The 72,089-nt window shown below is 37.7% G+C and overlaps 1 protein-coding gene across 2 annotated transcripts; it reads right to left on the reverse strand.

Annotated features, from left to right (window-relative positions):
• Positions 1-4,907: 4,907 nt before the first annotated feature.
• Positions 4,908-58,219, reverse strand: LOC108997478. Of its 2 annotated transcripts, XM_018973797.2 has the most exons (20): positions 57,859-58,219; positions 57,643-57,712; positions 53,940-53,982; positions 53,391-53,468; positions 53,182-53,266; positions 52,980-53,062; positions 52,500-52,557; positions 40,362-40,472; positions 39,873-39,930; positions 39,651-39,747; positions 29,805-29,840; positions 28,503-28,639; positions 28,121-28,191; positions 27,976-28,029; positions 21,417-21,559; positions 7,780-7,920; positions 6,398-6,649; positions 6,097-6,156; positions 5,505-5,759; positions 4,908-5,255 (listed from the first exon to the last, which is right to left on the reverse strand). In XM_018973797.2, the coding sequence occupies exons 1-20, from the start codon at positions 58,004-58,006 to the stop codon at positions 5,127-5,129; spliced, it is 2,109 nt and encodes a 702-aa protein (XP_018829342.2). In that variant the 5' UTR covers positions 58,007-58,219; the 3' UTR covers positions 4,908-5,126. The 2 variants fall into 2 exon arrangements, with proteins under 2 accessions (XP_018829342.2, XP_018829351.2); XM_018973806.2 differs by lacking the exon at positions 4,908-5,255 and having other exon boundaries at positions 5,555-5,773; positions 57,859-58,142.
• Positions 58,220-72,089: the final 13,870 nt, after the last annotated feature.

The following is a 72,089-nucleotide window of genomic DNA, read 5'->3' on the forward strand; positions in this document are numbered from 1 at the left end:
TAGTATAGAATAATTGGGTTTGAGGATGCTTGGCCCACGTCTTATTTCTTATGAACTATGGTTTTTGGGAAGACCATGTATTTTGGACAACGGCTTATTTGGAAAGTTACTTTTTAGGAACTAGGGTTTAAAGAAGTACTGTAGTAGCGGTACTGTGCTGCGGCATTATTAATCCAGAGGTATTTTTGGAAGAAAGGGCTTTATTTTGGCTAGAGTTTTAATTAAGTTTTAGTTTAAATACTTTTTGTAGCCTCATTCTAATCAGTTTATGAAATTTGATCAATTTATTCATTGTGAATTGAGTTTACTCCTCTTGTTCTTGATTGAACTTTTGAACTTATCAAAGGTAAATCACAACCTTTGTGGCATTCCTCCTTGTGATTTGGGTTCTTGAGATAGGTTTTTCAACAGGTCTAGATTTTAATATAATCTAGGTTCTTGAAACGAGTTCTCAATGGGTCTAGGTTCTCCATCCATTGACTTGATTTTGGCTTTCTTGGATGAGTTTTCAAATTGATTGTGGGTTTAAGGAATTTTATTCCTATGGGTTCATATTAATCTCTAGATAAATTTTATATTTAAAAATTTTAAATAGCACAAATTTAGTCTAAAACTTGAGTAAAATTTGTAAATCAACATTGTCCCTCCAAGGCTTCAAGGTGTCATAACCATAAAGAAAAAAAAAAACTTTGAAAAAGAACACATGGATGAAAATGATTATATGATTTCTCATAATAAAAGAACTTCAATTAGAAAAATAAGAAGAGAATACAATGATTAAATTAACAAAGCATATGGATATCAATGTGTGCTGCTGCCCGAAGTAGTTTGAGATTGAGTCTCTTTTCGTCCTTGTATCAAATGAAATGAAAAACAACTTTTTTGATAAGAAATATAAAACAATATAGAAATCGTTAATTAAGACTAATTACTGCTTCATCTTGATCCTCCTCTTCCTCATATCTCTCCACAAAGTCCACCATCTTCAGAATCTGAATTGACTTCCCTTTAATCCAATTATGAGTGCAAATCAAAGCCTTCACAATGCTACGACCAATTAATAAGTTATACCCTACATGATAGAAGTCCAAATCGACTAACTACTTGATACAACGAGGCCTAACCCCTTTACAATCAAGAAACTAATAATAACTTCATCTACACTAACCAAAATTTCACCGTAGTACTCAATGTTCTCCTTCTCTTCTTTTTAGAAAGCTTTCTTTTAGTGTAAGTTTTATCATAGTGACAGTTAATTCTTTCTTGTGCAATAGTGGGATTATACTTAAGAATGGAGATAATATGCTCACTTGCGTGTAAACATTTATCTTCTTCTTCAATATATGTTGTCGTCGGAATATATGAGTGTAGCTTATGAGAAGGTACACCATAGACAACTTCATAAGCCATAATCATAATGGAAGAAAGACAAATAGTGTTATACCACCACTTTATGTCTAGTGTTATACCAGCACTTTGCTAAAGGAGGTCAATTGACCCACTACTATAGGCTTTTCACTTTAGTAAAATCTCATATGATGCTCTTAATCTTGTTAATAGCTTCATTTTGGATTTCATGTAGTACCTTGCTAGGCCTAAAAATCCTCTCAAGGATTTAACATTCTTTGGATAAAGCCAACTAAGCATAGCATTGATCTTACAAGGATCTTTTTACTCTTTCAAAAGAAATAACATGGTCAAGGTACACAACCTCAAAACATTTAAACTTGCATTTGGATTTCTTTGTATGCAATTGATGTTGCGCCAATGTCTCTAAAATAGTTTGCAAAGACTACAAATGTTATTGTAAAATCTTACCCTAGATGACAATATTGTAAAAAATACAAAAACAAATCATCATAATTTGGGCCTAAAAGCATTCACCAGCCCTTGAAGACTTGATGAAAAATAGGTTAAGCCAAAAGGCTACCAGAAACTCCTAATAATCTTCCTAATTATGAAAGGTTGTTATATGACTATCTTCTTCTCATAGTTGAACTTGATCATACCCTGATCTAAGATTCCTTTTTGAAAAAATTGTTGAGTCTTGCAACTCATCCAAAAGTTCATCTACAGCTGTTATGGGATTTTTATCTTCTATATTGGGCTAGTTTAACACTATAATTAATGCACATCCTCCAAGCACCATTTGTGTCCCTCACCAAGAATGCAATAGAAGAAAATGGAGATCAACTTGGTCAAATCACCCAATCTCCAATAATTCATGAACAATCTTCCCAGTAAGGTTTCTGATATTATGGGTAGCAGTGGTTCTGACACTAACAAGTTGAGATTCCTCCTCTAGAGCAATAAGTCATTTTGGGCCATCTTCTAGAGTGCTAGTATTAATAGTTAGTCCTTTTAAACATTGTTTAATATTCTTTTAAACAATAAGTCATTTAATATCCTTAACAAGGAGTGCTAGTATACGACATTTTTCTCCAATATATTAATCTTGTGTAACCCCCTCTCATCTACTAAGGCATACCAAAGGAATTCACGTCCTTCAAAATAATTATCTTGCTCTAATACACAAATTACATAGTCAACTTTACATAATCAACTTGATAAAGTCCCATACAATATGACTAATGGATGTCAACCGTTGTATCCTTAGGACTATATCACAACCTCCTAAGGATAAAATGAAGAAATTTTAGTATTAAAGACAATACCTTGCACTTTAAATCTTGTATCTACAGTCTTCCTTTCACATTATAAGTCCTCCACATTTGTAACTTTAACCTTGACCATCTACATCTTTTGTGCTTATAAGCCACACTTAGTGTTTCTTAAATTAGCCGATCAAACTCCTGGTTTTAGGGTTTGGAGAGCCAACTATTGCATGCAAAGATATCAAGGAAAACTTAGAAAGTTCTTCATATGGCATAGCCAATCAATCATCTCCTTTAATCAATTCCAAGGCCTATTCTTCTTTCTTTGTATCAACAAACTCCATTCCCTCCGTTAAATATAACTTAGGCTTGATACATTTATGACCTTTGTGCCATTTTTCTTCGCAAAAATAAGAAAGTCCATTCTTTCCTCTTTAATCATTTTTAATAAGGGGAGTCTAGCCACTAGTGAAGTCTTAGGGTTGCCAAGAATGGAAGGTGAAACTATATTAGTAGGTTCCCCAAAGCTTAATGTTGTCCCTTGTCTTGTAAACTCTCATCCATAATTCCTTCATTCCTCCATACTACTATAGTTATGAATTCCGTTCCATTCCAGTTGGAACAACCAAAATTTTCCATCTAGTGCAGTACATATTACATTATACATCCTCATTTCGTTTCATTCCAGATTCTGGCCTGTTCCGACCCATTTTGGCCAATTCCAGCCCGTTTCAGACTATATTTGGTTCTGGACTGTTTCAATGGCAATTTGTAATTTTTTTGAGTTTGGATGACATTTTTGTAAATTTTCAAATCAAGATAGCATTCATGTAATTTTAAAATTTAAAAAGGATTTATATAATTTAATTGTTTTTGTATCTTTAAATATGTCTCCTCATTCTCTCCTGTTTTTTTAAACCTCATTATTTTTAATAATTTCTCAACACTTTATTTTTTCTTTATTTCTTATATCTCAACTCAAGTTTATGATTTTTTTTAATATTGTATTCTTTATTTCTTATATCTCAACTCAAGTTTATGATTTTTTTTAATATTGTATTTTGACATCAATATCTCTACCTTTTGTTTTTAATGTTTTCAACGTATATTCATTTTAAAATGTTTAAAAGAATTAACTATTAGTGAAATTGTGTATTTTTTTTTCTTAATTGTTAAGGATATTAAAAAAGTGTTTAAAAGAAAAAAAAAATCAAATGCACTAGGGGGCACGCCCAACAATACATGTTGAGCGGCCCCCTAGCATTGTCCATATATATATATATATGTATGTATGTATAGTGAGAGCCGAAATGTTACACTGAAATGCATTGATCCCGAAATATTTGTTTTGGTTTAAGTACCAAAAGCATCTATGAGATTACTGGGATTAAGCATTTGGACCAGTAACCTGATTTCATATTTCAATCCACCTTAGGAACAACACAATTTTTTTCTTTTAGAAATTTCCTTGCAGGCAAAAATGTATTACTTGTTTTTGTCTTCATTGGATCATCAAAAGGAGGATATCTAAACCTTACTTGTCCTGCCCTAACGAACTCCTGAAAACCCCTACTTCATTAGCATCTTGAAACTAAACTGGAGCCTTATCATCTACATGAAATGAAGCAATGAAAACATTTTAGAGCTGTCGGTGTGTGGTGAAAAGAAAAATATTGACTCATTCTCTAAATCCAAGCAAAGGAATAGAAATGATATACTTCTTACAGAGAAGATGTGAAGATTGTACAGAAAAAACATGAACGATGAACTTTGTACAGAAAAGCCACGAAAAAACCTCTCAGTTTGATTCCCTTCTCTTGTCTCTTATTCTTGGAGGGACGATCTCGAATTACCTTAGTTCTTTGTTACATTTCAACCTCTCTTACAATCTTTCATCAACAATTTTCTTAACATATTAATCAATATATATATATATATATATGGGTCACTACGCTGTCCATAATTTCAAGGCAATTTGTAGGTATCACTGCTTGAAATAGAATCTCAGGGGATGGTAAAAAGTTATGATCAAGAGGAAAAAGCGTGCCGCAAAAACCAACCCAAATCTCTCTATAGTATCATCTAATACAAGCATCCACTTTTGTTAAACGAATGACTTGAGGTTGATAAGGGGACCCATCATGAACGACAAAGGACGAGATCAGGATTCAGACCAGCATAAGAGCAGATAAGTCGTTTCGAAGATTCATGACTAAAACTCTTGTTGAAAAGAAAAAAAAGACTTATGAATAAACACTAAGCTTGTTGTCAGACTGAAAACGAGAGGGCATTGCTCGGGGGATGCCTATTTAATATTGCCTTGTGGAATCCAATACAGAGTGCATATGGAGTCGGATAAGGTAAAAAAAATTTAAAACTGGTGAGGTTTTAGTGTTTCTCATAAGGTTATAAACTCGTGATTTTGATGTAGTCACTAATGGTTACAAACTAAAGCTCAACAAGTGCCTTTTCCCCCTGACTTGGAAAGCTCCATTTGTTGCGCAGCATCTACTAGTCAGAGTCGGAGTTGGATAGTGGTGCCTGGTATGCATCTTTTGGTTCGACATCGGTCACGGAAGAGCATTGATCTTTTCTTGATGCAACTCTAGCCCTGTCTCTCCTTCGCGGTCTACTTTCATCCTGCAAACGTGCATGTCACAGCTTTTTACGTGAGTGGTCAACACATCTAAATTGCAGAGTACACAAACTGCATATAAATGGCACTGACTAGGATGGTTATACCCAACCAAAAAGAAAAAAAAGATTAAGAATGGTTTGGATTCAATGAAGAAGTATATTCTCTTTTTACAATAAACATATATAGAAGTTGCAAATACAACTGTAAAGCTTCAATACAATTAAAGCAAGATATCCAAAGCCATCACTTACTTCTCTAGGTGGACTTGGCTGATTTGACAGACTTGAATGAGTTTGTTGACTCCTCCTCAGCCAGATGGCACCAAAAGACATCAATGCTCCTAGAAGCAAGTATGGACCATTCCTTGGATCTCCTAGGCGATCATTTATTCCCCTTACGATGCCGCGAATCCTTAGCTTCATCGAGTCTCGTGAAAGAACCTGTTGCGCACCTTTAAACCATATAGGTTCAGAATCCTCGGGAACAAGCTCAGGACTTTTTGTTCTCTGCATTCGACAGACTGAAGAGCATGAAAAACGGGTAGATGACTCAGAACTGCACTTCTTGAAATCCAGGTTTTTGACATTTTAATATTAAGCACAATGCAATAGTATCGATGGTCACAATGCAAGCAGTCACCACCTCCAATTCCTAAGGGATTAAAGCAGAAAGCCATCCAGGCAAAGTGGTACCATCATCATACCATGATAGTTCCCCATAGGCCCATATGAATATCAAAATTAACTTTAAAAATATTTTTTGTACACCCAAAATGCAAAAGGCTATTCCTCAACCTTAGGATTGGTTCAAGAATCTGCTAATAGGACCAAGCAAGTGGCTTACGAAGGAGGGCAGATCCCTGGAGTCACCATCTCTGATTATTCCTGAAATCCACTCGATAATCTGTTGTAAAAGGAAACATTAAGTAGGCATCAAGAAAGTGCACCTTGTCATAAAAATGGTTTTACATGCAATAAATCTTCAGGCTGAGCTATGTTTAAAATGATAAAATGACCACCAGAAAATATTTATGTACAACATGTGTAAGTGAACATGGATCAAGGATTTGAAACTAAATCAGCCAGGTTTATATAAGTCACTATTCTACCTGCAGTACAAAATTTACCAAGAAGGCATTTTATACCTGTAAAATTTCACTGGAACCATTGTACCTTGCCACTAGCTGTGATGCAGGATCCAATTCCTTCCCTTGAAATGTATCCCATATACTTTGTGGCCTTTTCTCAACTTCAACTGTCATATCATCCTCGGTAGAATTCCTTTTGTAACGAACAATAAATAACCTAGGTACATCAGTCAGATCTCTCCTTGGTCCACAAGTTTCATACACACTCTCTGCGTTAACATCAGAATGGAGACAGAAAAAGCACAATCCCTGGATAAAAAATCAATTATTAGAGTAGTCAGGGTTCTAGACAGTTGCAATGGGAAGGATTGCGTAAATAAAGTAGTCATTTTCAGATATAAAAAAATGCACAAGTCCACAACCTAACAATGTGTCTGGGAAATATGGCAAGGAAAGGCAAGCACTCCTAGGGTTGTTCCCTTAAAGGAGAAAAAAATTAGTAAAGCACGAATATGTACATGAAGCAAATTTCAATCATATGACAGATTGTATCTTGTCCACAAAAAACAAAAAATTATATCTTGGAATGTGATTCTCTTCGAGGGGAACCCAAAATGTTCTGTTTCAATAATAATAACAGTGATAATGGCAATTACCATAAAAATAATAAAAATACCAATAAACTTGATATATCTACATTTTCTTGTTTCATACACAAGAAGAAATTGCATTCAAATACTCTATAGGGTGCAGCCAAAAAAGCACCCTATTTATGATAAACCAGACCATTTTAGAAATTAATCTAGACCTTTGTACACACAACCAACTAAAACTAGCAAAAACACTTGACATGCGATACTTTATTTTTTTATTTTATTTTTATGTCAGGGAACCTCTCCAAGGCAGGGCCCTTCGGACCCACCCCTGCAGAGTAAACCCCGGTCCCATGCACCGCACCCTCGGAAGTTTTCCTACACGGAACTGGTTAAATCGATGGTTTTTTACCTGGGGGTGTGGCCCCTAGAGATTGTTTGCACCTAAGGGGATTTGAACCTTGGACCTGGGGAGAGCATACCCCCAAGCCCAAGGCCTTTACCACTTGAGCCAACCCCTAGGGGTTTGCGATACTTTATAAGGGCTGTAAATTCAGTCCAAGCCCATTTGTTGCAGCCAAATATAACATGTAGCTAATATTATTGCAATAAAAATTATATTAATTAAAGCCTTAAAAATTCAATTCACCAATTAGGCAAACGCTTTGTCATCTGTCTATCTTCTGGATAGAACTGGACAAACCCTTTTAACCAAGTGCTATCAAGACACATCATCACATGCAAAACACTCGTATTATTCATTGACAATCCGTTCAAGTGCATTCAACAAAACTTAACTTCAAATCAACAGCGTGAGTGATGCTATAATTGAAACCAGAAACTCACCTTTTGAGCTTCGCCATCAAGCCAAGCAAAAGTCAACCGCTTGGTAGTTAGAGCTACAGCTGCAGGTGAGACAGATTCTTCTTTATCAGCTGCCTTTGATTCACTGTCATTTGACAATAATTTTTGAACCCTGCGCATGGTCTATGAACCAATGAATTTAAGCCACTTCCTAAACTAGAACATATGGCTCGTAAACAGCAAGCATAAGTACATTCCATTGATTTCAGACAATTTGGATAAGTACACTTATAACAGGTTTACACTGGCCATATTTACTTATTCCCCTTCCCACTCTTTTCTTCTCACTTTCCATTCTTTAAGCTTTTTTTGGGGGCAATGTATCTATTACGTATACTCTGATACGTTCAAGGTAATAAAAAATGGAAAGGAATTTAAGTGCTTAAATTAGGTGCATATATAACAAAGCTCTATGAAACTCTCTGTATCGCCTATTAAAAAATTCAAAATAGTCTTTCCAATCTGATATTCTTGTGCAGTAAATAGCCACCAAAGTGGTAATTATCAACTTAACCAATGCAAACAAAAAGAAAAAAGGGGTAATGCTTTTCTTACAAATAATTTTTACAAAATGATTTGGAGCCCTTCAATAAATTTTACATGATTAACACAACCACAACCCCATGAATTTTGTGTGCAGAACATGCCACCCTCTCATCCATTATGCATACCAAATTCGAAGCATTGTCTTTGCATAAGAATGAGCCACATCACCACCGCAACACTTTCTTCTAATAAGTTTTATAATTTAAAAAGTATTGTAACTTTCATTTATCTTATTACCCCATCTTCAACCTCCATCACTTTCAAATCTCCAACTGATTCAACATCCAGCCTCTTCAATATCCAGCCCCTTCAGTTTCCACTTAATTGTATCATTCCTTTCCTTCAAAGCCATTGCTCTCTCAACTTTACAATTCATCAAACCTGCAAATAGTCACGCAGGCAATTTGTGGCAGAGAACTCCGGTTTTGATTCTGATGAGTAATCAAGCTTCAGGTTGGTAAAGCCCGAATCATCCATATAATTGAAATCACTCTCTTTAAGTGAGAAAACACGTCAATTTGCTCCATTAAAACCAACATCAGGCTCAAGAAGGCCACTGCTCTTCAACCAATTCAATACTCTCCGAGCCCAACGCTGAATAGCTCTGGCTCAGCTTTATGAACACCGCTAGGCTTCCAAGAATCAATCTCTCTCTGTGGCACAGAGAGAGCAAGAGAGATGAAGGAGAAGCTGATACCTCAGCTGGAGTCGGCGATGGCTAGACTAGAGGCGCTGTCAACTGGGTTCGGTTCAGGAGGTGTACATGGGATAGGTGGAGAAACGGCATCAGATCCATCGATTATGGCATTTGACAATCTGATTGGAAAGTATTTGGGTAAGGTTTCAAGCGCAGAAGATTGGGGAATACATTATTGGAGACCACAAAGATACAGCAAAATGCCTTTCATGTTCAGAAGGAACTTCTCATCAAGGCCAAACAAATTCAGCTCCGTTGCTTTGTTAATATAAGATATTAGATAGGTATTTCTCATGAATACTTCCTGTGTACTTGGGCTTTGCCTATTATTATGAATAAAACTTCTTGATTACTTCTAAAAAAAAAGATATTACTTGATGCATTTTAACCTTATATGATATATAAAATTAGCAAAATATCAATCTGTATCATTTGCATTTGGTGGTTAAAACAATTTGGGTTTGTGCAAATTGTATTAATTTTAGCTTATGGCATTAATAGTATCACCGGCTGAATCACTATGCTTTGTACTGAAATTGGTCAAGTTGAGTGAACTTGATTCTGCTATTTTTGCTCTGATAGCATAAGTTCTATAAGTGTTATATTCTTCTAACAAAATTGGAAAGAATAGAACGAAAAAATTGTATGGATCATTCTTACTTGGATCTGATCTGGTGAGTGTTCATTATTTCTCTTGTGCAAACTGTTGATAAGTAAAGTTGATCGGCTCTACTGTGAAACCATGGTTGGTTTTTGAATGCCAGTAAATTGGCCAGAAATTTCAGTGAGAGTCATAAAAAAGGTGTAAGCTAAGTTACATGTGTTTTTTGTTTATCCTAATTAATTTCTCGAGGTTAATGGTTCTAAAAATTGTAGTGGTGGAAAATTACCACTTTGTTTGGTAACTTGATTTCTATTCAATCATTTTCTTCTTGGAGTTCAAATAGCTGGAAATCTCTGTTTTCTTTAATGCATCTAAGTTACTGGAAATTTCATGGTAATGTGATTGCTTGAATACCATATTGATTTCTGACTAATAGCTAGCTCCATCCAATCTTGTAAAAAAATGATTTCTTGTTTTGGTTTTATATAGTTTATATTATCTTTAGCAGTAGTGCTGCTTGTGAGCTAATAAGGGCCATGATTTTCTCGTTTTCTTCTTATTTTTCATAAACCTGATCTTATGGGGGGTTAGCTGAATTTCTCAAGCCATAGAATGAAGTGATCATGAAAGCAAATAATGCATTGACAGAAGGAAGGTGATCTGATTTCTTCAACCATTTGAAGTCTGCTGCAGAAGTCTACCAAATGGACATCTGTGGTTGTTTGAGAATGCTGGATTACCAAGCCTGAAGTTCTTGCAAATGCACATCTAGTTAGTTGTTTTATTTCAGTGAAGTGTGGTGTAGGGAGTGCCAATGGACAGCAAAGCTTTCCATAATTAATCTTCTTTCCTTCTATTCTTCTTTCCTTATTTCACCTTTACTTAATTTACGTAGGCTTGTACAGTTAGCATATTGACAGAATATATAGTTTCCATATAAGGCTAGACTGCTAGAATCACTCTGCAATTAGTTTCTTTCCATGTATAGCTCTCTTGTAAAGTTCATATATAATATACAGATCACTCAAAGGCCATTTTGATTCGGCCATTCAAACAGATTCTAACTTATTTTGACATGGTATCAAGAGCCGCTTGAACTTTTTTTCTCTCAATTTGGTTGCCGCCCGCGTGATTTTTTTTTTCTCCTCTCAGTCTCGTGTGTTGGCGTCTTCTGGATTATTCTCCGTGACCCAATGTGATCTCATTGCTATTTCGTGTGAAAGCTCTCGTGTTTTCAGTCTAATTTTTCTGGGTTGGAGTTATCGGTGCCGTTTGTTCCAGGTTTGAATTTTTCGGCAGCCTCTGTTCAAGTCTCGGCAGGAGTTCTCCTCTAGTGAGGCTCTCGACGTGTTTGTTCCTGGTTTACATAGTTTCTCGGCAGCTTCTGTTTTCATCCCGGCAGCTTCTGTTTTCTTGTGGGCATCTCGGCACTTTGTGCCTTCATTTTATCGAGCTGGTCATTTTTTTCTCTCTTGGTCATTTTGGCATTTTTTGGCCATTTTATTTGTGGTACTTTCAGCACTTCTCTGTGGGTATCTCTCGGTTTATCTTTGATTTTCCTTGTCTCGGAATTTATTTCTTTGTGATGGAATTTGGCACCTGTGTGTGTCAAGTTTACAGGCACAAACTACTCTACTTGGGCTTTTCAGTTTGAACTTTTCCTCAAGGGAAAAGATCTTTGGGGTCATATTGATGGCACGGATGTCACTCAAAAATCCGCTACTGACAAATCCAAAGATCTTGAGGCTTTTCCTTCATGGGTTGTACTTGATGCTCAGATTATGTCTTGGCTTCTTGGTTCGGTGGAGCCACATATTGTTACCAACTTGCGGGCTCATCGCTCCGCTCAATCCATGTAGAATTACTTGAAGAAGGTTTGTCATCAAGCTAATGATGCTCGTCGCTTTCAGTTAGAACATGCGATTGCCATGTTTCAACATGGTAGTCTTTCTATCCAAGACTACTACTCGGCCTTTCTGACTCTTTGGCATGAATATACGGATTTGGTTATAGAGAATCTTCCTGTTGCCGCTCTTTCGACTATTCAAACTCTTCACGAGACTAGCCAGCGTGATCAATTTCTTATGAAATTACACCTGGAATATGAATATGTTCACTCCTCTCTACTGAATAGATCTCTTGTTCTTTCTCTTGATATTTGTTTTGGTGAGTTACTTCGGGAAGAACGTCTTAGTACTTAAGCTATATTTTGGAGCAATCTCATGGCAGTTCCGGGACAACAATTGTGACTTATGTTGCCCAAGGACGAGGATCACCTATGACTTCTAAAAATTTGCAGTGTTTCTGCTGCAAGGAATATGGGCATATTGCTGCTAATTGTCCGAAGAAATATTGTTCTTATTGCAAGAAGGGTCACATTATCAAAGAATGTCGTATCCGTCCCCAGAATCGTCAGGTCCAAGCATTTCAGACTTCTGTTATTGTTCATTCCGCAACGATTTCTGTAGCACATGGCTCTTCCTCAGGTGCTTCCTCTAATCTTGCACCTCCTGCAGCAACTTACTGCACACCAGAAATGGTGCAACAGATAGTAATCGTGGCATTATCTGCAATGGGGTTTCAAGGTAAAAATTCTACTAAACTCTGGTATGTAGACTCGAAGGCTTTCAATCACATGATGAATACTCCCACCACTCTATGTCATGTTCGGCCCTATGCTGGTCAATCTGCCATTCATTCTGCCAATGGTAGTTTTTTGCCCATAGCTGCTGTCAGAGATGCCTCTTCTAAATTTACTGATGTGGTGTTTCTTGCTCCTCAGCTTTCCACAATCTTTATTTTGTTGGTCAATTAGTTGATAACAATTGTGTTGTTAATTTTTTTGGTGATGGTTGTGTTGTGCAGGACCAAGTAACGAGGGAGCCAATCGCGAAGGGACCTAAAGTGGGGTGCTCGTTTCCACTATTTTTACCTGTTCTAGTACTTTCTCCAGTTTCTTCTATTAAGTCTTTTGCTTGTAATAATGTTCCTGATTTGAGTATGGTGTGGCATCGTCGTTTAGGCCATCTCAATACTCAGATCTTATCTCATGTATTGCACTTTGGTTTTCTTGGTAATAAAGAATGTTCATCTTTATCTCTCGAGTGTGATTCTTGTAAACTCGATAAAAGCAAAACTCTTCCCTTTCCTTTACATGCTAGTAGAGCTTCTCACTGCTTTGATCTTATTCATAGTAATGTTTGGGGATCTTCCATGTTTAGTTCACATGAAAAATTTAAATACTATTTGACTTTCATTGATGATCATAGCAGATTCACTTGGGCTTATTTTCTTTGCTCTAAATCTGAGGCTTTTCGTACTTTCATTGAGTTTTTAGTGTATGTTGACAATCAATTTTCTGTGACTATTTAGACATTACGCACAGATTCTGGTGGTGAATATTTTTCTACTGAGTTTCAGGCATCCTTAGCTTCTAAAGGTATTATTCATCAACGTTCATGTCCCGCTACTCCCCAACAGAATGGAGTAGCCGAACGCAAAAATTGTCATGTTCATGATGTGGTACGTACTCTCTTGTTAGAATCCGTTGTTTCATCCATGTTCTGGGTCCAGGCTTTGAAAACTGCTACTCACTTGATCAATCGTTTACCTTCCCAAGTCTTACACATGGAGTCTCCTTATTTCCCCCTGTTTGCTAAACAACCTAGTTATGATAATCTCCATATCTTTGGTTGTGTATGTTTTGTCCATTTACCTTCTCATGAGTGACATAAATTATCTGCTCAATCTATTAGATGTGCATTCTTGGGATATAATGTGTGTCAAAAGGGATTTGTTTGCTATGATTCTACTTTACATCGTACATGCATTTTTAGGAATGTTATTTTCTTTGAAAATTAACATTTCTTTATTGTAGTACTCCCCTCCTTTGAGCAACAGTTCTCAAATCTTCATCAAGTCAGCTCTCGCTTTAAACCAGGTATTGTGTATACGAGACACTCCCGCCCACAGTCTCTTCCGGTGGCTCAACCGATATCTGATCCTACCATGCTCCAGAACCAATCAGTTGCAACACCTCCAGAGTCCTTGGTACGTCGCTCTCCTCGAGTGTCTGTACCTCCGGATAGGTATGGGTTTTCTTCTGGCCACTCTATTTCAGCTCTTATTGCTGCATTGTCCAATTTTGATATTCCCACATGCTACTCACATGCTATCAAGCATGATTGTTGGCGACAAGCTATGCAGGAAGAAATTACTGCTATAGAGGCCAATCACACCTGGGACATTGCACTTGTCCTTCCACCATAGTTCCCCTAGGTTGCAAATGGGTTTACTCCGTTAAGGTTCGATCTAATGGGAGTTTGGATCGTTATAAAGCTCGGCTTGTTGTACTTGGAAATAATCAGGAATATGGTGTCAATTACGAAGAGACCTTTGCTCCTGTAACTAAGTGATAGGCCACGTCAATCAATGAGGTCCTGTAAACCAAATCCCAAATATTTGGGATAAACTGGGACGTGAAGAACATGAAGGACCGTTGCATGCGGCATGCATGCAACGAGGAAGGCAGGCGAGACTGGGTCAAAGCCATTGGGAGTTTACGTACGAATGGGTCTTCGGTAGTTATGCAATTGGTGTCAATTTCTTTCCGTTAGTTTTATTCCGTTTTTATGTATTTGCATGCTCTGTTTTATACTCTGTTTTACGTGCGTTGTAGTTCAGTTAGTAGTCCGCAAGTTTCTCTTTTATTTCGATTTGAAGTGTAAGTGGTTCTGCTATTTAAGCAGCCAAGAATTATTAATGATTATTATATAAGTTTATTCAAATCTGTGGTACATTCTCACCCGAAGAGAAACAATTCGTTTTAACAATTAAACTCTCTTAATTTGGGACCTATCATTGGACTCAGAGCCAGGTTATTTATGAGAACCTACAAAGAGCGTATTGAGCAGTTGGAGGCTGGGCTCGGTGGAGTGCAGGATGGGTTACACAGGATGGAGCTAGGCATGGCCGATAGGCTTCGTCATTTGGAAGAAACTCTCAACCGCCTCTCTGATGTTTTGCTTGCAAACCAAGAGAACCCCAACCATGTAAACCATCACCGAGAAGGCAACGATGGAGGACAGATGGTTGTATCATCTAAAATAGCAAAGCTTGAACTTCCTAGATTTTCAGGAGATGTTCAATTGTGTGAACCAATTGTTTGAGTTCCAGAATACACCCGAAGCCCAGAAAGTTTCTTTGGCCTCCTACCATTTGGAAGGAGAGGCCAACCAGTGGTGGCAGTGGATTTGTAGGACATTTCAGGAAGATGGACGCGTGCTGTCGTGGAAAAATTTTGAAGATGAACTATGGGCTCGCTTCGGGCCTTCGGAATGCGAAAATTTTGATGAAGCCCTTTCAAGGATCAGACAGACTGGGTCCTTACGTGAATACCAGAGGGAATTTGAATACTTGAGCAATCGAGTTAGAGGCTGGACACCAAAGGCTCTTGTGGGAACATTCATGGGTGGTTTACGAACGGAGATTTCGGACGGGATTCGAAATTTTAAACCGCAAACATTGAAAGATGCCATAAGCCTTGCAGGCATGAAAGATGACCAACTAGCGAGACAACGAAGGTTCATAAGACCTCCACCTCCAGTGCGAGCTCCCCTAGCTCTTCCTCCAGTAAAATGAACAATACCAGAAGAACCTATCGCCCCTGTTCGACGTCTAAGTTGGGAATAAATATAGCGTAAGCAACTCCAGGGCCTATGTTTTAACTGTAACGAACGTTTTACCGCAGGGCATAGATGTCAAGGGCCCCGAATTCTCATGTTGGAGGGACACGATGGAGGTGAAAACGTCATCTGTGATGATGTAACTGAAGAACAACCAGTGGAGGAGAACCATGAGGGGCCTATCGAACCAGCGATTACTTTGCATGCATTAATAGGTTGGACAGTGCCCAAGACCATGCGAGTAGCTGCCACGATCGGTGCCCACGACGTCATTACAATAATCGACAGTGGGTCAACTCACAATTTATTGGTGAGCGTATGGCCAACCTACTACGATTACCAGTAATGCTGACTGAAGCCTTCATAGTACTGGTGGCTAACGGAGAAAATCTTCGATGCCACAGGAGGTTCAATAAGGTACCAATAAACTTGCAAGGCATAAATTTTTCATTAACTCTGTACTCTTTACCACTCATAGGGTTGGATTTAGTTTTGGGAATTCAATAGCTTGAGTTACTCGGGTCCGTGGTTTGCAACTGGAAACGGTTAACCATGGAATTTTCATGGGAAAACCAAACCAGACGTTTGGTAGGGATCGATGGCCAAGATATTCAAGCGGCATCACTCCAAGAAATATCCAAGGAAGTTCGCCCAGGCCATACAATCCTTGCTTTCTGCCTACAGATCGCCAAGAAAGACCCATAGGACCACATACACCCGAGCATGCAAGCAGTGCTACGAGAATTCTCTGATGTATTTACATAGCCTTCAAGCTTACCACCTGTCCGAGAGGTTGATCACAACATTCCCCTGAAAGAAGGAACCGAGCCACTTAATGTGCGACCATACCGATGCACGCATTATCAAAAAGAGGAGATTACAAAACAAGTCCAAGAAATGCTAAACTCAGGATTTGTTCAACCTAGCACTATCCCTTTTTTGTCACCGGTTCTGTTGGAGAAGAAAAAAGATGGTAATTGGCATTTTTGCACGGATTATCGCGCACTCAACACAACAACCATTAAGGGTCGGCTTCCGATCCCCACCGTTGAGGACATGTTGGATGAACTCTATGGTGCCTCGTATTTTACCAAGCTAGATTTAAGGGCTGGGTACCATCAGGTACGAGTAAATCCTCTTGATATCCCTAAAACTGCTTTCTGAACGCATAATGGACATTATGAGCACTGGGTTATGCCATTTGGCTTATGTAATGCACCATCTACATTTCAAGCCATTATGAATTCTATTTTCCATCCTCATCTTAGAAAATTCATATTAGTTTTCTTTGATGACATATTGGTTTATAGTCCTACTTGGGACACACATTACTAGCAAGTAAAGCAGACCTTGGAAATATTGAGGCAGCACCAATTCTTTGTCAAGGCTAGTAAATGTGCCTTTGGGCAACAAGAATTGGAGTATTTGGGACACATTGTTACTAACCAAGGAGTAGAAGTTGACGGAAGTAAAATAGCAGCAATGGTGGCATGGCCACGACCTACTAATATTTCAGCACTACGTGGTTTTTTAGGCTTGACAGGTTATTACCAGAAGTTCGTCCAAAATTATGGCATTATAGCGCGGCCTCTTACCAACCTCCTCAAGAAGGGCCAATTCGGTTGGAATGATGAAGCCGAGTCTGCTTTCCTTGCACTCAAACATGCCATGACAACCACCCCTACATTAGCAATGCCAAATTTCAAAGACTTTCACCATTGAGACGGATGCATCCGGTGAAGGAATTGGAGTTGTACTGTCACAACAAGGCAAACCGGTGGCATTCATGAGTCGAGCCCTCGGAGTGACTAAGAAATCCAGTCGAGCCCTCGGAGTGACTAAGAAATCCTGGTCCACTTACGCCAAAGAAATGTTGGCCATCATAGAAGCTATACGTTTATGGCGCCCATACCTACTATGTAAGAAATTCTACATTCAAACTGATCAGCTAAGTCTCAAGTTCTTTTTGGAACAACGGATGGCCACACCGGAGCAGCAGAAATGGGTAGCTAAGCTTCTGGGATACGACTACGAGATAGTCTACCGACCAGGACGTGAAAACTCTGCTGCCGATGCACTATCGCACAAACAAGGTAGCCCTATTCTCCATAGCATTTTTTTTTCCACAAGTAAGCATATGGGAAGACATCAAACAAGCGGCAACGAAGGACCAGCATATCCAATCAATGGGTCGTATGGCAACTGACCAACCCGAGGCACCATATGCGTGGCGGCAAGGGTTACTCTTCTTCAAAGGCAAGGTTGTCATCACAGACATCAGAGACCTACGCAGCAAATTACTACATGAAATGCATGACACCAAGGTGGGCGTACACTCAGGCGTTTTACGCACATACAAGAAATTGGGACAGCAGTTATATTGGCCTGGCATGCATAGATCAGTCCAAGAATACGTCAAAGGGTGTGAGGTATGTCAAAAAGTCAAGGCTGAAACACTAGCTCCGGCAGGGCTCCTTCAACCGCTGCCAATTCTATGCCGGGTGTGGGACGACATCACCTTAGATTTTATTGAAGGCCTTCCGACCTCACAAGGCAGAGACACAATTATGGTGGTTGTCGACAGTCTGAGTAAGTCAACTCATTTCCTTTCTTTAACCCATCCATTTACTACTAAAACGGTGACAGAAAAATTTGTAGAGGGAATTATCAAGCTCCACGGGATGCCCTAGTCCGTTATTAGTGACCGAGATCCAGTTTTCATTAGCAAGTTCTGGCAAGAATTCTTCAAGATGTCGAGCACCAAGTTGTAGTTCAGTTCCGTGTACCACCCACAGACCGATGGACAAACGGAAGTCGTCAATCACTGCCTCAAGCAATACCTTCATTGTTTCGTGCACCAGTGGCCACGCAAATGGAGTTCTTATTTACCTTGGGCAGAATATTGGTATAATACCACATACCATATTTCTACGGGGATGATCCCATTCCAGGCACTATATGGAAGGCTTCCTCCCGCCATCTCATCGTACACAGAAGGACTCTCCCCAGTACACGAAGTGGATCAGCAACTAATGACTCGCGATGAACTACTCCAGCAATTGAAGATTAACTTAGCAAGCTTAGTTAATCGAATGAAACAAATGGCAGACCACAAGCGGAGGGATCTTTCGTACGACATTGGCGAACGGATGTTGTTGAAGCTACACCCATAACGCCAACAAACGGCCTTCAAACGGGTCCATCAGAAATTGGCTAGTCGATTTTACGGACCCTATGTAATCTTGCAGAAATGTAGACCGGTCGCGTACAAATTAGAGTTACCAGAAGGCACACGCATCTACCTGGTGTTTCATGTATCACTACTTAAACGATACCAGGAGAATGAAGGACTTGCAGAGCCACAGCAAACAACGTTGCCTACCGTCTCCGATGAAGGAGTTGTCGAGCTCAAACCACAAAAGATTCTGGACACTCGCTGGATTAAACAAGGAGGCCAGTTTGTCGAAGAAAGCTTAGTGCAGTGGAAGCACCTTCCGACGGAGGACGCCACCTGGGAACCAATGCAAAAATTACTGGATGAATTCTCGCCTATGATCCTTGAGGACAAGGATCCGCTGAATGGGGGGAGTATTGATAGGCCACGTCAATCAATGAGGTCCCGTAAACCAAATCCCAAATATTTGGGATAAACTGGGACGTAAAGAACGTGAAGGACCGTTGCATGCGGCATGCATGCAATGAGGAAGGCAGACGAGACCGGGTCAAAGCCATTGGGAGTTTACGTACGAATGGGTCTTCAATAGTTATGCAATTGGCGTCAATTTCTTTCCGTTAGTTTTATTCCGTTTTTATGTATTTGCATGCTCTATTTTATACTCTGTTTTACGTGCGTTGTAGTTAAGTTGTAGTCTGCAAGTTTCCCTTTTATTTCGGTTTGAAGTGTAAGTGGTTCTGCTATTTAAGCAGCCAAGAATTACTTTTTTTTTTTTATAAGAAGCAGCCAAGAATTATTAATGATTATTATGCAAGTTTATTCAAATCTATGGTACATTCTCACCTTAAGAGAAACAAATCATTTTAGCAATTAAACTCTCTTAATTTGGGACCTATCACTAAGATGACCCTTGTTCGTACGATTCTAGCTCTTGCTGTTTCCAATGATTGGCCACTACATCAGATGGATGTCAAGAATGCTTTTCGTCACGGGGATCTTAAAGAGTGTATTTATATGAAGCCACCCCCCGGATTGTGTCCCTCTTCGACCTCACGTGTGTAAGCTTCGTCGCTCCCTTTATTGTCTCAAACAAGGGCCTGGTTTGATAAATTTCGAACTACTTTATTACAATTCTCATTCAAGCAGAGCAAGTATGATACTTCCTTGTTTCTTCGGAAATCAGACATGGGTATTGTTGTTCCTTTGGTTTATGTTGATGATATTGTGATTACTGGTTCCGATTCTGTTTTACTTGGCCAACTCAAAACTCATCTCTCTGAGTCATTTCATATGAAAGATCTTGGGTCTCTCACATATTTTCTTGGTCTTGAGGTGCATCATAGTTCATCTGGTATTTCACTCAATCAACATAAGTATGCTAGTGACTTGGTGGCTACAGCTGGCCTACAGGAGGCCACCTCTGTTGATACTCCCATGGAATTGAATGTCAAGCTTCGCAAAGAGGAGGATGATTTACTTGCAGATCCCAGTTTATACCGGAAGTTGGTCGGTAGTCTTGTCTACCTCACCAGTACTAGATCGAACATTTCCTTTGCAGTACAACAAGTCAGCCAGTTTCTTCAGACCCCTCGTCATCTTCATTTGGTTGCTGTCCATAGGATCATAAGCTATGTTCAGGGCACTTTTGCCCGTGGCTTATTCTTTCCTATAGGCAATTCTCCTCGACTTACTGCTTATAGTGATTGGGCCGGCTGTGCTGATACATGTCGCTCTATCACTAGTTGGTGTGTGTTCTTAGGTGATGCATTGATCTCCTGGAAGAGTAAGAAGCAAGACAAAGTCTCTAAGTCATCTACAAAATCTGAGTACCGGGTGATGTCTCTTGCTTGTTCCGAAATTATTTGGTTTCGAGGTTTGCTTGCTAAGCTAGATTTTTCTGAGACTGATCCTACACCTCTACATGCTAATAATACGAGTGTTATTTAGATTATGGCCAATCCTATCTATAATGAGCGCATGAAGCATATTGAAGTCGACTGTCACTTTATCCGTGAAGCATTTGAAGCTTGTGCTATCACTCTTCCACATGTTTCCACTGAACTACAAATTGTTGATATCTTCACCAAAGCTCTCACTCGCCATCGACATTGCTACTTAAGTAGCAAATTGATGCTTGTTGATCAACCCGCATCAATTTGAGGGCTATCAATGGACAACAAAGCTTTACATAATCAATCTTCTTTCCTTCTATTCTTCTTTCCTTATTTCACCTTTACTTAATTTTTGTAGGCTTGTACAGTTAGCATATTGACAGAATATATAGTTTGCATATAAGGCTAGACTGCTAGAATCACTTGGCAATTAGTTTCTTTCCATGTATAGCTCTCTTGTAAAGTTCATATATAATATACAGATCACTCAAAGGCCATTTTGATTCGGCCATACAAACAGATTCTAACTTATTTTGATAGGGAGACCAATGCAACATTTATCAGCTTGCTTTACTTTTTAAAGAATATTTGTTTGATCTTCACAGTTGGTTTGCAAAAGTTTAAAATCTTTTCCTAGATAGGTGTTTTCTTTTGTGTACACCCAATGTACTTAGCTATGCCTATTAATAAAATTTTACTTATAAGAAAACAAAGTTTATAATCTTTAAAATGTTATAAAATAAAAAAAGTCCATCAATTAAATATTTTAAATTATGACCCGCGCATCACGTGAGTTTGTGAGTAGTTTTGTAAGAAATCCCACGCAATTTATCTGAGAGTTTACTGGATGGACCTAATTTGTGGCTTCACATGGTAAGAAAAAGATACACGACATGATTTCATCTATATGTAATACCAGAAATACCAAAGTTATGATGTTGAAAAAGAAAAAGAAAAAGAAAATCAATAACATCCATACCAAGCATATCATGATTCACAGAAGCAGAGGAGAGATGCTTACTTCACGCATCTTGTCAAGTTCAGGGCCTGGCCTTCCTGCCAAAATAGCACAATACCAGGTTGTGGTATCCACTCCAGCACGAGAATAACCCCGAGCATCACAACCCAGCTCCATTGATGTTACACTCCTTAGTTGAGGAAGCTCTGGAAACACAAGGCTAGAAAAATCAATTAAGTGCCATTCTGAATAAATAAAAAGCTAAGAAATAAAAGTTTAGCATCATATTGATAAACAAATCTGTGTCATGCTTTTGAATTTAATGTTTCAGTAACAAAGAGGGGACTCGGTAAACCATAACATCATTAGTTAAATGGAAATAAACATAATTAACTTTTAAACAGGCATGAGATTGAAAGCTAGTTATACGAACCCCCAACTACCACTTCCATGCCCAACTTTTGATGACAACACATCACCCAATTACCAACCACAGACTTGGCTAATTGACCAATAACTCATTTTGATTTGTTTTATTACATGAAAATAAGCCAATCCATAGAACTTAGTGCATGCTTGGCAGAACAAACCTCTCCTAAATGACTTTTTATGAACCCAATGACTGATGAAAGATGCTATATGATTTTAGAACTGCATTAATGATGTGTGACTGAATATTATATTTTATGATTATCTACTAAACGTTAAGGAAAGGCTAATGTAAGAAAAGAATAATGAATGTTATGACTACATGTATTTGACGAGGTTAAAGAACTGGTCATATGAGGATGGGGATAGTACCATGAGGTTGGGAAGGATGGCAACATTGGAATGCATCACTGGCGCTAGTGATGACCCATTCCTGAGGCTTGGTTCTATTTTGCAAGCTACAGTTAGAATTATCGATCACAAGGGTCGCCAACCCTAACGCACGAAGGTTAACAGAGTGTAACGGCCATAATGATGATGTTAAGGTAATGAATGATTAATGATTGAGGTTAAGGAGGATAAATGCTTATGCTTGAGGTTGAGGTAAAAGAATGTTTCTTAAATGCTTTAAGATTAATGTCTTGTGTATGCTTAAAAGGTGAGTTTTCTTAAAAGAACTTTAAATGAAAACCTTATGTGTATATTATGTTTACTGCATGATGTGGTTCTTACTGAGTATTCGACTCATTTTAGGTGTTTTTAAGGGAAAATTCTCCCAGGCTAATAGCCCCTAGAAATTGTTTGCACCCATGCGTTAGAAACCTTAAACCAGGAGAGAGCATACCATCAAGACCAAGGCTCTTACCACTTGAACAGCCCCTAGGGGTTAGCTGTCCACTATTAATGTCCTGAAGTGCTGGCCTCTCATGCATTAAGGAAACAATGAAGGTATCGGGAAGCAACAAGCAATGGACTCCTAAAAATACACACTTCCACTACTAGGAAACTGAAGCTGGGTTGGGGTAAAAAGATTTGAGCAAACACAAAAAAGACGACCAAACAAAATGTTTATTTTTCAGCCACTTTATTTCAATTTAGTCATTGACAACTCCACAGAATTATGAAGATTCAGATTCTGAAATGTTTCATAGAATTTGGTTGTATCTGTGAATTGACACTCCTAACAGTGCAACATCTAGAACACTGTAGAAAGCCACTTAGCACTTACATTTACAACAACCAATAAACTATAATTACAGAAAGAATAATAAGTAGGCACCGAACAGAAATAATGCAAAAGAAATACATTCCCCCGGGGGGGGGGACCGGTACAATCCTTGGCCGGTGTTATACTGGCATCGCTGCTGGCCCAGGATTGGACATAGAGCCCTTCTCAAAAGCAGGCCTACATTTTAGCCTCCATTTCATTTTAGTTGGGCTAGTTAGACGCATCTGGCCCATACCCACCTTCTTTATCGGCCCAGAGGGATTTAGGCCCATTCTAGACCAACCCATTTCTGACCAACCCTTTAGAGATACCCATATGTTGTTGGCCTTGGCCTTGGCCCAAACTCATATCCACTTTACTTATAAGTTCTTTCACCACCTTTTTCAGTAAACCAAATTCCTCTTTCAAACAAAAAAGGGACCTCCAGCCCCTTTTCTGGTATAGTGCCTCGACCAACCTTTTCTGCAGCAGTGGTGCTCTTTGCATGTCCTTTTGTCCTTGTATTTTAGCTGTAACACAGAGAGGTAACCCATACCACCCAGCAGTGCCACCCGTTTCCCTGCGCCATGCATCACAACCTCTGTATAAGATTGAACCTACTTCCTCATCTACTTCCCCTTATCTGTCGTTTTGTCCAGTTTTGGAGGCAACTCTGGTGTCTGTTTTGCCGAGATATGCATGGACAAAACGTGCTTCATCTCCATGGAAAGGCTCTTCCAGCCCTTCCCTTCCATGTCTGTCGGGATGTGACAGTCCTAGTCCCCCCCGCTTGGGATTGGACGGTGACTGAAGCATCGGGGTAACTCAAGGCTACATACCCCTCGTACATGACAAATAAGATGCAATGAACCTACAAATCTAGCAGTATGTAGTAATTCGCAGCGAAAAAATTCTTTTAACTACATAGGGATAGTGGTCATATAATAATCATGGTACCGAATGTAAGCATCCCAAAAGTTGAAATTTCATCCAAGTACTCCAAAATAGATAATTGTTTCAAAAGACTCCCAAAACACAGGACCATCAAAAACTGTTTTCACAAAAGCAAAACCTTAAGTCATTTCTTTTTCTCCACAAGACATTTAGGTTCTCAGTTTCCCCAATGGTACCGCTCCATCTTGAGTCAAACATAAAAAGACTCCTTGTGACTTATGAGGCTCGGATGCCAGAAGTCCTAAGTCCTTTGCTATCTCTTTTGCCTCAACAGTAGTCTCACTAGCTCGCTTAAGGAAACTGGATACTTGGTCCATATTCCACCAAAATCTCAAGTTTTTCGATGGGTTGGTAAACGTAGTATCAATCTCGACCTCGCTAAGACTAGCTAAAATTTGCCAGAGAAGGGGGGCTGTGTACTTCAAAATGTCGTCAGTAAAGTTGTGACGAGCCTTCATGGTGAACTCATCCTCTATCATTAAACCATCTAAGTTCATGTTTTTATAGTGTCCGGGGTACCTGTAACAACTTCTACCATTCCAGGTGAGGGAATGGTAGTGCAAACTATCATAATAAAATTTCGAGAAATTTCAACAAGTAAACAATCAACATACAACAGATATTACAAGCATATAAAAGCAAACCACAAATGAATGCATGGACATGTATTTTGACGTAAAAACCTTGACACATGCAACATAGACTCATAAAACATATTTTCATCTTTTAGACTTCTTAACACGTTCATATCATTTGAGCTCGGGTCCTTGTTCTTATCATAACATATCATGCCATTCTTATCATTTCATAGCATATTATATTGTGATCATATCACATTCTTTCATGTCATTTCATATCGTATCATGACATATCATATCATATCATAACATGGAGCTCAAATGCCTTGATCATTTCATAATTCACATGGTTGGATACCTCACGGCTCCTCTAAGCATCGTGTTCCCTGCTAGTTACCGCATCAACCAACGATCTACTTGATCGAGGTGACTATGTCATAACTTATACATATTCTTTTATGGTAGTTCGCTTATTTCGCTTCCACCATATGGCACCCACTAGCTTTAGGTGCAACCTCGCTCCGATATCCTTTCCATAAGGAACCATTTGAGACCCGTCGACTATACTTCGTTGACCCAGGGATCTCCAATTGACTTTAAACATTCCAGAGTGGATAGGGAGTTCCACTAGGACATTTCCCCATCCTAGCATTTGAGGTCATGATAAAACGTACTTTGATGTTTTTTCTTTTTTGAAAACATAGACGCATGAGACATAGACACATGATGTTACACTTTATCATACTCATGCAACATGTAAGAACCGAAACATATAGCCCAATTAGCAACATGCATCTTGCAATATGGCTCGAAAATATTAGAACATGCAATCATATGACGAATACATGTAAACATAGTCGAATCATACTTGCCAATACGCAAAACAGATTTGTATACCCTTGGTATAGCCTTGGCCAATTCATACAAGTCCTCCAACATGGATTTTCATCATTACAACACATACTCATACTTCTACACATTCATATATCAAAACAAGCATGCATAGCACATATCCATGTCAAAACCGAAACCTTAACATGACATATTCAAAATATACTTCAACATATCATCATGAAAACATGGCATCTCATCCTTTCATCAAAACCGAGCATTCACATAATCAAGATAACAAGATTCAAGCAATGATAAACAAACAAGAGTTCACGAAATATATACAAGTGTTATCAAGTGTAAGTTGGAAGTTTACTTACAAAAATCTAACGTATAAAATAGCAAAATCTGAAAAATATATATATATATATATATATATATATATAAAGCATTAGAAGATGACTAGAGAAACCCTAGTCGCAAAATAAGGGTGAGTGTGAGTGTTTTAAGGTTTTTGAAAATGCTTTCACATGGAAAAACCCTAGAATCCGAAACCCTCAAGAATAAAAACCCTAGCCTTTCTTCCAACTGGTGGCCGTGGCCTTCATTCACTATGCACTTCGTGTTCATGTGCTTAAAACAAGAAGAATACTTCGGGTTCTTCCTTTCCTTGAAGAAAATTCCTAGTTTCCAAAGTGAACGTGTGTGTTTGTGTGGGAAACCCTAGAACCGAAACTTTGTAGGTTTTGTTTTTCCTCTTGGTCATGCATGTATGTGCAAGAAATAGTGGGATAGTTCTTACCTCATTGGGCTTCCCTTCTTCTCGAATGGTGTGAGAGAAATCCTTTGTGATTTTCGAAATAGTGAAGAGAATGGTGGCATTTGGTAGGTGAGAAAATGTGAGAAAGTGTGAGAGCTAGAGAGAAAAGTAGTGGTGGCCGAAATTCCTTAGAAGAAAAGTTGAGAAATTGAGCAAAAGACCTTCATGATTTTCGGCTATGCCCTTATATAGGAGTAGCCCCCCTTCTTGAAATACCAAAGGTCTTGTGCATGGATGTCACTTGGCTTCTTGGCAAGAGAGTCTCTTCCTCTTCCCTATGATGAGATTGCATTGGAAAACCAAAAGTCCCTTCTTACAAGTGGCGTGTGGCTCCTCAAAAACTGAAACCCTCTCTTGCCTCACCTTCCAATTTTGCCCTTCCTCATTTGTCTAGATACAATGCACTTGGTGTGGCTCAAAGGTCAAAACACAAAAACCTAATCTTCCTTAGAACCCTACTTCGTGTGCATGGTTTCCATGTGGCAAGTGGAGTGTGTGTCCCTTCTGTTGGCCAAAACCCTAACTCTTCCCAAGGTGTCCCTTGAGTTTCCCCATGCTATTGCCGTCGCCCCCCTCTCTCTCTTGCTCTTCCAAAATTCTTCTAGAACAAGCTTCTCTCTCTCTTCCCAAATAAGATCTTCTTGGAACTCCAAAGGTCTCTCTCCCAAGTAAGATCTTCTTGGAACTCCAAAGGTCTCTCTTCATGCTTGACAAGTGTCAACTATAGAATGGGGCCTTGCATGTGGGCGTATAAGCCCTAATCCGTTGACCTCATCCTTGTTTCTTCCACTCACTTCTTCTAGAACCTTATACATGTTGGACAAGTGTCACACTTGCTATTTTCCTAGGTTCCAAATGATGAGTTTCTAGAAAAGAACAAAAATGCTCCTCTTATCCCATGTGGTGCCTCCACCAACCTTAGAAATCAACTTTGGGGTTCCAAACCCTAATTCCATCCTAGTTGGCCGAAATCCACATGGGCCTTTGTGGGCTTTTTCTAAGGTCCAAAATAGAACATACCTTAAGGCATTCCTCTAACACCAGCACTTATCCAATAACTAAAATAATATAAAAAAAAACATGAATGGGGACTTGGCAAAGTCCGGGTCGTCACACGGGATTGCTAGAAGGCCTTGCTGCCCACTGTGACCATAATCTGTAACTTCTAGGAATTGTCCAAAATCATTAAAATGCCGGCAAGCAAACAATGCCTTAGCACCATCGCAATACGTCTTGTAAAAACTCTTCTTTCCCTCCAAGAATGAAATCTTCCACTGTATTCGCAAGCCAACGAAAGCTGACAAAGCTGAGGACCAACTCCTTTGTAAACTTCCTATTCTTCTCAGTGAAAAAAAGATAGTATTCCCCCCTCCAATGATAAAACAAAAACTTTTGTCTCCATTAATAAATGTTTAACCAAGCCCATCGTCACTGCTGAATAACTCAAAAACCAGCGAAAGAAAATTATTTCCAGCAATGGTCACCGGAGCAGATCACCCATTGTGACAATGAAGGAGAAAAAGTGTACAGAGAGAAAACACTAAAGAGAGAAAATCCAAAAGCTTAATCAACTAAAGTAATGAATATCAAATTAAAAAAATAGAAACGTAACAAAAAGTTGAGGGATAGATTCTCCTATTTCCGAGTTAGCAACCTACCGAAAATTTTTTTCTATAAAAATGGAAGATTGAAAATACTCCCGTACATGATTTTAATTTTGTAAGATAACAAGGCAAAATTAATTTGAATAGCAGCAATACTAAAAGCTCAAATACTAAACAGGTAAGGAAAAAACAGCAATACCTTGCTGCTTATTCTGTTCCATAATATTTGAAAACCATGAACTGTTAACCAGACCTGCAACAAAACTCACAGCTTAGCTTCTCACAAAAGTGCAGAACTTAGATCAGACTGATTTAAAGGCACCAAGTTAAACAGAGAAACATGCCATGGTGAACGATAGGTTTTACTCCTGCATCTTTCAAAAAAACTATAGCAGGTGCAGATTCCACCTCTAGCCTGTAGTAATCATAACAAAAAGTGTCAAGATCCAGAAGTAGTGTAAACGTTGAAATAGACTAACCCTTTAACCATTCTGATTCTAGATCAGGAAATCAATGATGCAAAATGTGGAAATATGATTTAATTCTTCTTACAATTATAGACGAAATTGATAGAAAAGTACTGCTTTTTCATTACAAGAAAAAAATTATTTATTGTATTGAAACAGCAATCACATAGGCACTGCGAAAAAAACTTAAAAGAGAACCTATTTCATCAAATCATCGATTCGTGTGTCCTGACAGATACAAGTAAGCAAATCCACTTACGTGTTCCACCAAAAGGAAGATTCTTCTTCGCGCCACAGTACAAATGCAAAAGAGGCATATGCCCAATAATTTTTAGCAGCTTGACGTACAAATGGAGCAGCACGTTCCCCGGTTTTTGAGAAGAAAATGACTTTTACCTATGAGCCAGGAGCATGAAACCCACAAACTCTTAGAAACAAAATATAAAGAAAATTTTTCACAAATTAATACATCCAATTATTGAATTAATTGAATCGCACATCAAATTACAAAAGTCATCAATCTCAGAAAGAACAAAGTATCCAAAAATTTTAAATAGCATGTGTTGTGTGTGCCTGTAATTTAATTTGCATGATAGGCGGCCCCTAGAAGATAATGAAATTTAGGCATAGAACTTGCCAACTAAAGAGATATATTGAGTGTGGAAAAGGATCCATTGAGGAATACCAAGTTCTTTGCATCATAATGCTTGTAACATCAACTGATGACAGAATAGCATTCCTGAAAATTCCTGGTACTAATTTCTTAAAAGATGTATAGAAGTTTAGAAGTTTTAAATTATCTTCATTTTCACTTAACACCACTAAAGACACTGAATGAATTTCCCTAAAACAGTTATTCCCCAGCCTGTAGGAAAGGATGCAGCATAGTAGCATCAGTTACGCACATGGCATGTAAATAATTTCAAGATAAGCGGTCAATGAAAAAATAATGTCAACATCCATTTTAAATAACCAAAATTAGGGTCAAAGCTAGAATAACGGGAAATTTTGGTAAAAGAAGCATTGAGATGTCCAAAACTAACAGTTGACTGGTTTCTAAATCTATATGATTCCAGTTTCATGATATACAAGTCAGCCAGTTACTGCAGCATGCAAGATTAACCTTAATTTTACTTTGCTAAATATAAGCATGGTTAAGAAGCATGAGTTTTGACTACTGAAACTTTTAGAGGAGAGTGGTAAACATAAGCACCCCATAGAAAATAGATATGTTCAACTTGTCAACGCCTTGAATAAAAAGAAAACCATTCACAATTTCGAAGACTTCCCTGTTTGAGATGTTATCACATTCATAACAGTTGCGGTAAAAATTTGGATTAAGTACTTGATCTTGACTCAAAAGAAAGAGAAAACATTCCTGACAAGTACAGATATAGCTACAACCTACAGATCCTCTACAACTAATGAAGAGGTCATTAACAAATTCAATTCGATATTGTAACTATGACTAGTAATCAAAGTGCAAGAGACGGGAAAAATTCATAATAAATATATGGAAATAAAAAATAAATAAAAATAAAAAGGTGGAGGGGATAATTACCTTATGAGGACCACTTTTCACCAGAAAATTTGGTACCTGAAATTGAAATTCAGTTACATGTCATTCAATAAGGACAGAAAATAAAGGCAAAAAAAGCTCAAATAGACAAGGTGATCTGAAAACTAAATCCAATCAGAGGACTGCAACAATGAGATTATAAAAGCAAGTTATTTCTATTGCATAATTAATCTTCTTATCTTTGCTTTTATTCATATAAACTGATTCCCCAGACATACCATTCCAAGAAACCATAGACATGTATATCTCTACGGATGTAAAAATCACAAGTGACTGACAATAAAAATAAGGAGGGCCTTCCCGAGATGTTTCGTGCACCAAAAGGGCTTCAGCAACAGCCTCATGATTGAACACAAACATAGTTTTTAGAGGGTATAATTGTTTTAAGCATAACCCATGAGGGTTGAAAAGATTTCGAAATACCCAGCATTTTTGCTCTTTTCCATTTCCTCTTCTTTCTCTTGGAATCATAACTTCACCTGGAATCAATGTTGCCAGTGATGGTTTCATGGTCTCACCATGGCCGTAAATGATGTTTTCGGTCGTTTCCATTGCTGACTGGTGCAGGTGGCTCTTGTTGGTTCCCCTCCTGTGCTAGCTATTGAGTTCTTAGTCGTTGAAGATGCTCAGTAGCACTATTTTTCATTGATGGAGTTGAAGAAAGGAGTGTGTTTGGTTGCTTGGCTTGGATATTTTGTAAATCTGAATTAAAAGTTCCTTCTTATTCAGAATGATAGCTTTTTTTGCAAGGGGAATCCATACCCATAGCTGGTATATCATTGGTTCTTATTTACACTTATACGGCTTAACCCATCACCAAACCCATTTATCTGGGTCACTCTGACAACAAACCGGTAACCGAACCTGTTTGCAATCTGAATCCGATCTGGTATGTACAGGTCCTATAGAAACCTGTTTAAGCCTGGTTTATACTTGATAGTTGATACATGTCGATACTCTCCAATTCTGGCCATTTAGTTCCAATATAAAACCAATACAAGCCAATATACACCACATCTAATTCATTACAAGCTGAAATTTGCCATAGTCACTAGTGCCAAACTACTACAAAAACTAATTCAAACAACAGCAAACCAATATACAAGTATTAAATATGTATGAAAACTCAATAAATTAGCCAGAATCACATCTGTGACATTGCCTCCTACATCTACCTTTAATAAGCCCATGATCTATGAAGTTGGATGGTACGGTTATCTGTTCTATGGCCGCACACACCTTAGCCATTTAACTGATAAGAAGCCCAACTTAACTAGTACCTGTCAAAGTTGGTCTGAATACCCTTTCCATAGGGTTTGCTTTCATTATATATAAAAGAGATTTACATAGTTGTTGCCAGATTTCCAGTGCCTAAATGCTATACAAGGTAAGTATTTCTAACGTTATTTACAGCCTAATTATTTGCTATATACAATCTAGATATAAAAGAAAACATCCCTAAAATATTACAAATCAAATCCCATAATATCCTAAATTATCTCCGTAACACCCGCCCTCAAATTGATGCTAGTAGATCAAGAAACATCAATTTGTCAACCAAGAATTGGCATGCCGAGAAAGAGCTTTAATGAATATGTCTGCAGTTTGATGTTCGGCAGAAATGTGAGGAAAAGTAATCACATGTTTTCCAAATGATTCATGTATGGAATGGCAATCGACTTCAATATGTTTCGTATGCTCATGGAAGACTGGATTAGCGGTGATCTGAAACGCACTGGTATTATTAGCAAGAAGAGGAGTGGAATGAAGTTGAGGAAAATCAAGTTCACCCAATAACCCACGATGCTATGTGATCTTAGAGCATGCGGAAAACATAGCACAATACTCAGACTCAGTGGAGGACTTGGAAACTTTGTCTTGCTTCTTACTCTTCCAAGAAATGAGTGCATTGCCTAAGAACATGCACCAGCCAGTAATATAGCAATGAGTATCCGCACATCCGGCCCAATCAACATCAGTATACCCCACCAATTGTAAGGAAGATTCCTTAGGAAAGAATAACCTGGATGTAGAGGTGCCCTTCAGATATCGGATAATGCGGCAGACAGCGGGTAAATGAAGATGTCAAGGGGCCTGCCTAAATTAACTGACCTGCTGCATAGCAAAAGAAATGTCAGGATGAGTAATCAAGTAGTTCAAACTCCCAACAAGTTGCCGATACAAGGATGGATCTGATAGAAGCTCGTCTTCCTCCTGACAAAGCTTAAGATTTACCTCCAAGGCAGTAAGAACAAAGTTACCCGATTGGAGACTAGCCAATGAAATCACTTCCTGCGTGTATTTGTGCTGGTGTAACAACATACCAGTCAGAGTAATCTACACCGGCCAAGAAAGTACTGCAGGGGACCAAGATCTTTCGTGTGAAAAGAAGCCTTGAGATGTTGTTGTAATTGCTTAATTAACTGAGTATCAGAGCCAATAATCACAATGTCATCAACACATACCAGAGCAATACAAATCCTGCAGAAGTCTTGCGAAGAAAAAAAAAAGAATCAAACTGACTCTAAGTAAAATGAAAAGCAAGCAGGGTAGAGCGAAATTTATCAAACCATGCACGCGGAGCCTGTTTCAGTCCATACAAGGATCGGCATAGCAAACAAACCTCTGAGGAAGGTGTAGCAAACATGCCGGGAGGTGGAGACATATAGATTTCTTCCTTCAAATCCCCATGTAGAAAAATATTCTTCACATCCATCTGTCGGAGAGACCACCCCTGTGACACAACAAGTGCAAAGATAGTCCCTACAGTAGTCAGTTTGGCAATAGGTGCAAATGTCTCTTCATAATCAATACCATACTTCTGCCGGTTCCCAAGAGACACGAGACGGGCCTTATATCTGTCCAGTGAGCCATCAAACTGAAATTTGACTGAGTACACCCATTTACAACCAATAGGTTTGACACCAGAGGGACAAGTCACAAGATCCCAAGTGTGACTGTCTTCAAGAGTTTTGATTTCTTCTTGCATGGTCTGTTGCCAACATGCTTGGGTGGTTGTCTGGGTATAAGAGTGAGGAATAGAAACAGTGTCGAGAGTTGTAGTAAGCGAGGTATGGGGAAAACCATACCTATCCGGTGGATGTGTAACCCGGGTGGAGCGCCGAGGTATAGGAACCACAAAATCAGATGAAGAATCAGTGTCTGGAAGGGGCGTTGAAGAAGGGGGAAGACGTTGATGATTCATCACACCTGGTTTAAATCGCTCAATAGAAGAAGACACATAATCAAAAGCGGGAAGAAGAATAATAGGAGGATCAGAAATAACCTGAGACTGAAAGAAATATTGACTTTTGAAGAAATCACATTCCGGGAGATTCGAAATTTGTTTGCATGAGCATCATAACAAACAAATCATTTCTGAGTGGGACTATATCCCATAAAGGCACATGTGTAGACTGGGCAGCAAGCTTTTGACGCTCAACAGGTGGCAGATGAACAAAACAAACACACCCAAAAGTATGAAAGGATTGATACTCAGGAGATATGCCAAATAATTGAAAATAAGGAGAATCATGATTTAGAGTGGCAGTAGGCAAACGATTGATCAAATAGACAGCAATAGATAAAGCTTCTACCCAGAACTTAGAAGGTACAGAAGAATAAATCAACAAAGTACGAATGACATATAAGAGATGACGATTCTTATGCTCTGCGACTCTATTTCGTTGAGGGGTATAAGGACAAGAACGTTGGGAAATGATCCCCTTTTGCTGAAGAAAAGTCAAGAATGAGACATGTACTCTCACCCTGAGTCGAAGCGTAAAGTTTTGATACAAGTACTGAACTATGTCTCAACAAGCGCAACAAATTTTTTAAAGACAAAAAACATGTCAGTTTTAGAAAAAAGAAAATATATCTAAGTGAATCGACTATAATCATCGATAAATGTTACAAAATAATGATACTGGCCATAAGAAAGAACAGGACTCACACCCCAAACATCAGTATGCACAATTTTAAAGCAATTAGAAGCACGACTACCATGCACAGGAAAAGGTAAAGTTTTACTTTTATCAAGACAAGTAGCACCATCAAAAGACACATGAGAAGAAGTAAACGAATCTTTATTGCCCAACAAACCATGTTTCATAAGATGAGCCAAGACAACAGAATTAGGATGACCCAATTTCTTATGCTAGACTTCATTATTATTGGCAGTAGCCGTACAAGCAAGAGAAACAACATTAGGAATAGAAAACTGTAAAGGAAATAAACGTTCCACTTTAGGCCCCTTCACAATCACCATCCCCGACACCTGATCCTGATCCTATACATTCCAACTTTTTTTTTATAGGTAATCAAGAAATTTTATTCATAGAAGTAGGCAAAGCCCAACTACACAGGGAGTATACATGAGAATAACCTAATTAGAGTTTACAATCGAAAGTAGAAGATCAGACATTTAGCCCATTACAAACAATAGCCCCCGCCCATAAGAACAAATTTTTGAAAAAGAAAACTTTAAGCTCATCCATTGTTCTCTCACGATCTTCGAAGCTTCTATCATTTCTCTCCCACCAAATGCACCAACACATACATATATGAACCATTCTTTGGATTGCTACCACTTGTGAGTTACCTCGAAGGCCTCTCCAGCTTGCAGGGAAATCCACCAGTCTAAGAGGCATGACCCATTACAATCCAATTCTCGCGAAAAAATCATCCCACATGGTCCTGGCCACCTCGTAGTGTAAAAACAAATGATCTATTGATTCACCATTCTTTTTATACATACAACACCAGTCCAACACTATTACCCGATGTTTCCTTAAATTATATGTGGTAGGGATCTTGTCCAAAGATGTTGTCCATATGAAAAAAGCTGATTTTGAAGGAGCTTTCATTTGCCATATAATCTTTCATTGGTGGTCATTCCAGGGATCGTTAGAACTTGGTAAAACGATCTAACCGTTAACTCACCTTTCTTGAAGGGGCTTTAGCTCCTCTTATCTATGGTACCCTCTGTCATGCTTATAGAATACAATGCCTCATAGAACTGTGTGATAGTCTCCATCTCCTAGCCTTGGGCTGCTCTAATAAATTCTACATTCCATTGAGGGAGCCACTAGAAAAGACCAAAAGATTGGCTATTGCTACATCCTTTTCTTGTGTGATCTCAAAAATGGCAGGGAAGGTGTCTTGAAGGCTACGTTCACCCCAACATTTGTCATACCAAAATCTGACACGAGCCGTCATGCACCACAATATGTTCATGTCCTTGGAAGATCTCCCAGTGTCTCCTAATGTATTTCCACATACCCACCCCATATGTGCCATGTACTTCATTTGAGCACCATCCTCCCCAAACTGTGAATCTATAACGGACTTCCATAGGGCCCCCCTTTCATTTTGGTATCTCCATAACCATTTACCCAACAAGGCTTGGTTGATTTCATCAAGTTACAAATCCCCAGATCACCCCCAGAAATTGGGGTACATAAAAGTGACCAATTAACCAAGTGAACTTTGAACTCTTCCCCTAATCCACTCCACAAGAAGTCCCGTTGTAGCTTCTCTATACAGTTGGCAACCTTTGTGGGGAGTGGGAGCAAGAACAGAAAATAGGCGGGTAAGTTAGAAAGAGTGCTTTTAATCAAAGTGAGCCTACCACCTTTAGACAAATACAACCTCTTCCAAGAAGCCAAATTGCACTCCACCTTTTCAACCATGCCATTCCAAATCCTCTCTAGTTTAAAGGGAGCCCAATGGTAAGCCAAGATACTTCAAGGGTAAAGATGATACCTTACATCCAAATAAACAGGCTAAATTCTCCGCGCCAGGGACAACCCCCACCAGTTCAGACTTTGAGAGATTAAGACCTCGTTTGTTTTCGCAGATGAGATGAGATGAGTTGAGATTAACGTTAAAGTTAAATAATATATTGTTAGAATATATTTTTTTAATATTATTTTTGTTTTGGAATTTGAAAATTTTGAATTGTTTATTTTATTTTGTGTGAGAATTTGAAAAAATTGTAATGATGAAAGAAGTTGTAAAAACAAACAACGCCGAACTCTCAAGCCCGAGAAAGCTTCAAAACTAAGTAGAGAAGGGGCAAATATTTGTAACCATATTGCATGTAAGAACATCTAGCCCTGCTTAGCACGGCCATTTGTAAGGATAATGCCTCACCATCCTTTTGTCCTAGCCCACCTCCAGATTTAGCTTGATCGCTTTTATGAAGGGACAAATATGCTCAATAATTGTCTTGCAAACAGGCCACTGCATCTTCCATTGCTACTCCTGCTTCATCAATTACTGCATCCACATGTCTTCTTCCTCTGCCGACATGGCTTTATTTTCTAGAACCTTATTTGATTTACATCATAAGGAATCTTCAAAAGATGTTACTCATTATAATAGTTACATCGCTAAAATTAAAGCCATTGGATTCACTAAACTCAGTGATTCTATGTCTTCACCATCTGTTTTATGCGTCAGTGGCTTTCCATTGAGTTTGTTGCCTGTTGGTAAGATTACTACCTAAACTTGTCAATGTTCAGCATGCTTTTTCCCTCTTCATCTCTCAGAATCTCAAGACTAGGAAGATTGGTACAGGTGATGAATGTTGCGACCTATATTATCTTGAAGCCTTAACCCATACGTGCACACACATCCTCTTATGAATGGCATTGTTGTCTTTGTCATCCCTCCCTCTATTTGAAATATCATATTAGGAATATTGTAAATGTATCTTGTTTCCCTTGTGAAGTGTAACAAATTAGTTAATACTACCATGTGTCTTTTCTACCACAATCTGATAATCAATTAGATATCATTTTTGCGACAATTTTGGATGATCGTTCTTGTATGATATGGCTGTCATGAAGGCCAGATGTGGGTACTTTTCCATATTCGAAATCTTTCACACAAAGTAAAATCAAGCATTCAGAGAATGCTAGCAAATACTACCCCACTTCCTTTGCTACTAGCACAAGTAATATGGCATTCTACATCAACTCTCATATACTCCACCCCACAATAGAACAGTGTGGCTAAAAATCACCATTTATTACATTCTCAAGGGCTTTTACATCACATGCATGGCTATAAATGATTCTAAAGTAAGTCAGTCCTAACTTGTCACCTTATTAACAGCATGCCTTCCTCAATTCTAGATGAAGTCTCTCACTTTCTGTTTTCTGCCTAGACTTCCTTTTCTATTTCACCAAAGATGTTTGGGGGTATTTATTATGCTCAACACCTAGGCCATAGTTTTGATAAACATGATGAACGTGCTACAAAATGTATCTCTTGGTTACTCTCAAACCCAGAGTAACATTACCCTATTTTTTGCCATAGTAGTGAGTGTGATCTTGTAGTGTCATCATCCCTTCCATTATATACCCTCACTCTTCTACCATCACCATCTGATCCTACACCATTCAACTCTTCACTAGGATCTTCCATAGTTCCCTTGCATGCTTTTCTTCTCACCGAAGGCCACTAGCACCAATACCTTCACCATCTTTATCTCTCTCTTCAGATCTGGATTTACCAAGTGCTTCAAAATTACGACCTATTGCTCCCCTAAAAGTGATCGTTCTTGTGTCACACAACAACCTATTAGTCAGTCTGTTTCCTGGCATGCCTTATCTACTTCATTCTATTGTTTCACCCCACTTTCTTGGTCTTCTTGCCTAGGACATTCAACAAGCCAATTTGGAGAAAAGCTGAACATAAATAGGTGTATACAATGAAGTTAAATTCTCTATCCAATACAAGCTTTTGGTCATGTATTGATATATAGGCCAAAAAGACATCTGATGATGGAAGCCTTCTCAAATGTTGATTATGCAGGGTCTCCTTTGTATAGAAGATCTACTACTACATACTAAACCTTTTTGAGAGAAATTTGGTTTCATGAAAGAGAAGGAAACAAAAATAGTATCTTGTTCTTGTACAGACGCAGATTGAAAGCACAAGGGGTTCTTTCTTTAAAAAAACATAGGTGCCTAATTACAATCATTACAAAGCACAGGGAGGGGGGGGTCGTCTACCGAAATTTCCCTCTTTTCCATAACGATAACATTTTTTTATAACTCATGCAGATTTATAGGGGAAAATGGGGAATGTGAATTACTATAGGCTAGATAAAAAAAGCAAAGCTTGTAACGACCAATGGAAGTCCAAGCCACATCTAGGCTTATTCTCTAGTAATCAAGGATACAATTGGAGCCTCCCAAGAATCATTATAAATGTCAAGTTCTCTATTCAAGGTAATGAGAAAATTATTTGCCACCCTACCATGTGTTGGAATCTCCCCCACTTGTATGCCTGATGTCTTTGACAGGTCATTCTATTGTGGTACATTCCCGGCTGATATTGGTTTTCATATAATTTGAAATGAATCAAAAAAGGTTCAAACCACATCTAGGCTTCATACTAAAGGACAAGCCAAAAATCAATTATATATGTCAAAAACTTCTCCCTCCCAAGCAATCTAAGAACTCATTTACCAAGCCATTATTCACCACCCTCCTTTACATGTGGGGTGTTACACGGCTCAAGAACAAAAGATCACTTATTACAGTTGTGATTCCACATGATGCCCAATTGAACTCTATAATAGGTTCAATTGCAACATAGTCATTAGATTTCATCACGACAGTAATTGCTTAGGTTTCTCTTCTTTTCATTACTTCATCTGAGAAATAATAAGAAGTATAAGCGGTACTAAAGCCTACTCTGCCAGGATTGATGGTGCCTCACCCAATTTAGCTTGTGGCAACATAACTTATATATAAGTTTGCAAAAATATTGATAAATAGTAAATGCAGATAACTTCCAAATTTCGTTTGAATTAGTATAGCTGCATTATTTTTTATTGAACTTGAATGGTGATGTCAGTGTGTGCCTATATATATTTTAATTAAAAAAAATTATAATAGAAAATAATGTGTTTGAAGCATATCTTTCATTGTGTTATCTCTTGATTAAGACCTTTAAACTGAAATCTGTTCCAGACTTCTATTAACACGAGAGAAAGGCCTAGGTCCCATCAAATTAATATGCACGGTCCTGTCATTATTATCCAAGAAAAAAAAAAAAAACCTATACATCCCCACTACTCTCTTTTATCAAGCATTCACCACTCTGTGACCTATCCACATCAAACCCTAACACTATGCAAAATTCATGGTTATTGAACCTAAGAAAATCTTACATCAAAGTAAAGCAAAAAGACTTCAAAGTTTATATAAACAACCTGGTATACGATTTCACAACAATCCATATAACTTAAGATTAGAAATTGCAAAAAGTAAATATCAAAATGGAAGAGCCTGCTCGACCTTAAAAAGACTGAGCAATGCCTTTCATTAGACCTCCTTTATGTAGGTAGTTTTACCACAACTACCTAGATGAATAATACGATATATATACATGAAGACTACATAGCATATATATCCATGCAAATTGTAATTTTTTAATGTGGGATACCATAAAGGATTAATTATAAAAAAAAATCATGAAAAATCACAACTTAAAAACCATTAAATTATGTAGCTTCCCCCCTCAAGACTTTCTTAACACTCACTTGTGAGAATTAGTTACCATCTGATGCAAAATAGGGGAAAAGGTAAAACTATTAGCCAGACCAAGATGAAAATGCAAAGATCCATGGGATGGTCTTTTCTTAAAAGACATTTGAGTTCATTTCTGTAACTTTTAATACCACAGTTCTTTCAAATTCCCTAAGTTAATATCAATGCTGCACTAAAAAACATCCATGAAAAAAAGAAATATTTGAAAGAAACAACTTTACAAAGAACGAGAAATGGACATCAGAGATATCCTACAAATTACCAAGGTGTCCCTCGTGTAGTAGAGAATTCGTGGTAAACCAAGTACCGTTGTTGCAACCCAATCTGTAACTGCATCTACAGAAAACTCCCCTTCAAACCTAGAAAGAAGATATCTATCGACGTCAATCCCTCGTAATATCTAGTAGAAACATGACGTTTTGTAGTGCAACAAGCACCCAATATAAAGATACTGGACATTGCCCTTATATAAACCAAAACTCACCTTATAAGACAATCTGCAGTTTTACAATCTTGAGGCAAAGCAACAAGTGAAGGAAGGCCTGTGTACATTACTAACAGCTTAGAAACAACAAAATTATAGAGTGCTTGTACATAATCAAAACACTTTACCGGAAACACTACATAATTCTAATAAATTTATTATCCATCTGCTGACGATTCCATCTTATATAGCAAACAAGATGCCCTGGATTCGTCCCTTCCATACGATTAACATCATGCATTTATCATTTTTACTAAATCGACCTTTAGATGTAAGAGAATGGTGTCAGAGCGCAAACCAATGAAGGAAAACATGGAAAATCCAATAAGTTCAGTGTAAAAATGATCTTCATAGTTGAAGATCGACATAGAGGACCGACAGATGGCACAAAAGGACTACATCAATAAAACATTTATTATTCTCTTATAAGGAAAAATAAAAATAATTTCATTGTGGCTTTACTAAGATGTTCAATGATGTAGCACTCACCATTCCTAAAGAAAGGTTGCCCTGTTGGTTTTTTCTCAGCAAGGTAAGCTGCAAGTTGAACATCACCAAGTTCCACCACACCAGTATTTGCTACTCCATCCAGCAAAGCAACTGGACATAGGGGCATGGAAACAAAATAATCATAAAGTGGCAACAGTGTTTTATATGATACTGCCTCCAATTCATACTGATCACACAAAAGACAGGAATTTACTAAATTAACTAATATAGCGTTCTTATTCATTGAACATAGCGAATTTAAAACCTATTTAATTAAAAATGGAAAAAGAAAAAGTGCATAGTTGAAAAAGTAATATATATTTACCAATGACATATAATTGACAAAAAAGTAATCAAGGAAGATATCAATCCATGTTAAGTATATTATCTTATTTCAAGGAAGAGATGAATCAATCTTAAATATATTATCTTAACGTATGTCAAACTTGTTTTTGAATTTTTCAGATATTTTATTTCTCCTATGCAAGTCCTTTCATTTATCCTTGAAAGGGTGGAGAGATTAAGATATGGTCAAAACATGAAACTTTGTGTTAGAAGTATGGTCCTGTTACTTCAAAACAACCCATTAACTTATTTTATATGCACTAGAATGTGTAAATATGCTGAAGAATGGAGGGCATCCCTCAAAATTTCCATTGATCTAAATGCAAACTTGAGGAATCTCACAAAATACTGATGTAAATGGGAAAAAAATCAATGATGTAAATAATACCGTATAAACCATGGATGCATGGTGTCAACAATATAGTCGGCCCTGTGATATTCTCTCCGCTTGGGAGCTCAAGGTTTTCAAGTTCTATTTTACTCCAGAACAGGGGTTTTAGTCACCCTTTACTCATAGTTCTACTACACACCACTCTATTCAAATATGGTATGCCAAAAGTTAATATTTAAAAAATGGCTATCCATACAAATCTCACTACATCATATTGAAGCATATTAGCATTTAACTCTCTTCTTTGTGATTATTCTTGGCCTCTTGACTCTCCTTGTTTCTTCTCTTTTTTCCCTTATTTTCCTGTCACTCACCCACTTTTTTTTTTTTTTTGCTGCCAAGAGTAGTGATCCACAGAGCTCAATGCCCATGATGTCGATGGCATCAAGATCACTATTATCAGTGGTGTGATGTCACTGTCATTACCACCATACGTTCTATTATTGCCAGTGGTTGTAGTGTTGCTAGCAGAACTTTGAGTGTGTCTGCCGTGATGTGAGTATGAAGCAACACTTCTGGTATTTTTTTTATAATTAATAAGAGATTTATTACCAAGAATAGGTATATAGCTCAAGTACACAGGAGTATACAAGAGGAAATACCTACATAAACTAGCTAAAAATGACAAAAAAGACAAGCAAATCCAGAAATTCTTCACCATTCATTACAATAGCCTTAGCCCACAAACATAAAGTATCCTAATTTCTCCTATCGAACATTCTCTGTCTTCAAACACCTCCCATTCCTCTACAGCCATAAACACCACATCAAGCACTAAAGAATCATCTTCCAAATGGCAGCAATACGTTGTCTACCCCTCTACATCTCTCCAACAAGCAAGTAGATCCACCACCTGCTTAGTCATCACCCAAGCAATACCCATCCTACCAAAAATCTCATTCCACAAAAGCTTAGCCACCTCACAATGAAGAAAAAGGTGGTTTACTGATTCACCAACTTTCTCACACATGGAACACCAATCTACGATGCAAAGTCCATGCTTTCGTAAATTTTCCCTGGTCAGGATTTTATCAAGAAACACCAGCCAACAGAAGAAAGCCACCTTGCTAGGCACCTTAACTTTCCATATGCTTTTCCAGGGGTAATCACAAACACCTTGGCAGGTTAACGCCTTGTAATAGGAATGTACCGAAATCTGGAATTTCCTGCATGAATCCACAGCAAGAACAATCTTCAACTCATATAATCTTCCAAAAAAATCAGAGATTAGATTCACTTCCCAGTCATGCACATTTCTCACAAAATCAACATTCCATTGAGGACTATTACTCAAAAAAAAAAAGGAAATAGCCACTGCAGCATCTTGGTCCCTTGCGAACCTAAAGAGAGAAGGGAACACAATCTTGAGGGCTGAATCACCACACCAAATGTCATGCAAAAAATGTATCCGCCCCCACCTCAAATTTAACGTGATTAACGAATTCCCCCCGACCCATCCGAATGGACTTCCACAATCCCACCCCATACGCTCCTCTTACTTCATTAGAACACCAACTCCCCCACTTTCTCCCGTATTTAACATCTATCACATTTTTCTATAATGCACCAATTTCTATATGATATCTCCACAACCATTTTCCAAGAAGAGCTTTGCTAAAGAGCCTCAAATTTGGCACTCCAAAACCTCCACTAGAGACCCGTTGACATACCTTATCTCCCAACTCACCAAGTGAAACTTCCTTTCCTCCACTTTAACACCCCCAAAAAAAAAAAAACACAAGAAATTCTCCTCAATTTTAGTTGCTACCCCAGCCGGCAAAGGGAAGAGAGAAAGGAAATATGTAGGGAGATTAGACAACGTACTCTTTATCAATGTAATCCTACCCCTTTAGACAAAAATAACTTTTTCAATCAGCTAACCTCCTCTCAATCTTCTCTACCCCCCATCCCATATCATAACAGATTTGTGAGGGGCACCCAAGGGAAAACCAAGATACCTCAATGGCAAGAAAGATATCTTATACCCCAACATATTAGTCAAACCTGAAATATTCGAAATGAAGCCCACTGGAACAATTTCAGACTTGGCTAAATTAATTCTAAGGCCCAAAACAGCTTCAAAACATAACAAAAGAGCTCTCAAAGACTGAATGTATTCTTGATTGGCCTCACTAAAAATTAAAGTGACGTTGGCAAAAAGGAGATGTGAGACTTTTAACCTACTCCAAGATTCATTTCCCACCCCAAAACCCGACAATAAGCTTTCTTCCACCGCCGCTTCAATCATTCTGCTCATAGCATCCATGACAAGAACAAAAGGGAAAGGAGATAGCAGATCTCCTTGTCTCAATCCACGTGTACTATTCAAGAAATCAACCGGGTTGCCATTCACCAAAATGGAAAATCTCGGTGTTGAAATACAATGCTTGATCCACAAACACCTCTCCAAAACCGTATCTCCCACATAAATACAATAGAAACTCCCAACTAACATGGTCAAATGCCTTTTCCATGTCCAATTTAATCAAAACTCCAGATTCACCCATTTTAATTCTACTATCCAAACATTCGTTAGCATTTAAGCCTGAGTCAATAATTTTTCTCCCCCTCACAAAAGCATTATAGGACTTCAAAATAATATGTTCCATCACCACACTCATACGATTAGCAAGCACCTTTGATATTATTTTGTACACCCCATTAACCAAACCAATCGGCCGAAGATCCCGCATTTCCGCAGTCCCCACTTTTTTAGGGATCAGAACTATAAAAGTCGTATGGAAACTTTTCTCAAATTTCATAAAAGAATGAAATTCAAGAAAAACCTTCATAATATCTTCCCACAAAATGTCCCAACAACCTTGGAAAGAAGCCATAGAAAAACCGTCCAGGCCAGAAGCCTTGTCCTTTAACCACATCAAGTATCTCTTCTTCTTCAAAAGCTCTCTCCATCCATTCTGCACTTACTTGGTCAATAAAATAAAAAAAACAAACCATCTAACTTTGGTCTCCACGAGTATTTTCCCTTAACATCTTCTCATAAAAATTGACAGCATGTTCCTTGATGGTCTCTTGATCCGAAAGAATGTCTCACCGTCTTGAATAACTTCAATAGCATTATTCCTTCTATGAGAATTCGCCATTTGGTGAAAGAGTTTTGTACACTTATCACTTTCCTTCAACCAAAGAACCAAAGATTTCTACGTCCAAGAAATTTCCTCCATTAGAGTGATCTTTTCCAGTTCAGCCACCACCCCTTTTTTTCTCTCCAACTCCTCACCTGAAATAAGCCCCGACAGCTCCCTATCCTCCAATGGATAGTATTAATGTTAAGTTCTTGTGGTTGGTGCCTTTGTGGCGGTCTGTGGTCTCTATGATGGTTGATTGTTTTGGTGGCAAGCTGTGCATTAATGAAATAACCTGTTATCATCTAGGTTGTTGCTGGCAAGTTGTGAAAATCACCAGAGAATTTTCAGCAAGTTTCAAAGGTGAAGACCTCGGTTTGGTTGTGGTGTTTGATGTTTCCTTATCAGCATCCTTGATCCAACCCAATTCAAGGAAAATCTCAGTCCAACCCATTTAAGCATAGCGGTTCCTGCCAAATTACACAAGGATCTTAGTTAGGGGTGCAAATGGTCCGGTCCGGTCGTCCATCATTTTTCTAGCTATTGGTCCGGTCCGGTTAGGCCTAATTTTTTTTCTTTTTAAATAATTAATAAAAAATATTTATTTAAAATACTAAATTAAATTAAGAGACTTATTAATGTGGATTATGTAACAAATTCAATAAAAAAATATTTTATATAGTCAATGATAATAAATTATATGAAAATTATATTATTAATTTATATAATTACTATAAAATTAACTAATTGATATTATATATTAGTTAATTCATAGAATATTAACATGTGTTAATAACATATTTAAAATTTTATATTGTTAATAGTGATAGGTTAGATGAAGATATAAATAAAATATTGTTAATTTATAAAATATTAACAAGTATTAATAACATATTTAAAATTTTATATTGTTAATTGTACAATTATTATATATAAAATATATTTTTTTTTTCATTCGGTCCGGTCTGGAAAAACCCTGGACCGTGGACCGAACTGAAAATTTTCGGTCCTCTAAAACATGGACCGAGACCTACCGGTCTCAGTCTCGGTCCAGACCGAAACAGTCAATCTAGTCGGTCCAACCGGACCGTTTATCACCCCTAATCTTAGTCCATCCATTTCCAAAATATTTGGTCCAACACAAACCAGATTCAGGTCAGTCCAATACAGCTCAAATCCAACATCCATCGGGGTCTTCGGATCAGCTAGAGATACATTCGGGTCAACCAGATATCCATTGCATTGACCCTCAATCAACCCTATTGGCTGGTCCATATATGATTTCAATGAAGTTTGGGCTGGTTTTCTATATTTTTCAGCGTGTTTTGGCAGATTTCAGCTGGTCCAGATTATTTTTTGGTATTTTCAATTGGTCTTGTGCAGTTTTCACTACTTTTTGGTAGTTTTCGGTAGTTTCCACTTCATTGAGATGATATCGTCTTATTTGCTTAGGTTTGACCTCTTTTATTCCCATTTCAACAATGTATGTGGTGTTGTAGTCTTCTTTTATTGCAATTTTGCCATTGGTTGCTAGTAGCATTGTGTAAGCCCATGATTCAAAATGTTATAGATTACTTGTTGATGTCATTGCATTTGTTCATGGCTTAGTTATATCCTATAGCCACTAAATTGGATATCATTACGTTGACAACTCTAGCTAATGCTCCTATGATTTTTGTGCAACTGAATGAGAAGAACTACATTTCTTGGGCACGATCAATGAAAATATTTTTCAAAAGAAAAAGGTTTTTATCACCACTTAACAGCGGGAAAGCCTAGCCTTTGAGAATAGTAAGATAATTACATTATCTCTCTTAAGCAGTATGAGCTTCACATTTGATCCTCATGAATTTATCTTCCTACCACTGCTATGAAATTTTGGGATCATCTCCGACATATGTACTTTGGTTCTGGGAATATCACTTAGATTTAATAAGGTGCTCAAACAATTATTTGGGTTTGAGCAAAGTGCTCAACATGTGGACAAGTACTACAATCAGGTTGTGGGCTGTGGCCCTCTATGAGGAGAAGAAAATGCATTAGCCACTCCGTTGACTTGAAACTGTGGAGAAACGACATGAAGACGTGGATGTTGTTCAGTTTCTTATCGTCCTAAAACCCAAATATGAGTTTGCTCGTGTACAAATTTTGATTGGTCTCAAACTCCCTTCTCTTCCCAAGGTTTTTCAACGGATTAGGTGCGCTACCCTTCCGTATAGTAGTTCCTAGTTGAAATCTGACCATAGTGGGAATCGCTTTGCTCTGTGTAGGGTCTCCCTCAGATAGACAGTTTACTACATGATACTGTAAAATTTTAGGAGATAACCTAGTCGCTTACAAAAATAAGAAACAAATAATAGTGGCTGAACTTGAGAGGGTGCTATTGATGGAGGAGATTTCTTTTTTTGTTTTGATAAGTTGATGGAGGAGATTTCTTGGCGGCAAAAGTCAAGGGCTCTTTGGTTGAAAGAGGGGGATAAATGCACTAAGTTTTTTCATAGAGTGGCTTAATCACATCGGTGAAGTAATGCTATTGCAATGCTTCATTCAGATAATTGTGTGATTTCCTTTCTACCTAAGATTCAGGATCATATTGTGCAATGTTATGAGTCTCATCGAACCAGCTACTTGGGGGCCAAATCTGGATGGTTTGGCTTTTAAGTCTTTAGATCCTCAAAGTGCGAGATAATTGGAAAGACTTTTTGACGAAGATGAGGTTCATCATGTGATTAGTTGGATGACAAAAGACCAAGCTTCTGGTCTCGATGGTTTTTCTATGGCATTTTTCAAAGCTTTTTGAGAGATTTTGAAAGAAGATGTGATATGGGTCTTTCAGGAGTTCTATTCTTAGAAGAAGTTTGAAAAGTGCTTCAATGCAACTTTCATTGCTCTCATCCCAAAGAAACCTAGGGCTTCAAGGGCAAAGGATTTTCGTCCTATTAGTCTTGTGAGACAAGATAATTTTGAAGCTTCTTGCTAACCGTATGAGCATGGTTATGGAGAAAATGTCTTTGTTGGGGGGAGACAAATCCTTGATTCAGTTTTCATTGCCGATGAATACTTAAATAGTAGAATGAGGGAGGGAATTCCTGGTATTCTTTGTAAGCTTGACATGGAAAATGCGTATGATCATGTGAATTGAGAATTTCCCTTTTATATACTAGGGAGATGTGGCTTTGGGGAGAGATGCCGTTTGTGGATTAGGCATTGCGTCTCTATTACTCAGTTCTCAGTGTTGGTTAATGGCATCCCTGCTGGTTTTTTCCATAGCTCTTGTGGTTTGAGGCAAGGGGACCCTCCTCCCTTTCTCTTTGTTATTATCATGGAGGTGTTTGATTGGATGGTGGAGGCCGCCATCGGGGGAGGATTTATTCAGTTTTTTGGTGCTAAATACTAATAATGGTTCTACCATGCTTTCTCATCTTCTTTTTGCATATGATACTCTTCTTTTTCTACGATGTGGATCATGGCCAAATTCAAGCTTTAAGGGCATTGCTATTATGTTTTGAAGTTGTTTCGGGTCTCAAAATAAATCTTGAAAAGTCTGAGATGGTCACGGTGTGGGGGTGGTGCACAACATTAATAGCTTGGCAAGTTTTTTGGGCTATAAAGTTGCTTCGTTGCCTATGAAATATTTGGTTCTTCCATTGGGGGCAACTTTTAAGGCTAAAACTATTTGGGATGGGGCTGCCGAGAAAATTGAGAAAATGTTGGCTGGGTGGAAAATGATGTATCTATTGAAAGGGGGTAGAATTACCTTAATCAAGAGCACTTTTTTCAATCTTCCCACTTATTTTCTATCATTAAATCCTTGCTTGCAAGGGTGGCTAACCGGATTGAGAGGTTATTTTGTGCTTTCTTGTGGGGTGGAATGGGAAGGAAATTAAGTTCCATCTGGTTAGTTAGAATAAAGTTTGCTCTCCCATTTGTTATGGAGGTTTGGGGGTTCGTAATTTGAGAATATTTAATAAAGCCTTGTTGGGAAATGATTATGCTGATATCAATCAGAAGGGGAGTCACTTTGGAGGGAGGTTATTGATTGTAAATATGGAAGTGCTTGGGGGCTTAGTGTTCTAATGAGGAAAGGGGGCCATATGGTGTGGGTCTATGGAAATTCATTAGAAAGGGCTGCGAGAGTTTTGAAAGCCAAGTTAGCTTTGCAATTGGAGATGGTTCTAGGATCCAATTTTGGCTTGACATTTGGCGTGGTGAACGCGCTCTCAATAGGGTGTTTCGGGCCATCATTCGTCTGGTTTCTTATCAGTACGCCTCTGTGTTGGATCTATTATCCTTTCTAACTGTTCTTACCAGTGGAATGTTTCTTTTACTAGAGCTATATATGATTGGGAAATTGATGAAGTTTTTATATTCTTTGAGGCTTGGTAGGAATGATGGGGATAGGATGTTGTGGAGGCCCAAAGGGAGCAATAAGTTTACAGTTCGATTGTATTATAAGCTTTTGACATCTCATAACTGTTTTTCTTTTCCTTGGAAGTGTATTTGGAGGTCTCATGTGCCTTCCAAAGTTGCTTTCTTCATATGGACTGCCTCTCTTGGGAAAATCCTAACGACGGACAATTTGAGGAAGCACAGTCTCATTGTTATAGACTGGGGTTGTCTATGTAAAAAGTATGGGGAATTTGTGGATCATTTACTTGTGCATTGCAAAGTCGCAAGGGCACTGTGGGATGAAATTTTTTGTAGAACTAATATGCCTTGGGTGATGCCTTTGGGGGTGGTGGTGGACCTTCTAGCTAGTTGGAATGGTCTTCACAGTTGTTCTCAGGCAGCTGCAGTTTGGAGGATGGTCCCTTTGTGCCTTATGTGGTGTATCTGGATAGAAAGGAATGATCGGCGTTTTAATGATAAGGAGTGCACTTTGGAGGAACTTCGAAATTTTTTTGTGCACAACTTACTGCTTTGGTTTTGTGCTTCAGTACTTAATTGAGCTAGTGCTCACGATTTTCTATTGCCATTTTATGGTTCTTAGAATGTGTTTAGTGTTTCTTTTGCATACTCTGTGTACATGGGCTTCGTCTGTTTCATTCGTATTAATAAAAATCACTTTCTTATAAAAAAAAATGGAGATTCGTTAAGGGGTAGTTTGGTTGTTTTACTGTAATCGAAGCATATACACATTTAGTAAAGCTTGAGAGAGGCAACGTAAGTATCCTGCCTCTTTTTTCTTTCCCTGCTAATTTCACCACACACCAAACACCAGAAAACACAAATTAATTCTAGAAAATGTTTTACATAGAAACAAGCACAAGCTCATTGGAAAATGTCATTTATTAATAAGAAGCTAGCAAAGGAAACCAAGAAACTACTTAAAAAACATCAAATGCTTCCAAGAATAATAAGTGTACAATTCAAACATCAAATCCAATTGCAGATTACTTGACTTAGTTGGACAGGTAATAATGCAACTCAAAACCATTTGTAGCATTACTACTGTAACGACCCGATCCTATATTTTTAGGAATAAATTTCGAATAATTTTGTTAAACTCAATAAATGAGTTAAAACCCATTAGAGAATTTATCGGATAGATTAATTTTTTTTTTTTTTAAAAGGCTCCATCATCATTATTATTATTATTATTAGTTTTCTCTACAAGCTCACGAGTCATTTTCATAATAAATCTCCTCCCTACCAGATTTTTCTTCTATGAATTTCAACAATCCACTCACATGCATATTCAAGTCTCTTTTTATCTAGGGTTTTCTTTTAAGCTTTCAATCATATATTATATATATATATGTGTGTGTGTTACACTCACCAAAACTGCAAGCCACAAGTTCTCCACCATGAGTCTTCCAATCACGTATCAAAACAATGTATGCACGGCTTCATCCGTTACCTCCGCTTGCACGTCACTGTGTCTATTTATACACTCATGTACAGCCTTGCACACACTGCCTTTGATATATCCTAGGGTTTTCAGAATCGAAACCAACCCCATGTTTAGTCCCGCAGCATGGCTACCCCACTGCACCACCTTGCCGAAGCCAAACAAACCACGTCTCAGCTCCTCTCTCTGTCCAAACCCTGGCCCAGTTACACCGCAGCCTCTGCCTAGCACGCCGGAAACCTCCCACCATTCCCTCCACTGTAAACCATAGAAAATAACCTCACTTGCCGAATCGGTCCACGTCGATTTCTCCACACACAGCAAACTCACGATATCTCCACTGCCAGTCACACTCAACCTCTTTAACACAGCACAAGGACCTCGAATGGAAGCCACCTAATGTGCCGACACCCTCCATAACGCTGCCCTCCACCACCGTCGCTCAGCCAAGCCAACCACGTCTGGCGATATCCACCAGCCCACCGCCCAACCATCACACGGACAATACTCTGTTTTACTGCACCGAAACAGAGGAATTATCCTCGCCCAAACCGAGAGCCACGTTCTGCCACTGTTGGGCCACGACGCCACCGTCAGCAGCAACATATGATGCCGGAGATCTAGCCTCCACCACCCAGTGACGCCCAGAGCCACCACCCGAAGCCCCTTGCATGCTGCGCGTGGTGCATAAACCTTCTCCCCGTAATCTCTCTCTCTAAGATTCAGTTTCTCTCTCTCTCATAGCTCCCTCTTACTCTCAATTGCATAGCCACCACTCGTTGGAGTTGACGCCATGCCCAGCCACCAGACCCATCGTCGCGACTGCCTTCTTCCTCTCTCGGTGAGCATCGCACCACCCAACCCGAATGCATGCAACCCATTCATGCGTAAAACCCAACCAGAATGCATGCAACTCGTAAATTCAATTTTAGGTGGGGTAGTTGAATTACAAAAATGCCCTTTGTATTGTTTTCCCAAAATGCCCATGCCCATTATGTTGTTTTTTTATCAAAAATACCCATGTCTATTTAGGATTAAAAGATGAGAATATTTTAGTGTTAGGAAGAATCTAGGTTTAGGAAATATAGACTATTTTAGTAGTTTAAGTTTTTAATAAAGTCATGGGTTTAATTAGAAATTTATGAAAATTGCGTGTTTATTTTTATAGGCGACTGACTACGCGCTGAAAATAGTGGTTTAAAACTGCAAGGTAAGTAGCATGATCATACCCTTACACGTATATACAGTAAACGGCATATTTTTTTTTATAAAAATATGATGCATGTACGCCCTCCATTGGAAGCCCCTTTTTACGTACCTAAAAGCATGATTCTATGTGAAGATTTATGCATTAAAGTAATTTTATGAAAGTCATGATTTTATGTAAAGGTTTATGAATATTGATGATCTTATATGATAATTTATGTATTAAAATAATTATGGAAAGTCATACATGATTTTATAGTTATTTCATAAAATTATTTATGAAATGCATGATTTTATGTGAGTTATGCATAAAATTTTCTATGAAAAGTCATGAATTTATGTGAGGGAACATGTATTTCTATGGTTATTTGACCCCAGGAGGCGAGGCAAAGGCCTAGACAGATTATGCTATGATTATTTCTATGGTTTAAAGTTTAAATAAATTATTTTGATAAGCACATGATACTTCCGTATTTTTAATAAGTGCTTCCGTAGACTTTATTTTGGATTTTTAGTATTTATTGAACTTTGTTATTTTATGGAAATCTTTCGCATCTGGCGCGTTATTAAAAAGAAAAGTTTTTATCTTTAAATTTAGTAGTAGCACACTAACTCCCCAAAAATTCTAAAATGTCTTTTTGGGAAGCGGGGTGTTACAACTATCAATCTTCAAGTTCCATCATACTAAACACCATCACCTAATTTTCTCAAATACAACTATGTTAGAGTCCTAATAACTATTAAATTTCGTACATATTTATCCTAATAAATGCTTTATTACCCAGTACTACATTGATAACTAACAAACTAGAAAGTTAACAATTTAACAAACAAAGTTCTTAGACTTATAAAAAAAACAAAAAGAAACAAAGTTCATATACAAGTCAAGATACATACAACAGATATGATAATAGATATGACCAAGAAATCTTTGGGGAAGAAGTAAGCTCCAATAATAGAAAAATAAAATCAAAAGAAATGGAATCCACAAAAGGGTGGTTGGAGTAATGCATATCTAATATACAAATTAGTAAGAAAAACCGAAACACCTGAAATGATGCAGTTTGGGGATAGAATTTAGACAGGTAATATGAGACAAGGTATAGAGGGAATTTGCAGCCAACACCATGTAGTTGCAGGGTTCACTGATTAGATTACATAGACAGGACAGAAAAACAATTCACTTCTTATCTCAACAAAACTTACTCTCATGCAGATAGGATAATTTACATCACATACTGGCAGAAGAAAGAACATACCAATCCTTTTCCAGACAAGTGAAAACTGAGCACAGCGTTTGCTCCCAAATGAAAACAACTACACCAATTTCAATGGGCATTCACTAAGAGTCAGTATGTATCATTAAAGAAAAAAAGATTATATAAAAAAAGAATACATACTGTAGTGACACAAAAATTCATTAATTACAGCGAAATTCTACTCATTCAGGCGCCAGCATGTGGTATGCCCATTTTGCTTGGACATTGAAAAGAAAAGGGGAAACTAACCCAGCAATTAAGATAAAGAGCAAGGATACTCCTTAGAATTTCTTAACAAAATATTATTCGTAAGAAGAAAATAACTGAAAATAGGGTTATCGAGCTGAATTAATTCAATGAAGGTATTTTTCTTTATTATTAGATGTGCATTTCTGGGAGAGAAAAAGATAAAAGAAAAAAATAGATGCCCACCAAATATAATATTCATAACATCTGAACATCTATAGCTATTACTAGTACCTGAAACAGCCAAGGGTCAGCATCCTGTAAAATCGATGGAAAATCTTTGGAGGCAATGACATTAAGGGTAGGATCTTCAGGCTCTGATAAAAAGACAAGGGTAAAATATGCATTAGCCAAAAATAACCCAACTTCCCATAACCAACTTTATAAGACATATTTACTCAAAAAAGGTAATTAAAATTAAAAAAAAATAACTAACCAGTAGCAATAGCATCTAACAGAGGAAGTTCTACTTTTGAATAACTTTCACCAGCATATTGCCCTTTAAGCTTTTCAACAATATGCTACAGCCAAGAAAACAAGCCATTTCATTGATGAATGCAAAGCCACTAGCAGAGTTAGAGCAGAAGGGCAGGATGCAAAATGTTAAATGCCCCAGACAAATAAGCCAAGTGCCTTATTACTCACTAGTTGCTCATCAATGCCAAATATGTCATAGTTCCTTTTCCATGAAGGATTTGACAGCAACTCATAAGCATATCGAACCTACAAATTTTGAAGTGGATTACCTTTACAGTTATGAAACAGTTGAGAAATATCATCCACATTGCATTCAGATGAAATTCAGCTTCTACATTAAGAAAACAAATTCAGCTCCATTACCAATCCATAGTTAGCTACACTTGTATTTTTATAAAATTACTATTTCTAGATCACTGTTATATATTACAATGCTTGACATGAAGACTCTTTCATAAAGTTCGTATTTGTAACAAATGGTTGACAGTTTACACAAGCTAACACATCATAAGGTTACAGCATAGAAATCAAACCAACTTAGTCCAAATTTTAGTAAAATTAAAAATATTTTTTAGTTAGGAAGGCAGAATCTTTAGAAAAATTTTCAAAGAATGGAACAAATGAATAGACATGTCTACTCTGAGAATTATTTCCTGGGACGCAGATCAATAGCACAAAATATTAAAAATACTACCTTTACAAGAGGAAGTTACATACCTTAACAAAATCAGTGGCACTAGGAATCTCATTGCCTGAATTCCTGAAACCGCCACATTGTTTGAATCTTACAATAGTAGTAAATACCACGATTCTGAATAACATAAATGAATATACCAATACTACTAACAAACTTCTCATCGAGTTTTTCATAGCACATATCTACATCAACTCCCACTAGTTTTAAGACATCAGGCTAGTAGCATTTTTTATCTATTTTTCCCACTAGATAGTAACAAATTTATCAAAAAAAGTCCACAGCCATAGTAAACCGTATCTTAGCCTATTTGAAGGAACTCCTTTTACTCACAGATAAACAAGCTATAACTACATTGATACTGTAAAAGCCCTTCCAAACTTCAACAAATCAAGTGGCAATAGTTAAAACTTGATTTCCATGCCTCAAAACTTAGGTATCCTTTTTTTTATGAGTAAAAAAACTTAGGTATCCTAGTTACATAATACCATAGGATCACAAAGGCAGTAGTACAAAGAACTAAAAAAAATATATAAATAAAAAAAGCCACTTCCTTAAATAGAAGCTCACTAAATACTAATAGAATAAATCAGCACGAGAGCAATTACAAGAACATTTGGCACCCTTAGATCTTGCAAATGAGTTGTTTGGTAATCAATTTCTAACACTCTCATCAAATTGATAAGATCAACAGCAATTCGGTTGCTATTTCGATTATTTAATTGGTATGGTTTCATGAGGATATTGAATGAACAGGACATCCTGGGACAAAGACTAGGGGCATGAAAACATAAATATCTGGTAGAGTTCAATAAATGTGGAAGTGTGAAAGTCAGCTAAGAAAGAAAAAAAGTGTGTGCAAGTCAAGCCATAGAGGTCCTAACGAGTGCTAACTATGTTAGTGTATGTGTGTTCGGGTTCGAGTCCATACTTATTTCTATAGTTGATTTTGAAATATAAAAATAATAAAACGCATTTATAAAAAGTTTAGATCATGTTAATACTCTCATTGGTGATATATGAATAATCTAGGGGTTAAGTCTGAAAAATATTGATTAATTGATGAATCACGAATGGTCTAACTCTTTTTATAGTGGTACACCGCTCACTTCCAACTAGCTTAACATTTTATGAAGTGCACTGTCAACTTACATGTTACGCAACTTTCCTTTTTATTAATGTCTAAGTTTCATCCCTTGATAAAAATGTTAATTTTAATATGGTGAAATAGCATTAATTAGTTAAATCCCAATAATCAGCATTACATGAACAATAATACTCATTACAGCTAGCAAGAGAGGAGAAGCAGAATAGAGGTACAAATGTAAGAGCTCTATTTCAATAATTCCTCTCCCTCTTTATTTGCTAACTTTCTTTAGAGTGTACTATGCAAAGTCATGCAACTTAATTCACCTAAAGAACCTCGGAACACTTTCATTAGGGAACGAAAAATATTAGATTCATTTCTCTTTGTTTTGAAACAGTTTAAAGTTGAATATTAACTTGGCCAAGTCAGAGCTATTGGATAATGTGGATGATGTCAATAGCTTGGCATGCATCCTACATTGTCAAATGTCTTCTTTGTCAATGACATAGTTAGGCCTTCCGTTAGGAGCTCATTTTATGGCCAAGGCAATCTAAGATGATAAGATAGACAAGCTGGACTGCCTTTTGGTGGTATGGAAGGTATCAAAGGGTAGCCGCGTAACCTTGATCAAGAGCACTCCTCTCCCTATAGGCATTACTAACCTTATTGAGAACCTTCATAGGGATTTCTTGTAGTGCATAGGGAAAGCAGAGGAAATTTCATCTGATGAGTAGACCCTGGGTGTGTTCCTCATATTCCAAAATAAGAATATTGATTACATTCAATAGAGCTCTATTGGGAAAATGGCTTTGGTGTAATGTGAATCCTAAATTAGTCTGAGGAGGGAGGTGATAGAGATGAAAAAGGAAAGCAGGTGGCTTGATTGATGCTCTTACGAGGTATATCTAAGTTTCAAGATTCCCATGGAAGAACACCTTAAGAGACTGGGGGCAATATTTCGGGTATATCTGATATGAGGTGGGAACGGAACTAGGATAAAGTTTTGAGATGATATATGGTCTGGCAACAAGCCTATTAGAAGGGTTTTCTCAGCTCTCTTTTTAACATTTCTAAAGATAAGAATGCATTGCTAGCAAACAACTTACAACTTTCAAATTGCTCCTCTCAATGGAAGTTGTGTTTGTTCAAGCAACATGGGATTGGAAGGCTGATCTCTTTACTATCTTTTACACTAGACTTAATTCTCTTTGACTTAGATTGGGAGGGGAAGATAAGATGCCATGGAGCATATTGAAGAGATGGGTGTTTCCCCAATTCCTCATGACAACATTACTTTACCATGGAAGAGGAAGTAGCAAGGCCCATTAAAAGCCACTTTCTTTGTTTGGACAGTGACAGTTGGGAAGATCCTTAACGGGGGCGGTAACTCGAGGATTATGTTTTAATTTCATTGTGCCATTGGATATATTCTTACATTTTTTAATTAGTAAAAGAAAGATTATAGTGACTTATCGGATCTTCGCAAAGTTGATCATAGTGACTCCTAGGCATCACCCATGCAAACTCGAGCCTAATGAAATCGCATTCCATAAGGCCTTGGCCATCTCACAATGAAGCAGCAAATGGTCAACGAATTCACCATTCTTCTTCCACATACAACAACACCAATTAACAATAATAATCCGCCACTTCCTTAGATTATCCATAGTTAGGATTTTTCCAAGAGATGTTGTCCAACCAAAGAAAGCAATCTTGAGAGGCACTTTAGTCCTCCATATATCCTTCCAAGGAAAAGGGTTGAAATTCCGACCCATCATAACCTTGAACAGAAACCAAACAGAGATTTTCCCATTCCCGGAGTGGATCCAAATCATCTTATCTGCAGCGAAATTGCTAAAACTCATAGAATACAGCTGGCTGAGAATGTTGGAAATTGCATCCATCTCCCAACCCTGTGCAGCTCTGAGGAAACTAAACATTCCAATGCAGAGCATGCATGTACCCTCTAGCTTCACTTACCAGGATTTTTCTGCTCTTTTCTCACTCTCATTCAGTGTTTTCGTTTTACACATCCATGTGCCTCAATTAGGCCTCTTTCTCTTCGATTGATCATTAGTAAAATCATCTTATTTTGTAAAAAAAAAACGGAAGCATACAAGTTCTTCATATGCTTATCATATATGCCAAATTTTGCATTAATCAAATATCATTGGTTGTCCAATTAGCAAATCATTTATTCATATAATTTTAAAATTTAAGGAAGAAAACATGATTTTGAACATTCTTTAGACAAGGTACTTAATATGCAATTATCTCAACATTTAGAAAATATTATGCAGCATTTGGACGTTCTAAATTTTTTTTCATTGAAAGAATGACGATTTTGTAAAAAACTTAGTAAATGGAAAATCCTATAACATAGCGATTAAAAAGTACACCAGGTGCCTAATCATAACCTTAAAAAAAAAATAGACATATTTTCCACATATATTAATACAACGATCTGCTCTAGCAAGCGGAAGGATGTGAAAAGTGCTCTTCTCCTCCACATTGTTAATTTAACAGACAAGTTCGATGATCGAAAACCATATAATCTATCCAAACGGAAGGCGTTTGAAAACTTAATATCAAGGAATAATAGCTGCATGATAGAATAATAATGGAATTATAGATATTACCAGTTGGACGAAAGCTTTTCGTAGGCCTCCTCCACTTCTTCAATAGAACTGTACCACTTGATTCCAAGAACTACAATTCAGCCGACCAAAGAAACAAGTAAACAAGCAAAAAACAAAAAGCAAAACAATCACACAAATTTGTGTGATTGTGTGTGTGTGTGGGGGGGAGAGAGAGAGAGAGAGAGAGAGAGAGATAGCGTCAGTGGAGTGATTCACCGTCGTAGTGAGTGGGAGGGAAGGACTTTGAGATAACAAAGAGCTGGTAGAACATAGCGGCAGCGAAGAGAACGAGAGGCAAGGAGTAGGCTTTAATCCTCGACGCCATTAACGACCTCGCCGCCGATCCGGATGATACCCTAGCCATGTTGGTGAAAGCTCAACAGGGAGGAGAGCCTCATATACGACACAACATTTCGATATTCAATATGCGATAGGCGCTCTTATTCTCGCACTTTGAGATGGGATCAGATTACGTCAAGGTTCCATGAGTTCTGGCACGTGGAGCGACGTTACTTGTTCGTTTTGGAGGGTGAGTACTGAGTGGTGAGTACAATGTGAGATTTCCTTAAAGATTAATGCAGACGATTGCGGCCTACGAGCAACGGCTTCTTTTTGGTTTTGACCGTAAATGTACGGATACAGAGGACACAAATGGATGCCGGACCACTCCTATAAAATGCCACGTGTCATTTTTATTCCAAATTTTGACAGGGAATGAAAAAAATAGTGCTAAGACTGTTTCAACCTGCCAGAGTTTTTTCTTTTTTCTTTTAATTAAAAACTGTATTCAGTGATCACTTTGTATTAGTCTCTCCCTCTCTACAATTCTTCTAATGCAATCAGGTGTCTATTCAAATCAATTCAGACTCTAAAAATAAACTTTCCTTTGTTAGAATATGAGTTGCCTCATTTGTAAGTTCTATGAGTAAACTGTACTTTCCAATTTGTTCTATATTTCAATAACTGCCTCATATCTTCTATTAGACTTTCATAGTATGATAAATCTTCATTTTTATTGTGAACAACATTAACTACCATTTGAGCATCTCTCTCGAAAAGCACCTTATCAAATATGAGTTCTCTGCACACATCTATTGCCTTCCACAAAGCATGACTTTCAGCAAGAGTAGGTTGATTAACATTATGCTTGTGTCCCTCCACAACTACTAACATTTCCCCTTCTTCATCTCTGATTATAAACCCTATACCCACCTTCATTTCCTTTCTGTCAACTCTTGCATCCCAATTAACATTTACAAAACCTGGACTTGGTTTCTTCCACCTCAGATTTCTGCTACGACTCTCATCATTCCTGCTACTACTTGCCTTTGTTGTCTGCTGAGCTAATTGGTATTTTGTCAAATCATGCTTAGCAAATCTTATTACTTGACTTGGAGATTTGAACTTGTCTTCAAAGATACACTCATTTCTTCTCAATCATAAGCCTCTCATCACAACAGCTACATCCTCTAGTTCTAAATCATTTAACTTTTTCACTACTTTTTCCCACAGAGCTAGTAGATCATATTTTTCTATCTTCATCTTCTACAATAGACTCAGTGACTCTGATCACACATCACAAGCTGCAGGACAATACCAAACCACATGCATAATTGTTTCCTCATCTCTTCTACAAATGGGGCAATAGGGGTTGTCTGTTACTTTCTTTAAAAAAAAGGTTTCTCCTAGTAGCTATAAACTCATTAACAACTTTCCAAAGAAATAATTTAACTTTCCCTGAAACATTCATTTTCCAAATGTTTTCACAACTTTGATCCCTCTCTTGATGCCTTGAGTTTTCACCTCTGTTAGCCTTATTTCTTTCAAGCTCTAAGTGGCATGCACGCCTTATAGAAAACAATCTTTTTTCTTTCTTTTATGGACCCCAAATCATTTTATCTTCCACATTCATGCTACTCAATGGCATGTTGCATATCTACTCAGCTTCCTCTTTACTAAAAATTCTTCTAATCAATGACTCATTCCACTCCCCTCTGCATTGCATCAATTCACACACTCTTGCTTCATTATTTAGAATCGAGACTGGAGATTGTACAGAGAAAGTTGAAGGTGTTGCTAGACATCTTTGAACCCATATTTTAATAATGTCGCCATTACCTACCTTCCATCTCAGTCCCTCCCTCAAAAGACTCACTACATTCCACACACTTCTCCATATATAAGATGGCTTGTGGCCCAATTTTGCTTCAAAAATAGGCTTGTCTATGAAGTACTTTTCTTTAAGAATTTTAGCAGCCGTACTAGTCTTGTTCTGCAATAACCTCCACCCATGCGTAGCCAAAAGAGTCATATTGAAGCTCTCTATGTCCCTGTAGCCTAGACCCCCTTTCCCTTTTTGTTTCCCCATGCTCTCCCAACAACACCAATGAACACCATTACCTTTTTGTTGATTATTGTTGCTTCTTTTGGCAATTATCTGCAAGTGCATAGAATCGTAACAAGTAGTAAAGTGTTTTCAAGAAAACGGATATTGAATACACAGGGATTAATTATGCTATTGAGTACTGAAATTGACCAAATTAATTACTATTTGGAAAACCGAAATTTGAAGAATAGATGATCTAACTTAAACTAAATAAAAGAGCATTAAATTTTGAATTTTTAAAAGATAATAAGAAAATATTTAGAACGTTTGATTTTACCTAGCGAATCCCACACAATTTATTATTCCTTACTATAGAATTTCAATTAACCCACATTGTTGATAAAAATCGCTTAACTATTCAATACTTTTTATCGAACAATACCAAAAATATCTCCAATTAATAACTTCATATCTCTATGTGAATTTAATCAATTGGAAACTCATTAAGTTCTTTGAATTTTTCTTGAAATTCACACTAATCGCGGTAAAGTATCTCTACTTTCGCTCTACTAATGGTTTTTAATCCTAGAGCTCCAATTACAAATTACCTCTCGGTCTCATTATAATCCAATAGATCGAGCAATAGTTAGCTACAAAATTGTAAGCATTGAGAATAAGGAATAAATACTCAATAATAGAAATATTGAAGATAAAATAACTTAGAATATAAATTATGTGTTCAACGCTAGACTACATCAAAGCTCTAGAAAATAAAATTAGTTCATAATAAAACTGAAAGGAAAAACAGTAGAACAATGAAACTTAAAAATAAAAACTCTAAAACTCAAACTACAAACTTAGACTCAAACTCCGAACTTAAACTCTCGACTATCTCAACCTTCTTCTTCTTTTTTTTTTTTTTTTTTTTTTGCCTCCTAGTTACAAGCCTTTGTATAGGCTTCAAAAAGTTCTTCAAAAAATTCCACCAAGTCCCAAGGCGTCCCAGCACGTCAACTCCACCAAGTCCCATGGCGTCAAGCTCCACTAAGTCCCAATGTGTCCCAACATGTATGTGCTTTTTTTTTTCACAGTCAATTATTTCTTCCACAGACTTTGCTTGGTGCCATGTGCGTGTGTTTACGTTCCGAGCGGTAAAGCTGCTCGCCTTTACTAGTTGTTGCACACGATATCGTTTAGGTTAGTCTTTTAAATTGATCGTTAGACTGGTCGCCTAATCTAACAACACAAAGCATTGTTGTCAGGTCTTCTCGCCTAGCGAGAGGTAAAATACCTCGCTCCTCGCCTAACTCTTGTCACCAATTCTGATCGTCATTGAGTCTCCTCACCTACTGAGAGAACGACTTCTCTTTGCTTCCCGCGGTATAAGGCTCATCGCCCAAATCTCATCGGCTCTCTTTGGATCTCGTCACCTCTCTTCGGTCTGGATCCTTGATTTCTTCTTTTATACCAAAATGCTTTTTTTTTTTGCACTAAATCTTTTCATTCTTTGAAAATAAAGAAAAATATGTAGAAATAAAATAAAATCAATATTATTGAAGGAAAATTGACACTTTTCATAAATAAAGGAGTAATAAAAATCACATAAAATAAAAATTACACTTATCAATTACTCACCAGAACTTCTTCCATACTCTCTCATTTATGCTCCTTAAAGCATTATATTTTGATTTCCCTACTACTACAGGTAGCCCAAGATACCTCTCATAGCTACCTTTCATTATTGCTCCACCTCCCTCCATTATCCTCCTTTTATCTTCTTCTTTTGAATTGGAGTTGAAAAAGACTATTGTTTTATACTTGTTTAAGAATTGACCTGATGTTTTTTCATATTTCCATAATAAACCTTGAATTTTTGTCCATTCCTCTATCTTGGCTCTGCCAAAGAGTATGCCGTCATCAGCAAAAAGTAAGTGATTAACTCGAGTACCACCCCTTGAAACAGTCACTCCCCTTGTCTCTCCCCTCAGGTCTGAGTTGTTTAGTAAGGAGCTAAATCCATCAGCACATAGTATAAACAAATAAGGAGACAATGGGCCTCCTTGCCTCAAACCTCTTGAGGGCTTGATTCTCCCTCCAGGTTTACCATTTACAAGAACATCATAGGAAACATTTGACACACACTTCATAGTCAATTCTATCGACTCATTACAGAAGCTCATCTTTCTCATAATAGCTTGCAAGTATGGCCATTCAATCATATCATAGGCTTTGGACATGTCAAGCTTGATAATCATGTTCCCCACTTTTCCATTTTTCCTCACTTTGGTTCTTTAATCTTAGGGATAAGTGCTATATAAGTGAAGTTTGCACGAGAAGTTAAAGAATTACCATTCAACCAAGCCAACACTGAGTTACTGACTTCCTCAACAATTAGATGCCAATGCTTCTGGTAGAAACAAGCTCCAAAACCATTAGGTCTAGGGGATTTTTGAGGAGCGATTTGTCTTATAGCTTCTTCTACTTCCTCTCTAATAAAAGTTTTTGAAATGTGGTCATTCATCCCTCTTGTAACACATTATGTCAATTCATTCAGACAATCTTCAATATCTCTACAATCAGCATCAGAGGAAGTGAACAGGTTCTCAAAAAAACATTTGAATGCTCCTGCCAGACCTTTTGGACTCGTGTACCTCCTGTTCTACTCATTAACTATCAATTGAATTCTATTATGCCTTCTCCTCTGATTAGCAAAACTGAGAAAGAACTTAGTATTTTTATCCCCCATTTGATACCAGTTCACCTTCGCTCCTTGCTTCCATTTTAAGTCATCCTTCTCCAATATGACCCCAATCTCTCTTTGTAAAGCTTTAATAGTTGCAGTGTTGTGGCATCCTTCATTTTCTTGTAGTTCTCTTAGTAGTTTTGTCTTGTCTTTTAAGGTTCTCTTCTGATCATAGGTCATTTGCTTGCTCCATCTAAGTATAGCTCCTTTAGTGTCATCCAGCTTATTTAGTAGCCCTTCTGATGGTTCCCCCCCACACATTGACCCCTTTTGCCTTACTTCTTTTAAGACTTCTTCACATTTCTCTTCTAGAGACCAACAAGCTTCAAACCTAAATAACCTCTTTTGGCTCCAAACTCTCTCTATTTTCTGGTTCATGCGCAGTAAGATTGGCTATGGTCTAAGCTCCTTGCAACCAAAACTTCCACCCACCCTTTTGCATATAACTCCTTCCATTTTAGATTGGCTACAACCTTGTCAAGTTTTTCTTTTGTCAAAGACTCATCCTCATACTTGTTACTCCATCTATATTTATCCCCTCTCCACCCCAAATCAAACAGACCCCCCCATCTTCAACATCTTTCTAAAATGAGCCATCTGTTTTTCTGATTTCTGCCTCACCCCTCTCTTCTCATCATGTACCAATATCTCGTTGAAATCACCTACCACACACCACCCATGATCATCTTGTGGTTTTAATGAGCTTAATAAACTCCATGTCCCTTCCCTTAGATTGGTTTCAGGTTGTCCTTAGAAACTTATTAACAGCCATTTAGCATTGCCTTCCACATCTTTAATCCAAGCACTAATATGCCACTGAGAGTAGTTCACAACCTCAACTTCCATAGATTGGTTGCTTAAAAGCATCAACCCACCTTTCAATTCTATTGGTTCAATCACCAAACAGCCTTCATACTTCAGCCTTCTTCTAATCTTTTCACCTTTGGTTTTCCTCATCTTAGTCTCCATCAAGAACACTACATTGGCAAAGATCTTGAACTGTCCGAGGGTTCCCAAGCCCTCGGCAGTTCCAACTTAATATTTTCATAATAATTTGTAGGGCTGTTTTACAGCCTCCACCAAATCAGTCATGCTTCCCTCTGCCATCTCAATCATGCTTCCTTCCACCCCTTTTGCTTTTTTACGAACTCTCTCCTCCTCCTCTCTATCAACCTCTAATCCCTACAATTTCTTGGTAGGAGATAAGTCATTAATTATGTCACCCTTCTTTCCTTTCTCCCTAGTTCTCATCTTCCATACCCCTTTCACCTTCCCTCTTTTACTACTTTCATTCAACCAACTACTCCCTTCCACCCCCTTCTCCCTCTCTAGATTTACCTTAGCCAGCATCTCCCCTTCCCTTTCTTCCCTCTCTACTTCAGCAACTTCTTTCCCTTCTGAACTTCTTTTCTCCTCATTCACTGCCTCCTCCCTTTTATCCTCTCTACTCTCCCCTCTGCTTAACTCACATTCCTGAGTAACGGGAATCTCTTCTATCTCTTCCCCCAATACTCCTTCCCTCACTTTCTCTAACCTTTCATTTTCTTTTTTTCCTCTTCCATCACCACTACTCTTCCCCTCTAAATATTTTTTGACCCCTCTCTCCGAGCTCCAAAATCCTTCTTTATTTTTTACTCTACCCCTGCTCTCAACCATGCACCAAATTGATGCTCACCCTCCACCTTCCCCTTACATTCCAATTCTTCGTGCACAATACATCCACAACTAAAGCATAAATGAGGTAGTTTCTCATACCTTACAGGAATCTAGTAAGCCTTCCCCTTCATATTAATGGTCATTCTTCTTGCCAAGGTTTTGTATAGATCTACTTCAATTAGTACTCTCAAGAACAGACCCCATCCACTCCCATCTTCCTCTGTATCTACCTCTAATACTTTACCAATCATTCCACCTAAGATCCTCCCCCTCTCCTTATTCATGCATTTTAATGGCAAGTCATGTAGTTGAATCCAAAATCTTTCGATGTTGAAGTTCAATTTCGTGGGGGCGTGAAGCCATCGAAGTTCAAGAGCACAAAAAATTGATTGTTGAATAACCATGGTCTCCCCTCCATTATTCTCTGCTTATCAGCTTGGTTAGCAAACTCCACCACAAAAACTATAACATCCCGTTCCTTCTTCTCTCTAGCGCTAAGCAAATTCCGAGGATGAAATTTATTATAAGGAGGAAAGGATGTAACAGTTCGATCCTCTCTAGCAATCACAAGTCTCATCTTGCGTGTCGAACCTCGAAGGCGTGTTTTTGTTTTTTTTGATAGAAAAGCACTTCATTTCATAAAGGCATAACACCTTAAGACATGTTACAATAGTGTTGATCAATGAAAATTACATACTCAATGATAGGAGGAACACTATTCCACCAAATGATCATATCTTCAATGGTCCATACATGTCTTACAAGTCGATGAGCAGCCTCATGTGTTAATCTGTTACTATGTTGAATACTGCATTGAGGGAATGTTTGCATCAAGCTTTTAACATCGGCTACCACAGATTTGATAGTTGCACTCGACTCAATTGAGCTACTAACCTCTTCTACCAAAAACAAGCAATCACTTTCAATAATCAGATTCGGGATGCCCATATTCATGCACATATGTAGTCCCCTCAATAAAGCTACAACTTCTATTTCTTTTGGTTCTAGATAAATAGATTCAATTCTACTAACTTTCATAAGCACCTCTCCCACATTATTCCTCAAAATAACACCCATTCCAGCTTTATTCAAGTAAAAAAAAAAAAAGAGCACCATCAATATTTAACTTAAGAGAGTCTTGTGGAGGGGGTGACCATCTGTATAGCAGGTTTTTAGGATTAGGAGAGCCCAAATGATGCCTAACTGATACATTATTCAATTTCTTTGCAAAAGAAATCCAATAACTTGTTGTGGTGGTAAGGCAATCTGTTCATGAACCATCTTATTCATTCTAAACCAAAAGGCCCAAACCATCAAGAAGAAGTTAGATAACTCCTCAGTTGAGCCTTTGAAAAGAAGGTCCATTGCAGTAGTGATAAAAGAACTGAAATGAACTCCATTTTGAATGGCAGAAAACTTGTGAGTTAGGAATTCATGGATGGAAGGGCATAATATCAAAACATGGCACAAATCCTCCATTGGATGTTGACAAAAACAACATTGCCCCTCAATGTTCAGGTTTCTCTTAATGACATTGGTCTTAGTTGGTAAACTCTTTACACGCTCTCCAAGCAAAAACCTTAATCTTAGGTAGAATTTTTAACTTCCAGAGAGCAGTCCAAAACTTCTTCATCAAAGCACCATTAGAGGACTCCCCACATTCAGGTTCCAGGCAATTTTTAAAGAATCTGTAACCGCTTTTAACAGAGAAAGTACCTGACTTTTCATGTTCCCAGATCCACTGATCTATAGCTCCAATATGACTATAGCGTAATCTGATAACAACATCAACAATTTTTGGATTGAATAGAGCTCTAACCTTTGTAAGATCCCACCATTTAGTACTTGGATCAATTAGCGAGGAAACGTGGTCCTCCAATTGATAGAGTTGCTCAACACTCTGCTCAGAACCCAGTTCATGTCTTAGGTTTCGAATTCCAGGAATCCAAGCATCATTTAAAATATGGATAGAGCTTCCATTTCCCACATTCCACCTACCCCCTTTCACAAGTAGGATCTTTGCCTCTCATATTCCTCTCCAAGCATATGAGGGATTACCTCCAAGAGAAGCTACCAAAAAGTCACCATCAGAAAAATATCTAGCAGCATACATCTTGTGGAATAAGCTCTCCTTATTCTGCGATAACCTCCAAGCTTGTTTTGCCAACATAGCCATATTGAAAATCTCTAGTTCCTTGAACCCCATTCCTCCCACAAATTTTGATTTGCACATTTTCTTCCAGCTTAGCCAATGAACATTTCTCTCTTTATTCTTTTGACCCCACCAATATCTGGGCCATCATACTCTCTATTTTAGAACAAAACTTTGTTGGAAGTCTGAAACAACTCATAGCATAAAATGGGATTGCCAAAGCTACTGCTTTTAGAAGGACTTCCCTTCCCCTCAAGAAAACATATTCCCTTTCCATCCTTGCAATTTGAGCCAATCTTTATGCTTGATTCCAGCAAATGCACTTGATTTTGACCTACCTACCACTAGGGACAGGCCAAGATACTTATCATCATATTGCTACCCATGAGATGAGCTCCACAAGTTCATAATAGTTGTAACAGCCCGCTAGAAATTCATTGGTGGAATTTCTATTGATTTTGGGAATCTCGTAAAAACCCCATAAGTTTTTACGAATTGACCAATCGCATAGGTTTTAGTCTGTCAACATAGTCATTGTTATCACTCACTATGGTGCTAGAAATATGAGTTTTATTTATTTGAGGTGGTTAGAAGTGTCAAAATGCGTTATGGTCTACGCCATTAGACTCAGTGGATTATTTAGGATTTTATGGCGCAATAGCCTATTTTCATAATTCCGGACGAAACGTCTGTTGGAAATTGTAAAATTATTTTTAGGGGCACTTCGAGGTTGAATTTCGGTAAAAGATTTTCACTGTGGTTAATATGAATATTTAGAAATTTTTAGTGTTAAGTTTATAATTCACTTTTTCGGAGTGAATAGTAACCTCGGTAAGCGCACCAATTGCAGTGTTTCAAAATAGAATGTGGAATGTCCAAATTAGATTAGAGAAATTTTATTTGGACACTTGGCAAGATCTTAGCCGCACTTAGTGAATAATATTATATACATGGCACCGTGAGGAGCTTTTGATAGATTTGAAGGAATCAAGCTGTGAAATCATGCCACTTAAGCAAAACTTTGTTTCATCTGCTCAACCAAATTGTGCCAGACCAAAAAGGATTTCAATCCTAATGAAACCCTAAATGGTGGAAATCCAATTGAAAGCCCAAAAACATTGTTGAAATCAGAACCCTAAACGGTTTTCCCAAAACCCTAAAGTTGGCCTCTAAACATTTTCTAATCCGATTTCTAGCATTGTGTTTAATCACTTGATTAAATCACTTCCACATGCTATTAATCCTTCAAATTTGTGTTAGAACATCATTATCCAACCTTGTTAACCTTGAAAAATTGATTGGGCCAAGTGATATTGGATTTGGACTTGATAGCAACCCAAACCCTCTTTAAACCCCAAAATTTAGGCCCATTCGGTTTAGGCCCATTAAGGCCCACGAATTTGGTTACCATTAGCATTGCGTCATGGCTAACTTTTGTACCCCCACTTGGCTGTCCAGATCTTTGCAAAGAAGGACCTAGAAGGTTTTTGAAATACAAACCTAAAGGGCCACCTCACTCTTTCACTCTTACACTCCACCTTGAGAAAAGATCTTGGAATGATTTTTATGAGAAGAAAATGCCAGCACTCAACCTTTCTTTCAGTCCTATCACTTTCCATAACTTGTGTAAGAGGCTCTCCAGTCCACTTCCCACAAAAAGCAACTCTCATTTACACTTTTCCTTCATAGAACACAAAGACACTCTCGGACAGTTTTTAGTACCTCTTTTGAACGCCTGTTTCGAAGCTTTTGTAAGTATTTTCTCGTAACTTTTCCTTCATGAAAGTTGTTTCTTTTGGAGTCTCGTTTACGTGAATATCTTATTAGTTCCATTTGGAGATTATTTGATTGGTCAAAAGTTATTTAGACCCCAGAAAGGTCATTCTGGGCAATAAACCGGAGAGTGTGTTATATTTTGGAGTTTTTGACCAAGCTAAGGAATAGATCTTGGTCCAAAATTTTTATGGAGTACTGTTAACATGTGTATATGATTATTGGTTGAGGATTTGTTGCATGATTAAAAATTTTGGTGAAATAGTTTCTTAGGTTTAGAAACTTAGAAACTGGAAGAGGAAAAACAGTTTCTGTTTTGAGAAAGTTTAATTCTTTTATGGTTTAATCTTATTCCAATGGCTTTGATATTTTTATTGGAAGATCCTAAGCTTCTTGTATACATGTTAGAATGTTATTTTGAAGATTTTTTATGTTAGTTTCGAAGATATAAAATTTTATGTAAGGAGATATTCGGTTAGGTCAAAGTGATGATCTTCTTGGCTAAATTTATGTTTTGGGTGATGTTTAACCATGTGATCTTGAGTTTGAAGCTTGGATCTGTTTTAGGACAACCTTTTCAACCATGTGATGTTTTTATTTGAAGATCACTTCTTTATAAGTCATGGATCAAGAGGTTGATCAAAACAAGTTAGAAACAAAAATCTGTTTTGAACTTAGAAGAGAAACCAAAAAGTTCAAATGTGGTTTTAGTGATTTTGATGACTTTTGTTCATGATTCAAAACATGATTATTCTTAGGAATATGTTATGAGTATAGTAGAAGAAAAAGTTTGGTTTAATCATGAGTTTTGAAATTTGAAAGAATTACAACAAAAACAAAATCAAAGGAAATGGCCTATGTAAGTTTCGGTCCTATAGAGTTTTAATGGTTGTGTTTAGTTTCAAATTTAAATTTTTCTGAATTGATATTTGAGCTTAGGACAAAATTTACATAAGGTATGTAAATTTTGGTGATTTTTGGAGTTAGGATGCAAAATCCTTAAGTTAGGGGTAAAATGATCATTTTTCCACATGTAGAGGGTAAAATGGTAATTTTACTCTAAGTTGATATTTCTCCATATTCTTAATTGTTAGTGATTAAGTTCTAATTTTTAGAAATCACTAATTTCAGTTTCTTGTGATCGCACTTGAGTTTTGTCTCGAAAGGCGAAGATCGAGGTAAGTTAGTTTTTAACTTACTATCAGTTTAATGTGTATGAGTGATAAGTAAGGGAACTAAAGTCTATGTAAGCATGTTATCATATGTACCATGCCAAAGTCATTACATATTTATCTGTTACACAGAATTTATTCTGTCATGAATTATTCATCTGTTACACAAGATATTCTGTCACGTATTGCTATACATTGCAAGTATGTCATGTTAAGTTAAGTATGACATCTATTACATGTATTTCATGTCACGTAATATTCACTGTCACATGTTACGCCATGTTAAGAAATGTTGTCTGTTGTATGGTATGCCATGTTACGAAATGTTGCATATTACATGTATGCCATGTTATGAAATGTTCTCTGTTACATTTATGTCTTGAACTATGTCATGTTTGTCATTTTACGTTCATGTCACATTATGCTACGTAAGGACTTCTGTCTTTTATGTCACGTTCATGTTACGTCACGTTATGAAATGTCATGTATGTCAGTTAAGTTATTTATGTCAATCACGATCCTAAGGGCTAGGATGGGGTAATATCCTAGTGTAATTCATTTGTTCATGCTGGAGTGTCTAAATAGGTGTGAAATTTCCTGGGTTGACGAAGTACAGTCAACAGGTTGCGAATGAGGCCGAATTAGCTGGTCACCGGAACACACCAGACACTAATGCCGATGGTGCCACACATTATGTTACGTGTGTCCACAGCAAGTGTGGCACAAACAAATAAGTCATGGGGCCACAACAACTATGGAGCATGAAGTATGGGGCCACAGCAACTGTGGAGCATACACTACGTGAGACACAACAATTGTGACACGTAGAATACGTGGGGCCACAACAACTGTGGAGTACGTATTAACGCACTCACAGCTGGAATAGAAACCTATGATGTGATGCGGTAATCGGCAGGGATACACGGCCAAGGGGACCTGTGTAGCACCCATATGGTCACTTTAATTATTATGTCTATTGAATAAGATTCCAAGTTCATGTATTTCACGTTCAAGTCATGTTTCACGTTATGTTATGTTCAAGTTTACGTTCACGCAATCATGGTAATCCCATGAGACAATAATATGTTTCAAGTTCATGTTATGTTATGTTCACGTTTATGTTATGTTCCAAGTTCACATTTATGTTATGTCATGCTCAGGTTCATGTTATATTTCAAGTTCACGATCGTGCTATGTTTCAAGTCCATGTTATGTTCCAAGTTCACGTTCATGCTATGTCTCAAGTCCCTGTTATGTTTCAAGTCACGTTCATGCTAAGCTTCAGTTTTAGTTTAAGTTATGCCAGTTATGTTATGTTGTATGTCAAGTTATACTATGATTACTTATGATTTGATTATGCATTCATTCTTTTACTACCATGCATGCATCATTAACCTGTGTGGAAGTTTCCTGTTAACTTGCTGAGATTTGTAATCAAATCTCACTGTGGTAGTCCCAACTATCATTCCCCCCGAATGGTAGATTTTGTTACAGGATCTGAAGGAGAATCAAGAATCGACCAACTGGAAATGATCGACTAAACAATTGTGTGACGTAGATGGTAGTACAGTAGTTACCTCATTACTACTTGTATTTGTGGTGTTCAATCTCCAACACTATTTTGAGCACAACCATTTTGGACTAGTGTTGTGATCTCAGTTGTTTAGTACGTCATTATGTATGAAGTATGTTTTAAGTATTTGAGATATTTCAGTTTGGTGCATAGTATTGCTGAAGAAAAAAATTATCTGCTGCGAATATTGCATAATGCTAGATGCATGTTAGAAATATTGCATCTTATATGTCATGAACGGGGGCAAGTAACTTTGTGTTGCATGTCTCAACGCTTCAAATGTCCGTTCGATCCCAAGCGGAATTTGGGGGCGTCACAATAGCCTGCCTGTTATTCTATTCTACATTGGCACTGAAAAGCATTGTAGTGTTCTCTCTATTTAACTGTTGGCCATACTACTTTAACAAAGCTTGCAATCTTACATTTGTATCCACATCTATAGCACAAAAAATCAAGCTATCATCTACAAATAGCAGGTGATTTAGCTTAGGGGGCCCATGACAAATCTGTATGCCAGGATCAAACTTAATTCTTTCAGCCTCTCTCAATAGACTAATCAACCATTCAGTACACAGGAGAAAGAGGTAAGGAGAAATAGGGTCTCCTTGCCTCAAACATCTTGAAGGAACAATAAAACCAGTAGGAGAGCCATTAATCAAAACTGAGAGTGAAGGGGTCACACATCATCACAAGCTGGATTATACTCTCATGGAAGCCTAGTTTGCTCATAACAGTTTCAAGAAAACTTCATTCTACCCTATCATAGGCTTTACTCATGTCAAGCTTAATGGACATAAAGCCTTTCTTTCCTTTCTTCTTCCTATTTAAAAAATGTAAAACTCCATTCTACCCTATCGAAGGCATGTTTTTAATGTCAGTAGTTGATTTTAAAGTACGTCCAGTGTTTTAAAGCCCTTGAATATTTTAAATGTCCTGAAAATATTTATATGGGGTATTTCCAGTGTTATTGAACCAAGCCTAATTTTAAGTAAGACAATTATAATATTTTTGAAGAATTCCAAAAATATTATAATTGTAGAAAATCATTTTTA

Source organism: Juglans regia, chromosome 9, assembly GCF_001411555.2.
Source record: "Juglans regia cultivar Chandler chromosome 9, Walnut 2.0, whole genome shotgun sequence".
Lineage (NCBI taxonomy): Eukaryota > Viridiplantae > Streptophyta > Magnoliopsida > Fagales > Juglandaceae > Juglans > Juglans regia.

Excerpts from the sequence above, each read along its gene's own strand:
- LOC108997478 (XM_018973797.2), bottom strand. The coding sequence starts at position 58,006 with ATGGCTAGGGTATCATCCGGATCGGCGGCGAGGTCGTTAATGGCGTCG. Across the intron at positions 53,267-53,390 it reads TTGGCATTGATGAGCAACTA|CATATTGTTGAAAAGCTTAA; the intron begins GTGAGTAATAAG and ends TCTTGGCTGTAG. Across the intron at positions 53,063-53,181 it reads GTTAGATGCTATTGCTACTG|AGCCTGAAGATCCTACCCTT; the intron begins GTTAGTTATTTT and ends TCTTTTTATCAG.